The sequence below is a fragment of the Olea europaea genome, chromosome 23 (assembly GCF_002742605.1).
Source record: "Olea europaea var. sylvestris chromosome 23, O_europaea_v1, whole genome shotgun sequence".
Taxonomy (NCBI): Eukaryota; Viridiplantae; Streptophyta; class Magnoliopsida; order Lamiales; family Oleaceae; genus Olea; species Olea europaea.
This window is the reverse complement of record NC_036259.1, coordinates 9,234,232-9,306,320: the sequence shown is the minus strand read 5'-3', so window position 1 is coordinate 9,306,320 and position 72,089 is coordinate 9,234,232. Positions and strand designations below refer to the sequence as shown.

At 31.9% G+C, this 72,089-nt stretch overlaps 2 protein-coding genes across 3 annotated transcripts; both read right to left on the bottom strand.

Moving 5' to 3' along the window:
- Positions 1–11,354: 11,354 nt before the first annotated feature.
- On the bottom strand, positions 11,355–18,788 carry LOC111372321 (phosphoethanolamine N-methyltransferase-like). The gene is made up of 12 exons (XM_022994607.1): positions 18,447–18,788; positions 18,244–18,359; positions 15,420–15,557; positions 15,180–15,317; positions 14,875–15,018; positions 13,575–13,685; positions 13,297–13,438; positions 12,512–12,792; positions 12,079–12,240; positions 11,921–11,974; positions 11,738–11,812; positions 11,355–11,640 (listed from the first exon to the last, which is right to left on the bottom strand). Exons 1-12 carry the CDS (start codon positions 18,460–18,462, stop codon positions 11,542–11,544), a joined length of 1,476 nt encoding a protein of 491 aa, XP_022850375.1. The 5' UTR covers positions 18,463–18,788; the 3' UTR covers positions 11,355–11,541.
- An 8,419-nt stretch (positions 18,789–27,207) lies between these two features.
- LOC111372320 (outer envelope protein 64, chloroplastic-like) lies at positions 27,208–40,362 on the bottom strand. 2 transcript variants are annotated; one of them, XM_022994606.1, is made up of 13 exons: positions 39,944–40,362; positions 38,424–38,576; positions 38,113–38,237; positions 34,612–34,737; positions 33,272–33,445; positions 33,030–33,174; positions 31,328–31,496; positions 29,956–30,087; positions 29,673–29,873; positions 28,914–29,041; positions 28,775–28,826; positions 28,066–28,135; positions 27,208–27,718 (listed from the first exon to the last, which is right to left on the bottom strand). In XM_022994606.1, the coding sequence occupies exons 1-13, from the start codon at positions 40,144–40,146 to the stop codon at positions 27,636–27,638; spliced, it is 1,761 nt and encodes a 586-aa protein (XP_022850374.1). In that variant the 5' UTR covers positions 40,147–40,362; the 3' UTR covers positions 27,208–27,635. The 2 variants fall into 2 exon arrangements, with proteins under 2 accessions (XP_022850374.1, XP_022850373.1); XM_022994605.1 differs by lacking the exons at positions 27,208–27,718; positions 28,066–28,135 and having other exon boundaries at positions 28,173–28,826; positions 38,424–38,571; positions 39,944–40,053.
- Positions 40,363–72,089: the final 31,727 nt, after the last annotated feature.

The following is a 72,089-nucleotide window of genomic DNA, read 5'->3' as shown; positions in this document are numbered from 1 at the left end:
GACTTCTTGATTAAATAAAAGAAAATCGAAAATGTACTACACATTTTTATGATGACTAAGCATATATATTTTGTACAAAATTTTTGATGTTACACTTGATATTAGAGCTTATTTTTAACTTTTCTGTAGACCCATATAGATCTTAGAATTTTAAATGAATTAGAATAAAAAACGATTTTAAAAAAGTGAATAGAGACAACGTTTCACTGTTCGGTGAAAAAAATAATTTTTTTCAATGGAAGGTTAAAGGGAGGGAGGGAGGGAGGGAGGGAGATGTTTATGTATTGGTAGATAGCTAAATATATTATGACTTTTGAAATTTCAACGTGGAATCTATCCTAATTTGGTACATTTTAAATTTTAAAATTTACAAAATTGTCCTTTAGTTGTTCATATTTACATATATATATACACCCCAATGGCCACTAAACTATCCCATTAGTATATTTTCCAACTTTTGAAATTTCATAATGATCCCTGCATTTGTATGTTAAGTTTTCTAGTTGCTGAAATTGCAGTGTGATCCCTACGTTTAAAAAAGATTATATATATATATATATATAAACATTGGTGCTTAGCTTATATTAAACACCGGTGATATGGCACGTCATTTAATTAGTGAATAAGTTAATGGTATGTCACATATATTTAATAATTCACCAATTAAATTGTATACCAAGTCACCGATACTTAACATAAGTTAAGCACCAGTGCTTAAGAAATCATTACTATATATATATATATATATATGAAAGATCTTTAACACTCAACAACCATCAATCGACCACCTTCCGACGGCCTAAGGTATGTAATTTGTAAGGAAATAAAGGATTAAATCCAATTTCTTTAGTGTTACTTCACTTTTTGTATTGCCTATTTATAGTTTTCATGAAATGTACATTTTTTCCTTGCTGACTTATGTTTTATATATCAAGCAAAGCATGATTTCATTCTTTATGCAACGTATACTTGAGCATGAAATACGTTATGTCACTATTACAAGAACGTAAGCATAACATGTTAAGCTTGGTGTTTGTATGTGATAGATGATATTATTTTTTGTTATCTAAAGGAAATGGCGCCACCTACCTACTCAATGTGACACACGACTTACTTTGAACGATACAAGAATTGAGCAGGCAAAATCAAGCTCCGCCACCACAAAATGCATCGGCACAACAAAATGCACCTCCATTTTTCTTAGAGCTATATCAATGGTTGAGCGGTTTCATAGGTACAAGCCTCCTACTTCTGATGATAGTTCTAAGCTACTGGCTGTTGAGAAATGAATTAGAGGTCTTGAGGTCATCTTTCAACATATTGTTTGCACAGATACATAGAAGGTATTATGTACAAAATTTATGTTCATTGGAGTAGCAATCATTGGTGGGAGTCTATCTCTTGCATTAGTACTGAAGAGTAGTAGCTTAATCAAGCTTGGACGCAGTTTAAAGATGAAGTGATGGCAAAGTACTTTCCATAGGCTTTGAGAGATTTCAAAGAATCAGAATTTTTGCAGCTCAGGCAGTGTAACATGTGACTTACTAATTACAAGAGAAAGTTTGAGCATCTCTCAAGGTATGCCTCATACTTGGTGGATACAAATGTAAAGAAGGTCAGAAGGTTCGAACACGGGCTACGTTCGAAAATCAGCATGATCATTATGTCTCCTCGTTTTAGATCATATTGTGAAATGTTGAAGAAAGCTCATCTATTTTATACCAAATGATTACATTCGAACAATATTCCTAACAAGCAAAGAGTCATTTGGGAAAAGAAAGTGGAACGATCAAAACAAGGAGAGATGTAACTAGCAGAGTAATGATCAAGCATAAGAGTTCGTTACATCGAGTTGAATGCTTATTAAACGTATGTTTTCAGTACGGTAAGCCATGACATAGTGCTTTGACTGTACAGAGCCTCCATGAAAAGAAATATGATGACCAAAATAAGAACCCAAGAGGAAAGACTCAAGTTTGCATTGAATCAGCAAGAGGTTAAGTTGGATCCGAATGTGAATCGTGTATTTTATTATTATCTAATGTACATACTTATGTTCTTTTTTACTCTAGGGGTATACATTATTGTATCTCAGCATCCTTTGTCGTTAAGTCTAACACTTATGTGTGAAAATAGAAATTTTATTATTATCTGGTGTACTTGCTTATGTTCTATTTTACTCTGGGCTACACATTCTTTATCTTTGCATCCTTCGTCGCTAAGTCTAACACTATATGTGTAAACATGGATAATGCATTAGAAGTTAGCATCCCTTCAGGATGAACTCTTTGCACAAATTAGATAACTAAGGCCATGAAATTATAGATTAACCTAAATGTACAACAAGCGAACTTAAACCTTTTAGAGTTGAAAGATTTCGATGTTATATTAAGCTTGGATTGGTTCGACTCAATCATGCGAACATTTAATGTCACGAGAAGTATTATTTCAGAGGTCGGGAGAGGAAGAGTTTCGTTTCCTTAGAGTAAATTTTAAGTCTCAGCATCGTCTTGTATCGGCTTTGCAAGTAGAGAAGATGCTGAGAAAAGAGTCATGCCAGAGATTCTTCGTCAATATTATAGGTTTCCAACATACAGCAAGAACCATTAATGATATAAATGTTGTGCAAAATTTTGTAGATGTATTTTCGGAAACCTAGCTAGCATCCTACCGATAGGCAGGTGAAATTGAAGATTGACTTGGCTCCCGAATTGGCACAGTATTCAGGGCCCCTTACAGAATGGCATCAAAAGAACTTCCAGAATTGAAGTTACAATTAAAGAAATTTCTAATTAAAGGTTTTATTCGATCGAGTTTATCTCCATAAAGTGCTCCGGTTGTCTTTGTGAAAAAAAAATGATGGGACTATTTGGATATATATCGACCATTGAAAATTGAAGATGACCATCAAAAATAGATATCAACTTTCAAGAATAGTAGATTTGTTTGACCAGCTAAGGGGTACAAAGGTGTTTTCTAAGATCAACTTAAGGTCAGGTTATCATCAGCTAAAAGTCAAAGCAAGTGATATACCAAAAACTGCTTTCAAGACTCGTTATGAAAAGTATGAGTTCATTATCATGCCTTTTGATTTAACCAACGCCCCAGGAGCATCTATGAATCTAATGAATTGAATGTTCCATCAATACTCAAACTAGTTTGTCATAGTATTTATTAACGATATATTTGTGTACTCCAAAGACAAGAAATAACATGAGGAACAACTTCAAGTAGTACTTGAAACTTTGAAGAAGGAGAAATTATATGCCAAATTGAAGAAATGCGAATTTTAGCTTGATCGTACAGGTTTTCTTGGTCACATAGTTACCGCTCAAGGAATTGAAGCAGACTCGGTTAAAGTGAAAGCAGTAACAAATTAGCCTAGACCGTCTAGTGTGTGAGTGAAGTTAGCAGCTTATTGGAATTAGTCGGCTATTATAAGAGTTTTATTGAAGGTTTCTCAAAAATAGTTGGGCTAAAGACTCAGTTGACTAGAAAGTGTGTCAAGTTTTAGTGAACGAAGTGAACAGAAAAGTGTGAAGAATAGTATTAGGAAATTAAACTCATAACTCCCGTAATAACAAGACCTGAAGGTTTGGATGCATTTGTAATTTATAGTGATGCATCCAACTAGGGCTTAGGCTATATTTTGATGCAACACGAAAAGGTGATTACTTATGCATTGAGACAGTTGAAGTCCTATGAACAGACTATCCAACTCATAACTTGGAGCTCGCGGGGGTAGTTTAGGCCTTCAAGATATGGTGTCACTATCTATATAGAGGAAAGTGTGATATCTATACAAATCACAAAAGTCTTAAATACTCCTTCACATAGAAAGAACTGAATATGAGACAAAAAAAGATAGTTGGAGTTAGGAAAAGATTATAACTGTATGATTCTTTACCATTCGGGTAAGGCCAATGTAGTCGCAGATGCTTTAAGCAGGAAGATAGCATCGCGATTAGCAGTTTTACCCACTATGCAGAAACATTTGATAAAGGACTTTGAAAAACTAAGATTGGAAGTCATCACACAGTCAACTCGGAGTTTAATGAGAATAAAAGTATTAATGATTCAATCTACTCTTCGAGGATCGAATCAAAGAATCATAGGATTAGAATCTATTTCTACAGAACATTAAGATAGATGTTGGTACAAATAAACATATAGGATTTGAAATATCAACAGATAAAGCGCTAACTTTTAAAGGAACATTATGTAACCTAAGGATGAAAAGATAAGAAATGAGATATTGGAAGAAGCTCACTCCATCCCCATATCTTGCACATCCTAACGATATAAAAATGTTTCAAGATCTTCGAAATACATTTTGGTGGAGAAACATGAAAAGAAGAATTGGTTTGTTCGTGGATAAATGTATTGTCTGTCAGCAAGTCAAAGCAAAACATCAAAGGCCATCTAACTATTAAAACCGTTGGATATTCCATATTAGAAATGGGAACACATAGCGATGGACTTAGTGTTAGGCTTTCTGCGTTCAGCAAGGGATCACAATGCCATTGGGTAGTCATTGATCATTTGACAAAGTCAGCTATTTTCTACTAATCAAAGTAAACTTCAACATGGAAAAGCTCACATAGTTACATCAAAGAGATAGTCAGATTGCATGAAGTTCCTGTCACCATTATTTTCGATAAAGACCCAAAGTTCAAATCAAAATTTTGGATAAACTTGTAGGATGCCATGGGGAAGAAACTAGTACAGCTTATCATCTATAGATGAATGGACAATCAGAAAGAACTAATCAAACTCGTGAAAATATGTTGAGGGCATGTGTTTTGGATCTTGGTGATAGTTGGGAGACACGTCTACATCCAGTAAAGTTCGCTTACAACAACAATTTTCATGGAGCTATAGGGATGGCTCCTTATGAAGCTCTCTATGCTAGGAAGTGCAGATGCCTGTCTTTTGGGATGAATTCAGATAGAAAAGAATTTTGAGTCCTGAAATGATTGAATGAACAGTTGAGGTGATTGACAAAATTAAAACCAGAATAAGAACAACATAGGATCATAGAAAAGTTACCGATAAAAAAAGACTTGAAATTTCAAGTAGGTGATAAAGTTCTTCTGAATGTTGTACCGATGAAGGATGTATTAAGATTTGGTAAGAAGAGAAAGTTGAGGCCATGGTCCATTAGACCTTTTGAAATTCTTGAAAGGATTGATGTGGCTTATCGACTTGCCTTAACACCTAAACAGGCTAACGTGTTCCATATTTTCATGATTTTAATCATTGGTGAAGTATCAAACATTGGAGGTACGAAAAGACTTGTCACACGTAAAAGCTCCGATAAGTATTTTGGATAGAAAAGTTCATAAATTGAGGAATAAGATGTCCCCTTAGATAAATTTCAATGGTGAAACCATCGATGAGTCAACTTACAAACAAGAAGAGGAGAACGAAGTCAAGTATCCAAGACTCTTCAATAGCTCATGTAATTTCGGGATGAAGTTTTTTTAAGGGGAAGAGATTATAACACTTCGAAAAATTTTACTTGTTTTAAAAGTAAAATAACTAAATTTTATTATTTTGTCTTTATCGTTTAGACTATAGAAACACATCTACATCATGGTCTTATTAATCACAGTAAAGTTCACAAGATAACTTGGTTACTCAGGCCATTCAATTTATTTTGTTTGGACTACATATCTAGGTGTTGTAGAAGAAGGAAAAGTATATCAATATTAGGCTCATTTTGTAGTTCACATTAAATAACGTATATTGGGCTCAAGAAGATGTAATTTCATAAAACATAAGGTAAAGTTATTTGAATTCAAAAACTCGTATTTCACGGGTATTACTTAATACCCATTTCTTCTCATATTTTGAGTGCATCAAAACAAGAAAAATTTTACGGAAACATTTAAAATACATATATTATCACATTAATATTCTTTTGGATGAAACTTATAAGATAACGAGGTATAAGTGATTTCGTCCCATTTAATCTATTTCTTATTGATAAATATTATACTAATGATATGATATGATATGGTATGATAAGATATATATATATATACAAAAAATATAAAATAATATGACCTCTTACCAATTCTAAATATACGATATGATGGTACGATTTATTTTGATATATAAATGATAAATATTAATATCCATGTCCTATTGAGTATTTCTTATACTCACCCCTTTTTCCCTACCTCACGGGTTATTAGGGGTCGTGTCGGATCTCGAATGTTCGATGTTGTGGTTGTGTCTCGTTTCATAAGACTATAATTTAAAATTTAAGTAACTTCGTTTCTATTAATTTGTTTGCAATATACATGAATGTTTAATTAAATTCTCGGATATGTTTATTCAGTTATGGTTGTCTTATTTTTCTAGTAAATAAATTTTTTCGTCCATTCAGGTGTTTAAATTGCACTCTTAATTTGAAATTAAAATTAAATGGTTGGTGTAAATTGCTTTATTTGCCTTCTACCTATTTTATTGGTTAAAATAATTAAATTTCCCTTTGTTGTCGTCAATCTCATTACCAAATAAAGTTTAGTAGGATGCCATATACGTTCACTGCAATAGGATTATTCCATGACATTTAATTTAAAATGACTTCTTGGTTATATAAAAGAAAATCGGAAATGTACTACACATTATTATGACAACCATGCGTATATTTGTTACATGATAACATGTTCGATATGTAGAGCTAAAGTGTGCTGTGTACAAAATATGCACTAAAAGGTTGACAATATCTTCCCAATCAATTGTAAAGTACACAATTAGAACTTGTCGCATTGTTAGCTGTGTAAACCGATGGAAGAATATTTTTCGCTATTCAACTTTATAAAAGACGTATATAACTCTCTATTTGATGCTCGTGACAGTGTGCATTGAAATGACTCAAAGAAAAGCTAGACGATAAACAATGCTTGTAGGCTAACTTGTGCATAACAAACTTCTTTATGTGTGTACTTATCTAAAAAAGCTAAGTGTGCATATTTAAAAAATAGAGATAGGTGTACTAAGTTCTTCCATTCGGTGGTTAAGAAAAATAACAAGAGGAACACATCGCTTTGTTTTGAAAAGGGATGGGACCTATACTTCTTCTCATAAGGAATTGGTGGATGAATTCATGTGTTTTTACATGGACTTATTGGGAAATAACTGCCTTGTTCAACCTATTGAAGCCGAGGTCGTGAAGAATGGTCCAGTGCTAATTAAGGGGGCATGTTTTGTCAATAATCCACGAAATTTTGGATCAAGAGATTAAAAAAGCTTTGTTTAGTATTGGGGATGATAAATCGCTAGGACTGGATGGATATACATCTTGTTTGTTTAAAAAGGCTTGAAACATTGTTGGATGTGAGTTTAAGAAGGCTATCAAAGAGTTTTTCAACTCTTCCTCTCTTCTTAAACAAACAAATCATACAGTGATTGCTTTGGTGCCTAAGACAAATCACTCATCTTCCTTGGAGATTATAGGCCAATTGCATGTTGCAATGTATTCTACAAGGTCATTACGAATATTCTTGCTTCTAGATTGGAACCTTTACTTGGATCCATTGTTGATCAAGCACAAGCGGCTTTTGTGGAGGGAAGAAGCGTGATCGAAAACATTCACCTTGCACAATAGCTTTTGAGAAAATACAATTGGAAAAGAGTTGCCCCGAGATGCCATCTTAAAGTTGATCTTAAGAAAGCATATGATTCGGTGAATTGGGATTTTCTCAAAAGCATACTTGAAGGTTTGGATTTTCCAAATAAGTTTATTGGCTGGATTATGGAATGCATTTCTACTCCTACTTTCTCTATTGCACTCGATGGAAGTCTACATGGCTTCTTTAAGGGTAGAAAAGGGCTTAGAAAAGGTGATCAACTATCTTCATTCTTGTTTGTTCTTTGCCTTGAGTGTTTTTTGAGAATGTTGAAAGGTAATACCGAGAATAGTGGCTTCAACTATCACCCTAAATGTGGCACGTTATAGATCAAACATCTAGCTTTTGCCAATAATTTGATGCACTTTGCTAGGGGTGATTTTATTTCGGTTAGAATTTTGATGAATTGTCTTTCTAAATTTTAAGAAGTATTGGGACTTAAAATGAATGCTAGCAAATATAGCTTGTATACGATGGGTATTCATGGCCAAGAATTAGAGGATATTGTTGCATTGACCAACATTCCTAGAGGTTCTCTGTTGTTTTGATATTTGGGAATTCCACTTGCCATTGAGAAATTAAAAATCAGCTCATCTGATGTGCTCCTTGATAAAATTTCGGTTTACATTTGTGCATTGACATGATCTTCACTTTCTTATGTGGGTCGGGCGGAACTTATTAGAGTCATTCTACGAGGTGTGGAGTGTTTTGGCTCTCAATATTCCTCATCCCATCAACAGTAGTCTCGAGGATTATTAAGCTTTGTCGAGATTTTCTTTGGGGTACTAAAAAATCGTTGGTTGCTTGGAGTACCATTTGCCTACCAAAGGAGGAAGGCGGCCTTGGTTTTAGAGATGTCAAAAGCTGAAATTCAGCTCTTCTAGCCAAAGTCTTTTAGATATCATACTAAGGACGTCATGGGTTAAATGGATTAACCAAGTATACCTTCAAGGGAAGGCCTTTTTGGATTACACGACAAGGAAATGTGACTCTTGGAAATTAGAGACATCCATTTATACCTTCAAGGGAAGGCCTTTTTGGAGTACACGACAAGGAAATGTGACTCTTGGAAATTAGAGACATCATTGCTGGGAATTATGGGGCTGCCCATAGTGCTGAAAACATGCTGTCCAACTGGAATAGTGCTGGCCATTTTTGCGTCCAAGCTGCCTATGAGCATTTTCGGCCGAAGGGAGACAAGAAGGTCTGGATGAGGGACGTATGGAGATGTTTTATCACTCCAAAACATGCATTTATCTTATGGGTGGGTGCTCAATCAAAGCAACTCACTAAGGATCGGTTGTCTTATCTCAACATTGACCAAAAAAAAAAAATTCTGTTTGAAATGCACTTGAAAACAGGACAGCACTTATTTTTCCAATGCTTATTCACCTCTAGCATATGGATGAATATCAAAGCTTGGACGGGGATTAGCCTTGCACAATAGCTTTTGAGAAAATACAACTGGAAAAGAGTTGCCCTGAGATGCCATCTTAAAGTTGATCTTAAGAAAGCATATGATTCGGTGAATTGGGATTTTCTCAAAAGCATACTTGAAGGTTTGGATTTTCCAAATAAGTTTATTGGCTGGATTATGGAATGCATTTCTACTCCTACTTTCTCTATTGCACTCGATGGAAGTCTACATGGCTTCTTTAAGGGTAGAAAAGGGCTTAGAAAAGGTGATCAACTATCTTCATTCTTGTTTGTTCTTTGCCTTGAGTGTTTTTTGAGAATGTTGAAAGGTAATACCGAGAATAGTGGCTTCAACTATCACCCTAAATGTGGCACGTTATAGATCAAACATCTAGCTTTTGCCAATAATTTGATGCACTTTGCTAGGGGTGATTTTATTTCGGTTAGAATTTTGATGAATTGTCTTTCTAAATTTTAAGAAGTATTGGGACTTAAAATGAATGCTAGCAAATATAGCTTGTATACGATGGGTATTCATGGCCAAGAATTAGAGGATATTGTTGCATTGACCAACATTCCTAGAGGTTCTCTGTTGTTTTGATATTTGGGAATTCCACTTGCCATTGAGAAATTAAAAATCAGCTCATCTGATGTGCTCCTTGATAAAATTTCGGTTTACATTTGTGCATTGACATGATCTTCACTTTCTTATGTGGGTCGGGCGGAACTTATTAGAGTCATTCTACGAGGTGTGGAGTGTTTTGGCTCTCAATATTCCTCATCCCATCAACAGTAGTCTCGAGGATTATTAAGCTTTGTCGAGATTTTCTTTGGGGTACTAAAAAATCGTTGGTTGCTTGGAGTACCATTTGCCTACCAAAGGAGGAAGGCGGCCTTGGTTTTAGAGATGTCAAAAGCTGAAATTCAGCTCTTCTAGCCAAAGTCTTTTAGATATCATACTAAGGACGTCATGGGTTAAATGGATTAACCAAGTATACCTTCAAGGGAAGGCCTTTTTGGATTACACGACAAGGAAATGTGACTCTTGGAAATTAGAGACATCATTGCTGGGAATTATGGGGCTGCCCATAGTGCTGAAAACATGCTGTCCAACTGGAATAGTGCTGGCCATTTTTGCGTCCGAGCTGCCTATGAGCATTTTCGGCCGAAGGGAGACAAGAAGGTCTGGATGAGGGACGTATGGAGATGTTTTATCACTCCAAAACATGCATTTATCTTATGGGTGGGTGCTCAATCAAAGCAACTCACTAAGGATCGGTTGTCTTATCTCAACATTGACCAAAAAAAAAAAAAAATTCTGTTTGAAATGCACTTGAAAACAGGACAGCACTTATTTTTCCAATGCTTATTCACCTCTAGCATATGGATGAATATCAAAGCTTGGACGGGGATTAGAAGATCGATGACTACAATTACGATGCTTTGAAGTGGATCAAGAAAGAAGCTCGAGGTGACATCCTGACAAAGTAAATCCAAAAGAATTGCACTTGTTGGTACCACTTACTATATTTGAATGGCACGGAACAGGAAAGTTTTTTAGGAATTTAGTCCACGTGGAGAGCATTGTTAGACGAATTAAAACAAACGTGTACAAGGTTTTGTTTACGTTGTACCTGCATGTTTTGATTCATTTGATTCTTTGGCTTTAAAACTATAGTGCCTATCATTTGTACATCTTTTTCTTTTTGTTTTCCCAATTACGCCAAGAGTAGTTATATTTCACTTGGTCTTTAATTGCCGGTGTACTTGCACATGGGTTTTAATATATAGTAATTAATATTTATCGATCAGAAAAAAGACAAAATTTAAGTTATCTATACGTGGTCAATTTATGCTTTTAGATCAAGTAGTGGTATGAAAAAAATAAAGGTTATGGATTCTAGTGCCATACCCATGTAATGTAATTGTGCAAGTGGAAAAAAATAAACTCCACCTACGGAGACATGTTGAAGATAAGATTCAACATGTTCCACACTTTTTTTTCAAATTTAAAAAGCAGCATACTAAGCTTATTCTTACTTAAGTAACTTTCAGCTACCGAATATGCTGTAAGAAAAGTAAGATACTTTGAATGGGAGGTAAGTTACTTCTAGAAATAAGTACTTATCTCTAATTTTGACAAAACAAAAAACTTATTTTAAAACCCCTTCCTTACTTTGAAGTAATATTTTCAAGCTTAGATGTAATTGGAAAGAGTGAGTTCTGCCTCTGTTGGAGGACACCAACTTCCCCCATTAAGTTTATGCGTACATAGAATAGGAAAATGGCAACCTTTTGTACTTAGTGAAACAAAACATCCACATATATAGCAAACCAAATTCAAACTTAATTTTACAATGACAAGAACGAAATAGTTTATCATATGGTAGCTATGTCATAAATTTAACATAGAACAATAGAAGCATAAAACAAACGTTAATTCAAAAGTACATAAAAGCTAATGCCGAACTGAAATCACATGATTTTACTTTTTCTTGGCAATAAACAAACCCCACGTCTGCTCGCCCGAGGTACTGCGGACTAGCTTGGCCTTCCAACCGCCAACGATATAATTATAGTCGTCCTGCGAACATAAACACGAATATTGAGTGCGTTGTGCGATAAATGGCAACAAGATTAGAAATAGCAAATGCATAATAGACGAAGAATCAATTACGCACTTCAGAGAAGTCCTGGATAAATGCTTCCTTATTCTTCTCTGTGGTATCCAATTCCTTCTCAAGAACTTTTATGAACTGGAAAACAAGGAACCATTGGTTTAAGTAAAGTATGGTTTAAGTAAAGCACACCACCATACAAAGAGAAGAAAACTAATTTGATGAAATATTTAGGTTGATAAGTACCTGCTTGGTACGATCCTCAGCAACAACATCATGAAAGCCAGCATCCCGTAGCATCTGTTAACATAAAAAGCGGGAAAAGTATGTCAGTGAAATAAAATATGGTCCAATCAAGCACAAGCATGAGCGGAAGTGGTCAATTATTTTATACACGATCTCACCTGGCCATAAGCATTGACATCGTGCAGATCGTATCCCCTTTGCTTAATATACTCTGCAAATTCTGCTGATGGAGTTCCAGCACTCCTGCAGTAGTCACTTATAAGGACTTTGCCTCCTGGCTTCAGCCACTTGTAGAACGATTTAAATAGTGAAGGTTTGTCCTGTAAAATACCAATAGTTTGAGATTTGCCAGATATTTGACAGGAGAAAAATAAGATCACATTTCCAGCTGTGCATTTGTATATAAAACCGTTCGGACAAGTGATATTCCCTAATGTCATCTCAAGTGCTCAAGTAATTAAAACCAAATGTGAAAATATGAAATATCAATAAAGAAAGTTTTCTGAGATTTGACCTGGAACTTTTATAAATTAAAAGAACTAGCTGATCTGTAGGAATTTTCAAGTTAGTCGCAGAAAGATTTTAAAGTACCTGAATGTGAAGAATTGTGTCACGACTATAGATCACATCAAATGTGCCTTCAGGATAATCTTTCTTAGTACAATCAGCCACCTCAAATTCGACAGCACACTTGAGACCAATAGCACGTTCAAGAGCAAAAGAAATCATGTTGATGGAAAGGTCAATGCCAACAACGTGAACATCATACTTGTCAGCCATGTAGAAGTCACCTCCACCAATGCCACATCCCACATCTAGGACTTTCTGGCCAGGCTGAAGATCCAGTTTATCGACAAACTCTCTTGTTGTATCTGCTCAAGAACAGAAGTTCAATCTATAATTAAAACATAAAAGGAAACTAAATAATAAACAACATAATTATTCTCTGAGATTCAAAGGACCAATTGACGACTACTTGGTGGGAGATGCACCACAATCATCTCATCAAGTACACTAGGATAATACAACAAGATGCAAGATGTGTTAATCTAAATTACTCAAAAGGGAAAACAAGATTATAGTAAAGAACTACAACTGTTTATGGCATGTGTGCGAACTAACTTGAGAGAGCAATTGAACATTGAAATTCCCAAAAATATACTCCCCAAACAAGTAGGTGCTCAACATCTTAGCATATAATGGAAATCAACTGTTTTCAATGTAATAGCAGATAAAAGTAGGACCATTGTTAAATTTGGAGGAATTGTGAGGCTTTACCATCAGAAAAATATATACTGGCAATATGAAAAGGTCAGGATTCCACACAAATGTCATAAAGAGAAGAAAAGAAAAATGTATGCAGCACTGTGGCATACCAATCCCTCCAGTGCTCACAAATCCCTGTCCAAAGACACGCTCATAGCGTAATATGCCACTACATTTATACTGGACAGTATCCAAGAACCTCTGGAATCCCTTGTCATCCTCTGAGCTAACCTTTTGCCAAATCCAGCAAATCTGCACAAGCAAAAGTAGAAAAAAATAAGTTTCATTTTCGTTTATTTCAATGACTTTGTAATGATTGAGACATAAGGTCAGTACCAAAGTTACTAGACATGAAAAATGAACCTGAAATATGACCAAAACATATTACCTGATTCTGATTCTTTTTGTTTTTCACATATGCTCCAATGCACTTGCAACCTATAAGAGCAAGTTCAAATGAATTTCCAGAACCATCATGCATATGGCATTCTTTGAAGACCTGCACGTTCAATACGTTGGGGAAGCAGAATCAAATTACTTGAACAGAAAACTAAATAATTATTGGACGCTTTAGAACTCAAGAACATTTTGATTGTTGTGCTCATTTGGAGGGGCAAAACACCATCTAGGTTTACTGAGCATATGTTTACCAAGTGTTCATAAGCAATTGTATTTATAAACAGATAGAAATGCGCGGTGGATAAGTTGATCCATGAAATATGTGAATAAAAAGTTGTTTGACTTTTAGCAAGTGTTATTAACACTTGCCAAACATAGGCTAAGAAGCTTATACTTAGGTTCCTTTCAGTCTATAATTCTTATGGGGGTGGTGAAGGGAGAGCCCCAATTGGTAGAAAAAAACCCACAACCCTTGGGATTATCCTGCACTTGGAAGCAGAAGTAGAAAAAGGAATAAATATAGTGATAATTTGATTCTTCGTCGCCTAATCCCATTCGCTCCCCTAGCTTTCGTCTCTCAGTGTCAGTGTCGGCCCAACAGAGTGCTTTCGCCGTTGGTGTTCTTTCCGATCTCTACGCATTTCACCGCTCCACCGGAATTGAGTTCATGGATTTCCCTAGGTCAGTTTATGGGCCAATCCAACAAAGGATTTTTATCTTCGAAACCCATTGGAAGGGGAAGTGCAAGAGAAATCGAAAGATTCTGCCCAATTTGAATGGATCTCAGTTGATTCCTCGTTACTGCTTAAAGTCAACATTTACAACACATATGTAGCCAGTATGAGTGGACAGTTGTAATTACCGGTGAAATATCAAGCCATGATAAGACATAAAAAGATTACAATCATGCTATTTATTGTGGATACCTTCACCATGAGGTACCATTTTTCATCTTCCTCCTTATTCTTATTAGTCAATAGAAATTCATTTATTTTACTGTTAAAGAAGCATAATAATTGTCTCTGATTATGATGGGTGCATCACAACTGAGTTTCTAATCTACCATTTATGTGATTTCTATTGAAGGAAATACTCGGGATGGGTACAGAGTAGATGAATTCCAGCCTACACAAACCAAATTCTATATAAGGAAATAGAGACGGATTGAGGTCAGCCAATGGAGCTCTACCATTTAGGCATGTAAGATTTCAACAATTTAGAGCAGAAATTTATTAGATTGCTGCAGCTCTACATCCTGCACGAAAAAGAGTTATGTATAAAATTGAAACCTTTGTATAGTATCTTGGTTCTCTGTAATGAGTAGGGTTATTCTTTCGCTTGTGGTCTCCAGACTGATGGAAACACGATTCTCTGAAAAATATGTAGCCACCAACTTTTAGCCATTTGACCATTCTTGCAGCAACATTCTCGACCTGCAAAATAATGGACAATACAGTCATCCCGTGGCAACATGTAGAGGAAAAAAATTCAAAAAGGAGAATTTCTCGCCCATCATGGTTACCACTTAAGTGACAAGTTCATACAACCTGCAGAAATGGTCTCTCTAAAAGAAAAAGAAGTTTAGAAAATTCACCTCTTTGTCTGAGAGATACATCAGTAGCCAGTTAGAAAATATCAAGTCTATTGACTCTTCAGAAAAATTCAAGTCTGGGGATGTCACATCAGCACACATGAATTTGACATTTTCATAATGTCCATTGATACATTCATTCTGTGAATCAGAGAATTAAAGACTCAGACTTCATGTTACTACCAGATACATTTCGAAATCAGAGCAATAGCAAATGAAATTTTTCGGGGTAAGGCCACAAACCTTCTTTATTACACTCTCAATGAAGTCCAGAGCTACAACTTGGCTAGCCCTCTGAGCTAATTCACCAGTGAAACGGCCAATACCAGCTCCCAGTTCCAGAACTGACTTGTTGTCATAAGGTGGGAGCAGAGAAAGCACCTGCAAGCAAAAAATCATGGCAAGTCAACTGACTGACACTCAAAGTAAAACCTTGTATGTCTGTCAAAATAAAGAGCACCAAGTTCAAAGAGAAAAAGGAAAAAAGATAACTCTCAGCAATTTGAGACCTGATTTTATGAGATTATAGACTAATTAGTCTGGGAAAGGGGAATATGAAATTGAACAAGCATGTAGAATAATTCAGAAAGATTTGTTTCTGAAGTTAAGACATAATTATGAGGATATACAGATATAGTTAGGCAGCATGAACCACTCCTATTCAACAATAACAACGTATTTTACGAAATACAGCATCTTCGCTATGTTACTCACATGCCAATCTGACAGGCTATTGGTCAGAGCAATGATGTTCATCTAACAACCATGATGTTGTGAATTCAAATAAGAAGGCAGGAGGTTTACAAATATTTGTTTAAGATTAGGTATTTATGTTGTCAGTTTGACAGGGTCTGTATGGAGGTCTCATGCTATATTTCAGAGTCATCAGAATTGCAATTTGGAAGCATTTGAAGCTAAAAATTTATTATCTTTGAAGCACATATATCTTAATACGGGCGCTTATGCAGTGAAACATCAACAAAAGGGTGCCATTGATGCCTTGAATCCAAGGCAAGAACATCAAGTAACTCTTACATATTGTAAGCACGTCCAAGATGCAGATTGCAAAAAGTATTCATAACTAACAAAATTAGCCCCCCGTTTGGCACCATTCTCCTTCTCATTCTTTCTCTTTCTTATTTTCAACCGCATAATTTTTCGTAAAATAATATTACACGCAAAGCAAAAACTTTTCATTCTTTTTCAACCACACATTTTTGAAAAAAAGACTATTCTAACCACTAAAATTTGGAAAGAATGGGGGACTTAATTAATTATTTATTAGGTAAAGTAAATAAGGAAAAGGAAACACTAAGACTTGAAACCTGTTTTGCTTAAGCCTAAAGAGACTCGTGTATGAGCATCAATATCTCGGTAGAATAGGTAAGAAGAGGAAGGGGGTTAGTACCAAAAAGTCTTTAAAGTCAGTAAGTAGCTAATCAAGTAATTAACAAGAACCACACAATGGAAGGAAAAAAAAAGGAGATCACACTGGGGGTGTATTCCATTGAGACTTTTAATGACTTTTTGGGATTTAAAATGTTTAGGGATATTCAATTGAGATTTTTTGACTCTCAGTCACGGTGCATTCAATTAAAATTTTTATAGACTTTTAAAAAGTTTCTAAAAGTTACAGTGTATTCAATTAAAACTTTTTAAAAGTTTCTATAAGTCTCGGGGTATTCAAATTTTAATGACTTTCTCGGAAGTACTAACTTTTAAGCAGAAAGTACTCATATAATATTTTAAAATTTGTCTCTCATTAATGACGAGATTTTAGGAGACTTTCAACAAAAGAGAAAAAAAAACTTTTTTCCAATCTTTCCTTCCTTTAACCTTCTATGGACATGTTAAAAAAAAAAATTTCTATTTATTATATTTAATTTATTTTTTTCTCTCTTATTATATATCTCTATTTTCTATGAAAAAATTAAATTGGATTCTTATCACACTTTTTTTTTTCTTTTTTCATTCATTGTTTGTGAAAATTATTATTTTTTTATTAAATTATAAAATTTTATATGAAAAAACTATATATATGTATAGTTTTGATTATTAATTATTTAATTAAGGTCTTAAATTTTTATTTTTTCAAAAAAAAAATTTATTATATGGGAAGAAGAAGGGGAAAGAAAAAGGGAATTATGGGAACTAACACCTCTTATATGAGAATTTCATATCAGATCGATGTGAATTTTATTTCAAATAAAAGTCTTCAAAAGTCTTTTGAATTCAACAAAAGTCTATAAAAATTTTAAAATGAAAATCCATAGAAATCTACAAAAGACTTCCACTAATTTCATACAAATCTTTAAAAGATCCACAAAAGTCATCACTTAAAAAAATTCCATCAAAGTTTTCAAAAGTCCTGATTGAATACACCCCCTAAATTTATTGAGTGTGAGGCTTAATTTGTTATGTTAATTGGATCAATGATGGGTCCGTGTAGGAGAACAATTTCTACATAGCAAAAAAGAACAATTAATTTTACAATAGGCATGACATCCCCAAATAGTGAAGCCGTTAGGTATCCTATGTTGCATAACTTGTGCAAATCTTATTGGCATAACTAACTACTCACTATTCATAAATTTACTCCAAGCATCTTTAGCATATGAAATCATTATTATCTCGTGAAAGAAACACAAAAAGATCCAATCTTCATGCCTATAATAATTTTAAAAAATAAAAAATAAAATCATTTTTGACATCATTAACAACAAACTTGTCTTTTTCCAATAAAGAGGATGGGTTACAAGAAAAATCGAAAGCATCTAGATCTTATGTAAGTAAAGCAGGGGATTTTATTTTTGGTACAATCCAGAGAACTCAAAAAGGATCCATTCTTTACCATGGCAAAAAAGCAACAGAGCCAATAAAAAATGGTAACCCTAAAAAACCAGGTTTTTCCAAGAAAATCCAAATAAAATTGGAAGCATCGATAGATTCATTCCAGAAATCCAGATCTAAAACAGAAATTAAGGCACATTCAAAGCAGCATTTTCAACGCTTACCAATTACATTCAGGAAACAACAAAAAGAAAGTTGAATTTCATTAGAGACATACCTCAGGCCTCTCTTCTTTGTCCAGATCAGATGCTTTGGAATCAAGCATCATAGCGTCCACCGTCAGATCAGCAGAATGCTCGATCCAGTAATTCTTCTGCACTTCACGCTCTTGTTCTACAAATTCAAAAGAGAAACCAATGTCAGTTTTTCCAATTCAACGCAAACCCAATTAAATTCAACAACAAAAAGATTTATCAAAACCTCTAATAGCAGCCATGGCGAAATATGATGATTACTGGAATGGCAGATAAATCGTTATGGCTTTAATGGGTTGTCTTGGATCTGAGAAAAACGTTAGGGTTCTTGGGTAAGGCTAACAACCCTCAACGGCAATGCGGGATCTAGAAAAAGTTCTGGATCTCCGGTTAGTAGACCTTCCTCTTTGCTGCATTAGCTTAAGAGGATTGAAATTGCAGACCCCAGACTTGAGAATTTCTAGGAGAAGAAACGGCACTGAAAACTAGAAAACACTAGGCAGAGATAGGGAGAGAGAAGGGTAGTGGAAAATGTGGTGCTGTGCGTGAAGAAGAGAGGCGTTATTATAGATGGGGAAGTGGAAAACTAACGCGGTGTTAGGTGAGGGGTGAATCTGATGGGGCTTCTGGGCCACCGCCACGTGAAGGAATTCAAGATCCTCAGTCAATTCTGTTTTAGAAATGACATTATAAAAAACAGGGTGGTCAATAAAACGGTTAAAAAGAAGAGCACCTATGTCGAACTATGAATACAGACTTTGAAAATTTAAAATAAGAGTGTGTTTGATAGGGTAAAAATGGAATTGGAAGATGGATTGGAATTGAATTTTCCAACTTTAGGTATTTGATACTTTTTTTTTTCATGGAATTCGAATTTTTGGTTGTGCTGAAATTTGCACTTTTCTTGATTTTTCTATCTACTGTATCATTTTTTTTTCCCTTTTTTTTTGGTTGGCAATGAAAACAAATTTTAAGATTTATTGTAAAAAAATATTTCCCTTTAAATGACAATTTTCATGTAAAATAAAGTCAAACAAATATCGAAAGATAGATGATTTTCTTGAAATTTTTGTTTTTTTTTTTTTGTTGTAATTGGAAACAAATTTAATCCCTAATACCAGTAAAATATATCCATTTAATTAACAATTTTCATGTAAAACAAAATCAAACGAACACTAAAAAACACTTTTATTTCAATATTTTTCACGTGAAAAATTATACCAATCAAATACAATAATTTACAATTCTCAGGAAAACAATTCTAGGCAATTCAATTCCCTGAAATTCATTTTCTAGACAATTCAATTTCATCTTTACAATCAAGCAGACCCTAAAAAATCCAATCAATTGTTGTTGACTCGATCTGTCCACACTTTCCATGTTTTTAACCCAATTCAACCATCATTTTCCATTCTGTTTTGTTACGGAAGGAAGACCATGTTAAGGCGCTGTTTGATTCTTTTTGAAAAAATAGAATAGATTTTGTGATGGGTATTTTTTTTTTTTCAAAAATTCCAAGTGTACTGAATTTGAAATGTACAGAATGTGTACAGATATCACAAAACGAATGGGCTCCACATGAATATTTTATTATCAAAAAATCTGATGTGAGTATTATGTACAATATCTGTACACTTAAATGTCTGTGCGTGTAGAATAACTCTTTTTTTTATATGGTTAAAAAGTAGTAAAAAAACAGAAATTTACATATAAAATTATTTTATTGAAAAAATATGAGTTTGAAAAAAAAAATTAAAGAATGGAACACAAACAAAGGCTAAAATCTCACTTCTTGACTGGGAAAGATTTTCTAAGAGATTATGGTTGAAAAGTATGGAAAAATATCTTGTTTGATTTTTATTTTTATCAAAATATATTTTTCTTTCTCATCTTTTTAATCACACATTTTTTATTAAAATAATATTACACGTAAATCAAAAAATTTTCCTTATTTTTCATTCACACATTGTCCATCAATCTGATATTCTAAAATTCATTTTCCATAAAAATGGGTGTCAAACACCCTCAAAATTTGAACTTTTTTGAAAAATGTATTGTTGAAAATAAATTTGGAGAAAAGTAATTTTAGAATCATTTAACACAAGCAATGTAGATTTTCTGTAAAAAGTGATTATGTAAGGTTAAAAGTAGGAAAATGTTATGGACCACGTAAAAAATTATTTTATTAGAAGAATATATGATTGAAAAATAATATTAAAATAAATTTTAAAGAATTTGTTTCAAATATGATGCACATTGTTACACAGCTAAACTATATGTCTTATTCAAAATGCAATATAGCAATGTATTAAGGCACAATATGAAAAGCAACGAAGATGAAAGACAATGTATACTCTCTACTTCAACTTTAGCTTATTTTCTCATATAATGTTGGGGACTGAAGTCCTTTCATATTTCAAGTCTTTAAATAAGATAGTTGACACGATATCAGAACTAGATAAAAATAGTTCAGTTTAAATTTATGCACAACTTATTATAAAATTTATGAACGTGTTATGTACATATAAAACGTTTGGGAATAAAATATTAACTCTTGTTTGGTTCCTTTTTTAAAGCTCATTTTTTTAATTCATTTTCAACCATACTTTTAGTAAGATTCAAGAGCCCATCGACTTCTCAATTACAAATTTATTTTTATTAAAAATTAATTTTTATCTAAATCAAATAGGGCTAAGCCCCTGTTTGAGCCACGTTCTTTGAAAAAAAAATATTTTTAAAAAATATTTTGACATCATTTCGACCACACATTCTTCAATAAAATAATATTACACGTAAATTCAAATTTTTTTCTTATTTTCTAACTACACATTTTCACCAATTTAAAAATTTATTCTTATAAAAAGAATAAGGCTCAAATAAGGGGCAAGATCCCGTTTGTTTCTCATTTTTTAAAGAGTAGGAATGAAAAATATAGTCGTTACGGACTTCATACAAGAGATAAAAATTCAAATTTGATGATTTGATGTAATAGATAATGATCATATTTTTCATTTTAATGAGAAAATGATGAAAAACAAACAGACTAAATGAGGTTAGATTTTTCTATAATGTTTTAAGATTAATGGATCACTAAAGATGGACCAATCGCTAGAACAAATATGTCATGGCATTTGAATAATTGAGTTTTGTCGTTTTCATAGCAAAAAAGTAGGTGATTTATAAAATATTAAAGAATGGATTCTCATGATGCATTTTGATATTTTTGTTTTGGATCCACAAACAATTCTTTATTTATTTATTTATTGTCTTCTCTATAATAAAAATATTTTTTAGGACCTATATATTATCGAGTTAATTTCTTGAGTTGTCAATGAAGGTTGTGATAATTTCAAGTTGGTGTTACAATTTTTTCCCTAATCAATTTAGTCATCAAAGTTTATAGCGATTTTACTTCTGCTCATTGCATTAGTAAAATTAACATATAAATGATTTATTAGTCGTTACTTAACGTATTGCATACACAAAACTTGCGTTTCTATTATTTTTCACCCATTCATTTATTCGTTAACCACATATGCACAATTCGCATTTTCATTATTATCCAACAATTTTGAATCCATTATAATTGGATATCGATATGGTACCAAGAAATATGTAATTTATGCAAGTAAATTATGAATTCTATAAAATACGTGAATAGAAATAGAGTTTGACCAAATTATGTGGCGCATATAAGATTTATGTGGACCATTTTTGCAATAAGAAGTGGTCCTATTGAAGGGGCAAATAGAAAACAGAAATTTGGCGGATCCAAGAGAGGAGTGTCAGTTGGAACGCATCTCGAAACGCGGAGGGACTGACGTCTACCTTGGATTGCGTGTTTCTCTTCAATTTATATCTTTGCTCTATAGATTTTTTAACAATTTTTCTCGACTTTTGGCGAGATCTAATTTGTCGGGTGATTCTTGGGTGACGGATATCAGTCCAGATTAACCCTAATTTGTCTTCCCCTAATTTGAACAATTATGCTTGGAGTAAACAGCATGGTTTGGTAATTTTTTATGCACGTGGGACCCACCTGCTATGAGGGTCGATAAGGGTAACCTCTGATAAAACAGCATTATTGATATTTGAATTCGGTCATTCTGCCGGACTTAAAATATCAACATTTTTTAAATTCGTGTGTTCGTTGGAATCTTAATCAGATTGAATCACTCATTTGAATTTAGCCCTTACTCGAGCCTCATTTTAAGTGAAAAAATATTTTTTTAAATAGTGATTGATGAAGAATGTGTGATTAAAAATTAAAGAAAAATTTTGAGTTTACGTATAATATTATTTGAGTAATGCTATTCGTAGTCGCTCACTGCGGTAGTCGCCCTACGTGACATACATATGACAAGTGATTATTTGATGCATTAATGTAGTAGTTTTTTATTCATTAATGCATCAAATAACCACCTGCCATGTATATGTCATGTAGGGCGACTGTTGCAATGAACGACTGCAAATAGCATTATTTATATTATTTTATTAAAAAATGTGTGGATGAAAATAAATTTTTGAAAGAATGAGACTCAAACAGAACTTAATATTCTTTGTTACCATATCAAAATTTAAGATTTTGGTTAGTTTCAAAGATAAATTTTATTAAGAAATATAGCTCAATTCCTTACACGTGGAAAAGAATAGAAGGGAAAGATTCACTAAGGCCTGCCGACTTCATCCACGTAAAGGCTTGATAGAGTCTTCATGATTCTTGAACCCTTTTTTGTGTAATGGTTCAACTATTTCATGGCTCATTTCATGCGGTCCGTCTATCATTGTTCTTCTCAAGTTAAGACCTTATCGGCTTGCCCGATTCTACTAGAGGCGCTTTTACAATAATGTATATAAAAAACTTTTGTCCATTTTAATAATAAGATCCCAACTTATACAAAGAGGATTTTCTTTCCCTACTCCTAAAAGTGAAAGTCTTTAAAAGATCTGATTATTAAAATTAGAATTGAGGAAGACAATAAAATGGCAAAACTTAGGGAGAGATCAAGTTTGAGTACCAAGGCTAATCTTATTGAATGAAGTTCGTAAGAAATTTGCTGAAAATTTTACCAAAAGTCAGAACTTTAAATATAGAAATAAGGAACAACAATTCAAAGGGAAAAATAATCATTCTAAACCTCAATTTAAATATAAATTATTGGTAACTGTTTTGTTTGTGATAAATCAGATCACTTTGCAAAGGATTATATGAATAGAAAAGGAAAAGCTATAAAGAATTGAGCATATGTAGTAGAGAATGAGAATAAAGTTGTGAGGAATTGAGCATATGTAGTAGAAAATGAGAATTTATCTGCTATGGTGACATAAGTTAATCTAGTAAGCAACATGACGGATTAGTGAATAGATTCTAGAACTATTAAGCATGTCTATTATACGAGATGTACATTTTCTTCATTCATTCTTCTTAGTGATGGAGAATATCTATTAATGAGAATGCTTCTTCCTCCAAGATCGAGGGGAAAAGAACTTTGACAACTTAGATTTACTTTTGAAAATGTCCTTAGTTTGAACAATGTCATTTTTGCAATTGAAATTAGAAAAATCTAGTGTCCGAATTTATCTTAGTCAAAAAGAAACTTAAGATTGTGTTTGAGAACGATCAAGTTGTACAATATAAGAATGATTCTTTTGTTGGGAAAATGTATGCAGATGAGAGTCTGTTTAAAACAATGTTTATATGATTAATAATAAAGCATCTATGTCTTTTGTTTATTTGTCGGACTCAAATGATTTTTCTGACATGCTAAACTTGGACACGTTATATATCTTCTTTTGAAAGATTAGCAAATTTGGAAAACATTCCTCAGATTGATAATTTTTCAAATATGAAATGTGAAACTTGTATCGAATCTAAGTATGCTAAAAAATTATTTCCTAAAGTTGATGAACTACTTCAATTTTAAGTTTAATACATTTTGATTTATGTGATTTAAAAGGATATGTTACACGTGGTGAAAATAAATATTTTTTCAACTTCCATTGACAATTATTTTCGTTATTGTTACATATATCTTCTTAAGAGTAAGAATGAAAGTTATTCAAAATTTATTTCGTATAAAATTGAATTAGAAAATCGACTAGACAAAGCTATGAAAATTTAAAATCTAATAGAGGAGGAGAGTATACCAGTGATTTTGACAAATTATGTGTTAATAATGGTATTATTCATGAGACTACTCCATCTTATTTTCCCCAATCTACTGATGTAGTTGAAAGGAAAAATAATTCTCTTAAGGATATGATCATTTCAATACTAAACTCTTATGGATTACCTTTTAACATGAGGCAGAAAGCCCTTCTTACTGCATATTATACTTTTAATAGAATTCCCAAAAGAAATGTATTAAGTCCCTTTTATGAAATGCAGAATGGTAGAACACTTTCATACAAATATCTTAAAATATTGGGCTTCACTAAAACTTCTATTTCAGCACCTAAGAGAACTAAACATTGTCAGAAAACCGTTGATTGTGTTTTTATTCTTCATAGTAATATTTATAGATTTTCAGCTATCGACTCTAAAAATAATTTGATTGATACAAAAAAAAATAAAAAATAAAAAAATTGAAAGACCAAATAGTTCTATTAGAGTGCGTTTGATTGCCTATATTTTCCAAGGAAAATATGTTTTTTTTTTTTTACCAAAATTTCTATTTTTGTGCTGTTTGATTGCCATTTTTTTCCATGAAAAATATTTTCCCACTTTTGGTCATGTGACTATATTTTCCTTAAAATCAAGAAAAATATTTTCTTTAGAAAGAATAGAATTTTATTTTCTACGAAATTCACTCTCTCTTCCTCTCTCTTATTTATCCACTCTCATTAACTCACCAATAAAAAATGGACAAGTATAATATTTTTTAGGTTGAAAATTAAATTAATTAAACACATTTGATTAACAATTTCCATACAAATAAATCTTAGGCAATTGAATTACCCATAATTTATTTTCTTTCTATGCTTGCAATCAAATGTACCCTTAGTGTTCTTTCTAGAGTTAGAAAGGACCCTGTTGAATTAAAAGAAGTTGAAATTAGGAGAAGCAAAAAACCTAGGACTACTACTTCCTTCGATCCTAATTTTCTAACCTACTTAGTAGACGATGATCTTAGTACCTTTTGTGAAGCTTCGTGTTTATCAAATTCTATGTTGGAAAAAAGCTATAAATAGTAAATATGATTTCATTAGTTCTAATAACATTTGGGAGCTAGTAGACTTACATTAAGGATGCAAAATCATTGGGTATAGATAGTTGTTTAAGAAAAAATTTAAACCTGATGGTTTGATTTACAAGTTTAAAACAAGACTTGTAATTAAAGGCTATAGGCAGAAGGAATGAGTTGATTTCTTTGATACTTATTCATATGTTACTAGGATTACCTCTATTAGGATGTTAATTACGATTGTTTCATCATATGATCTTATTATACATCAAATGCATGTCAAAATCGTATTTTTAAATGGGACTTATAAGAGGAGATTTATATGGAAATCTGAGGGATTTGTTATAGAAGGTCTTGATGATAAAATGTGCAAACATTAAAATAATAATAATAATAATAATAAAATAAAAAATTCCTTTATGACATTATTTATGTGATAAATAAAGCAGATAAATGCATACATAGCAAATTTGAAAATAATTGTGGTGTAATAATTTGCTTATATGTTGATAATATGCTGACAATGAGAATTGGTTTACAATGAGCACTAGTTTAGATGTGATTAACAAGAGTAAATTTTTTTTGAAAAAGTACTTCGAAATGAAAGATTTGGACATTGCTGATGTTATTCTATGAATTAAAATAGTAAAATATTCTGAAGGAATTACTTTAACCCAATATCATTGTGTTGGAAAAAAAATGATTAAGTTTAACTAATGTAATTGTATTCTTCTTAAAACACCTTATGATGCAAGCCATCATATGAAAAAATATTTAAGTCCCAGTATTTCTGCTTTAGAATATTTTAGTAATCGATAGTCTCGCGTATTTCATAAGATGTACAAGACCTGATATAGCATATGCGACCGGTAAACTTCGCTAGTAATCTTAACATTGAACATTGCGAAGCTCTTATTTGAGTTTTGAGGTATTTGAGATACACTCTTGATTGGGGGTTACGTTATATCAAATTTCGTGCTGTACTTGAAGGATATTCTGATGTTAACTTGATTTTTAATACCAATGAAAGTAAATATATGAGTGGATATGTATTTACTTTTAGCAAGTGGTGCTATATCTTGAAAATCCATCGAACAAACCTACATTACAAAATCTACTATATAATTTGAGTTCATAGCTTTAAAGAAGGCAGGTAAGGAGGTTAAATGATTAAGAAATTTTCTTATAGATGTTCCTTTGTGTTCTAAACCACTTTCATCTAGCTTTTGTCCATTATGACAATAAGCAATTACTTCAAGAGCTCAAAATTCATCCTACAATGAAAAATCTAGACATATTGGTAGGAGGCATAATACTATGTCAGCTGCTTAAAGATGGGATTATAACTATTGATTATGTAAAGTTAACTAATAATATTGTTGACCTATTAACCAAATGATTGTGAGAGAGCTAGTTCAAAAAACATCGAGAAGAATGGGACTACAACCTATTACAAACTAGATCACCTATAATAAAACCTTAACCTTGCAATTGGAGATCTCATAGAAAAGGTACAAAAAAGTACAAATGAATCCAAATAAATAATTAAAAAAAAAATCTCTTTCTTTCCCACCTACCCCACAAGTGTTTATTGAGAAAATAGAAAAAAAATATTATATTCCACACAAGTCATTTATGAGGGTTTTTCGCTAATATGAAAGGAAAGGGATATTCAGCAATAGAGACAAAGGTCAAGAAATTTGCACCAATTAGCCCTTTCCTTTAATATGCACGACTTTTACAAACATGCGCAATAAATAGTACTCTGTCACCTTCATTCAGCTGAACTAATAAGCCAGATTCTTAGAAGATTCAATTTTCCTAATGCCAAACAGTGATGCAAAAATGTATTCCTCCATGAGGGAAAATAATCCTAATCATACAGGGTCATATTCATCATTATTCGCACCAACAGAGCTGAAATAAATAATATTTCTGGAAATTTTGATATACTACCAAAAATCAACTTTAGCTGACTTCTAGAGTTACAACCTGAATGCAACATAAACAAGACAAAATCGCTCTATACTGACAACAAACGACGACTGCTTAGAATTATCACGACCAACAAAGCGGTCAAGATTGATTGGTTCACCTGCTTCTTGAAGTACTTGTGGGCGTTCGAAATGTGCAAATGTATCCCCTGCTCCATGATGGACTGATGGGCAGTTTACACGAGAAAATGTTCGGCCAAGAGTAAGTGTTCCTACATCCTCGTACATTCCAATCATCTATAGAAATAAATTCTTCAGCCTGTCCAACGACTGAGCTGCTCTTTTATTGTTTGGCTCAAGTACAAGTGCATATCTGAAATCTGCAAGCCAGAATATACGAGTGATTGTCATATGTATATTAACCTAAATAAGTCAGACAAGAATCTTCGATAATTTTTCCCTAAAATGTAAATAACTGTTAACTAATAAAACCCAATCAATATTAGTATTCTCGTGGCTTGGAACTGCAATTTGCCCCATGATCTTTCAGATACTTGAAGTTTCTAGTTGCTTGCAGACCATCAAGTGATCATTAGTTTTCTGGGAATTCTCATGGATAAGATATCTATGTTTTACACATTTTTCAGACACTATAAATTCGTACCTATACATGAATATATACGTATTTTAAACAGTAAAAAATGAGAATGGATAAAAATGGACTCACCTTCCATTGCTTCTTTATAGTATCCCAACATTTCCCGTGCTGTTCCCCTTCTTAAATGGGCCTTTACATTCTGCAAAGAATGCCTCGTGTCAATTCAGTCATCAAACAAAATATGAAAATTGTGGCAAGGAAAGAGCATGTATAAATTAGAGGGTTACATCAACTAAAAACAATTGTATTGCTAATTTAACTCAACCATCCTCTCCAAAAACATGCATATCATTACAAGGGTACAAAAAAGGGATCCTGTTTCAGACTGACGCGGATCACTTCCTAATAAGTGATTACAGTGGTCGTCCTAAAAAAAGAAAATAATCAAATGAATTTCCATATTAATAACAAAACAATCACAAGTAGGATGCTACGCAGAGCGACTATGATAGTCGTCGACTACGAATAGCATTCCCTACTTCTTTAGGTATGAGATCACAGAAAAAGTGAGACCACCCAATTGTACAGGACATCAAAATACATTGCCTGGGTTTAATTCTGCTTTAGTAGGAGAAAGACTACTACAACACCACAAAATTTGCCCAAAGGATAATTACACAGCCATGTAGTTACACCACGAAAATAAAATGGCATTTCAATAGCTAGGACAGAATAGCATAAGATTGTATGATTGTAACTGGCACTTCTTCAACAATATACAATACAATATAAATGCTTTGCTTTTCTGTAGGGGTGGAGCGAGAAAAAGAGAAAGAACCTTTTTATCAAGATCAATGGCTTTACTACAATCTGCTTCAGCTTGGAGGAAACTGGGTAAACAAGAGAAAACAAAATAATAAATAAATTCTCCAAGCAGATAAATGACTAACGAGATGAACATTACAAGATGTGATTACTTTCCCAGTTCCAAATATGCTGCCGCCCTGTTACTATAGTACGTTGCATTGCTACTGTTGAGTTTGATAGCTTCTGCATAAAAGCCAATGGCCTGCTGCCACTGTTTATCTTTGAATGCTCGGTTACCCTAAAAGGAATATGATAAGAAAAACAGAGCTCATTACAGAGAGAATATAAATCAAACACAAATGTAATTATTCTACTTCAAATTCATGATTATTCTAGTCAACCCAGAAAATTAAAGAGAGGACAAATTTGCAGAGCGGAGAGAACTAAATCTAAAGTGACAAGCAAGGATGGGTGGATTGTATTCATTAAAAAGTCAGCAGGGAACATTAGAAAAAGGTTATGAAAAAAATGATTATGTAAGCTTTCCCCAACATATAATGCACATAGCAAGAAAGAATTACAACATTTAGTAATGCTTGCAGATAATGATCTTCCCTCTACTATAGCAAATAGGTATACCTGGCTAGTCGAAAAATTCTCACACATATTTGGTTATTTTAAGTTAATAGTCATTCATTACTTGAGACAAGTATGTGAGTCAAACTTTGTGGGGTTTAATTGTCTGTAAAGGTATAAAATGAAAGAATTGTAGCAACTACAATCTTTTGAACATTTTGGAACCCAATTTAACATTGCTATTGCTTAAGCGGCAGTTGTGTATGCTGATGGAGCATAATAAGGTAAAACTGGCTCATTCATAACATACAATAAAGGCAATTCACAACAGCATTCAATTCATCTTTATCTACCTTCTCTTTAGCCAACTCTGCTGATGCTTCCCGGGTAACAGCATTATTTGATGTTTTTGATTTTTTGACTACATCGAGTTGCTCCTGGAGAGTTGCATATACAGTGTGCAGGGAATCCAGCAAAAATCTGTCACTTCCATGCCCGGCTAAAAAGGAAACAGAGACAGGACATTTGTCTTGGAATCCCAACGGTATTGCAACCTGCATGAGAAAAGAAATATTGAGTAAGGAATAGTTTGCAATATAAAGGTTTCTGTAGGCAAGCCACAAGCCAACACTTAACCTGGCAGCAGCCTGACATGCTGGCTAAACTTGAAAGAGCAGATGTTTTGACCAGGTAATCCTCCGACAGGATCTCCTTTGCACCAAGTTTTGGAGGAGGATCAGCAAAAGTAGGGATCACTAGTATTCCATCCTGTTTAGAATATTTGTCCAAACACAGCTAACATAAGCATACACTGCCATCAGAAAACATATGAAATATGGAAAATGGGATTTGCCGCAACAACTTAGGCACAGGATCTCAGACATGATAACCGCTATTTTTATTTCCTTTTCTTATAGGGTAGTCATTGCAGTTCATATTAATTGCATTCCAATAACATGGAGTAATAAGTGGCACTAATTATGAGGCAGATTATCTTTTCTATAGTTATTGCATGAGTATAGCCAAAATAAGAGCAATGAAACTCAAATCTCGTAACAGATCACAAAATATTTTAGGTGTGTGGAGCAAGAAGTTGACAATCACCTCAAAAAGCAAACAAAGGTTATTGCATTTATTAAATGCTGTTTGTCATGGCTTTTGAGAAGCCAAAAGAAACTTTTGAGTCTCAAAAGCTTCTTTAGAATCTGTTTTAACTAATTTTATGAAAGTGCTTCTACCAATTAAAAGAGCTTTTAGAAGTAGGTCCAATGTAACTTCTTCTAAAAGCATTTTCAAAGCAGGAAGCTCTTTTAGAAATTAGTTTCCAAACAAAAATTAAGATAACTTTCTCAGAAAGCTCTTTTACAAGTAGCAAAAGCAAAGGCAAAATAACAGGCGATGACAAACGGGCCCAAATATTATCAATTGTGATAATGCTACCCACTTGACCTATTAATTATAAAAGGTCAAATTTCTGATGCAGTTTTTTTGAAGTAAATTATTATAATCAAAGTTCTCACACTTAAAAACATTTTTTATAAATCCAGTAGTACTTCAAAAAATGTAATGCGCAAAAGGAAAATAGATCACAAAATATAAAGGGGTGAGATCCTAAAATTCTTAAAGAATGACTTCACCAACCCTGCAGCTACGAAAGCTGAAAAAACAAGTGATCTATGCACCACGCTAAGAAACAATGAGAAAGTCCATGGTCACCACAAAAAAAATAATAAATGGGAAATAAATTCACTGCGTGTTCATTGCAGACTTAATTGGAAAAGACATTAATCATTGTGGAGATGAATTACTAACTTTGTCCAGAGGAACTTAAACAAGAGGAGTGAAATGAAGATGCCAGCAATTTAGTAGCCACTATATTGCAACAAGAAATAACGAGGAAAAAGCAAATAAAAGCATATATAACACTTGTACATAAATAATACAAGACCACCACCAGAAATATTGACTATCCACACCATGCTCTACTTGAGATGTTATAAATCAAAACCTTTAAAAGGGCATTCAGAGCTGAACGCAATTCACTCCTAACTGTGTGAATTTTTTCAATTTCTGTATCGGCTAACTCAAGCACGTCTGGTATTTGAGCTGAGATAGCAGGATCCAGAGAAGGCTTTACTGAGTTTAACCATTCGCCATGATTTTGTTTGAATTCATGCCTGCAATTAAAAAATAAAAACCCATTTATTATAATCCTGGAAGTTCATAGGTAATGATGATTCTAGTTGTCTACCCTACAGTCTTAGACATCTACTCATATACCAATGTAGATAGTTCTCCTAGTTAATTTTGTTATTTCATGAGATCAACCAAGCTGCCAAAGGTAGATGCATCCAATTGCACAACATCTAGTCATTGAAAAATGATAAGAGACGGTCACAAGGACAACAGTGGGAGGACCTCACGTGCAAATGTCGAAAGAAAACGATCATAAAGAAGGAATAAATATATTGTATCAATTAACTATCAGAACTATACTATCCAAATAGAACAAAGTCAGTTCTTATATAAGATATAGATATTTAACACAAAAAGAACGAAAATCTGGAAAAACGGAAAGTGACAAAGCGGAGAAGACATGAGTTAAGTGGAATTTGAAATTATTTAAACTTAAAATAATGGTATAAGCCTAATTTTGAAGAGAGTAGAAAATAATTTCAATGAGGACTGAAACGAAAAACATGAATGAGGTTAAAACCACAAGAAGCAACAAATGCAACACAAAAAATAAAAGGACAAAGCAGCAATATTTGACCCAATAAAAACCCACACCAATATCATTTTTGTCTGGACCCATTTTTCCTCACCAAACGTATTTCCACTCTCCACAAACTACTCGCCATTTCCCCACATTTCCAGAACCTTCCTCTCCAGAGTCACCCTTCTTCTTCTCTATCTCCTCTTCTGCCATCTCCCTCACCCCCTATTCTGTAGTTAGTTTCTTCGAAAACTTGGGATGTCATCATCATCTTGGAAGACGGTGGTAGCACTTTGGTGGTTCGTAGGGCATATGGTAGTAAGCTCTGTAGCACGGACACTCTAGCTAGGGTAATGTGTCTGTGTCCGACAGGGCATATGGTGGTGAGTTCTGTAGCACGGAGCCACGGACACTCTAGCTAGGGTAGCGTGTCCGTGTCCGACATGTACCGACACTCTTCGGACACTCTACAATAATAGTTTTACATTCTTAATATAACTACTATATATTTTTAACTCAAAATTATTAGTAAATAACAAATAAACACTCATATTTAAAAGATTTCAACAAGGAAAATCAATAGTAAGTATAAAAATAAATTTATACTATATAAATGAAAATTTTTTAAAAATTTAATCAACGTGTCAGCGACGTGTCGTGTCGGTACTTTTTTAAAAAATCACAATTCAACATATCTGACACGTATCGTATTGAATACATGTGTCTGTATCGGTGCATCATAGGTACTGAGCGGTAATCCAGACACGGGTAAGGATGGGGGAAGGGAAGATTGAAAATAGAGATGGACTGAAGCTCTTCATTTTTAAAATGGGTCCAACTGAAGGTTAAATTTGAGAAACTGTACTAGTCCGTACCCTTTACCTAAAAATACCAATTGAAACCAAAGTCACCACTATTATTGTATCAAAGTATAATAAATAGATTGGATTAAATTAATAGAAATCATTTACTTGGGACTACTTAGCGACCTCACCTCTTAAGCATCTGCATGACATTTGCTAGTAATCTTATGGAAGAAGATTTTACTTCACCATTTGATTTCCCAACATTAAATGCGTTTAAGCTTGGAACATTCAAGTTTAGATAGTCACCAAGATTCTCATGCCTCAATGCTTGCCCTGGAAAAGGTAATCCTCAGAAACCCAGAAATTTAATCATCCAAAAGAATGAATTCAAACACAGATTATTTGGAACAAGTGAAGTAAATAAACATACTTCCATATAGCTTTTCCATGGAGTTGACCACCACCTGAGTGATAGGAAGTTTTGATAACTGAAAACAGTCATCAGCTATCACAATGTTCCTAGGATTACGTTGGGTAGCATATGGAACCCGTAATAGCACGTGTCCAACACGACGAAGTATACTCGGATCCTTCGCAAACCATCCTGCAATTCATGGTTCTTGATAACAATATGGTAGTAGTAAATTAAAAGATGGTATGACTGTGGACATGACCTTCAATCAAGTTAAATAGGGCGAATATAAAATAAAAAGTGAATCAAAATTGTTGAAAAACTCAAATGGACATTTGCACATGAGACGAAATAAAATTATTAGTAACTTTTTTAAGAGGAATATTATTAGGTCCCACGATGTGTGTGATTATAAGGTAGTAGTTGTGAAAGTATTGTTGAAAATAATATTTGACTTTGACTGAATAGAAAAGAAACTTCCAATGTTTGGTAGGGAGAAATTATTTAAAATGAAAATTGATTTTTGGGAGAACTAATGGTTAAAAAGTAGGAAAAAGTTATGAATCCACGTGCAAATTTATTTTATTGAAAGAATGTGTGGTTGAAAATTAGTTTGAGAAGAATAATTTTCAAGATAAATTGTACCAAACGAAACCTTAATGTTAGATGAACAGCAGCAGTATACCAAAATGAATGTCATATTTCTTTTTTGAGAAGGTCCCACAGCCACTATCCCTTTTAAGAAGGAAATTAATGTATTTTCACACTCCCATATTTACAAAAAATCAATACTTACATTCCTGATAAATTAGAGGAAAGTAATATTGACTAATTCTATTTCAAGAATGAGCAACAATTAATAGATTAGACTAGTTACGTATCATGAAAGCCACATGTGATCTTGATATTTTAATTTTTCTAGAGCTCTTGCAAAAAACAATTTATATCAGTTGTCCATAATCCTGTGTTACTTTTGCTTTCTTTTGCATTTGTAATGGCTGCCTAATTCCATGTTAAAGGATTATTGCAATCAAGAAAATAGTCATGCTTCCTTGAACAGCAAAGATTTATCCTCAAAGTTGGTGCCTTTTCCCCAATATGGTTGATAAGTAGGAGATGGAACATGACTGAACAGTTTTACCCTCAATCAGTTTTACTAGAAATCACTATTGTTCTTTTTTCCTCGGCTGAAATATGAGAACCACAATCAATACTAAAATTCTAACTTAACTTGTTAGCGTGATGCTGAAGGGAAAGAGTTAGTATCCCTATTATGAAGATAATAATAAATGTACCAACACCTCAACTTTCAAAATTTTGAGACGGCCATTTTTGAAATCCCGTTCAAAAATACTTACCTATAGTATCAAGACTTGTGGAAACAGGAATTACCCCTGAAAGTGAGACGGTTCCATAAGATGGCCGAAAACCTAATATACCACAATATCCCGCAGGCACTCGCACACCACCAACAGTGTCAATACCTGACATAGACAAATAATTAATCATGAATCTCTAAGATAGAAAAACAAAGTGATGGTTATAAAGACCAAAATAATAGTCAAAAAAAAGTTCATTACATTTTTTGAGAGTGGGCTCTTTAAATACTACAGACCAAGTAATGGATACATCTTAATTCTTAACATTGATGAACAGCATATAACAAAAAATTTAACAACAAATGTAATAAGCATAGAAAATAATTAGTGATCCAAAGTTTCTCAACCTGAGGAATATAAAATGAAAAATGAAAACAGCCAATAGATTGATGGAATTATCAACCAGTAAGTTATTCTTGTCAAAGAAAAAACCAAATACTATCTACACAGTATTGATGTTTATTGTAGTTTACTTCATGTTGGTTCATAAATAGAAAGGATGCGCTCACTACACAAAGTTCTGGCCACACGGGATCAGGAAATGGCTAGACGCATGTAGCCTTACCCATACATAATAAGCTCAACATGACCTCTGGATTAGAACTCAATTTGTCAAAATTTTATACATTAATATATGAAGGTGGGTGTGGAACTTAGATACTTTACAAGAAGGATGTTCAGCTTGTTACTAATAACTCTAAATGACAAAAAATTCAACCCTCCACCTCAAATAAGATGAAGTGACCTGTAATTTAACAGTTGCCTTCAGTAATACAATAAGTATTACCAAACCTCAATAATCTAAAAATAAATACCAGCAATTTTAAGTCTATAAACAGTCCCATGGATATAGCACAAAAAGCACAAATTTCCCTGTTATGTCGAAGATTGTCCTGACCAAACACCATGCAAGAACTTGTAAACTAGCAAGATGTTTGTCGTACTACAGAACTAGTTATACTTCTATCTTGCAAGATCATTAAGAAGTTCCTTGGCCATGTTTTATTTACAGCAATTAACTAGAAAGCAAAGCGACAATTCAAAAATACTAATATTCATTTTTCAAGCTAATTTATTACAAAAATCAGATAAACCAAGCAGATACTTATGTGATGAATTTTTTACAGGTTACAATAAATATCCGATATGGACAGTGACTGCGAAGTACAACATTGAATTTCCATTAAATGGAGTCAATTTAGTAAAGATTAATAAGGAAATCTTAATAAAAATGAATCTGGACAGTGACTGAGAAGTACAGTATTGAATTTCCATTAAATGGAGTCTTTAGTAAAGATTAAGAACGAAATCTTATAGAAGACCAAGCTAAGCTGCCAGAAATTTCTGCTTCTCTGTAATTCTATGCAAAATGCAACCAGTTTGGAAAATTTTCAACATTAGATAACAGAATTCACCTTCATTATTAAGTAAGAATATTTTCATTGTATTCTCACAGTCTCATCCAAACTAACATCAAAAACTTCTCAGAGACATTTTTCTTAAAAGATAAAACAGACTAAAGCTCAAGTCTGCCATAAAATCCTTATACCACTTACTAGTTACAATCATTTACAAGATAGCTTGCATCAAAAGGTAAAATTCCTATTTATGCAAGTATTGAAGTCGACAAGCTTCCATCATAATAATCAAACATGCCTTCCCATATTACACAAACATTAAAAGAACTGGAAAAAAATAGGTCCTAGATGCCAATATCAGATCCAGTGGTTATAAGCATATTTAGGACAGGATGAGGTGGAATGAAAAAAATTGATAAGCTGTCATATTCCTAGAACTAGTAATGAAATGCATGAATAATCATTCTTCCCCTCCATTTATACCACATTTTATTGGATTTGTGTAGCAGGTATTAACTTTAAATAATCCCAGAATGAGAAGGCATCTCCTCTAGCGTCCTTGCTGTAAAGCACAGACAAGTTTCAGGTGCTCTCTATCTGCATAACAGCAGAACATGAAAACAATAGCTGACCACAAGTATGGATATATGATGGAAGATAAGGGTACAAGGGACACTATTTAATGTTCATAGCATCTAATACAGAATCCACCCAATAATTCCAATTGAACAACCTACCTTATATGATAATGTTTGATTGTAAGGAATATAGAGAGTAATATATGAGTGGCAGAGAGGAAACAATAAGCAAAATGCTCAAAAGCATTATCACCAATTAACAAGTAATATATGAAACAATCTTGAAAGTAATTTTAAGTAAAAACATTTTTTAGAGAGACAAGGAAGGGTAGAAGATGCTGTGAGATACGGCACACCCCCTGAATGAAACGGTCAACTGGCTGAAGAAAGGAACATAATTTCAAGAAAGAACAGTAAAACAAAATATCTCAAAAGGAATTTCTTGCGTTCATATCTTAACACTTTGCTTGCGATCAACATTTTTACCATGAATCGAGTGTGCATACTTTCAGTGAGTTTAATGCTAGATATAAAGCCAACCGTCTACAATCTTGTTTCAAAATATAGACTATTGTAATTTATTCATTTTCTTACTGAATGCTCATTATGTTATCAGTGAACCCACTCTGATGTTCTATTATTCATGGCATTTCTAAAATTTCATCAACTTTTATGCACATGCATATTTCATTAATCTATAAACACCACAAAGACGCATGTAACAACACCTCCTCGGCGCATTTGCCTTGCATTTCCAAAAGTAGAAGTGCCCACCATTTGCTCTTTGTCTTTGAAAGTTCTCATTTCTTCAACCTCAATTAATTTGTTCATGGGAAAGTCAACGTATATCTACTGCTCTAAAAAGTTTAGCATCCTTAGTGACTTAGAGTTCTGAAGTTACTGCCAACTTGTAATGATGTTTATACACAGTTAGTCCTTTCACACAAATTTTCCAGGCAAAGTGAAGATAAATATATCAGTTCCACCCTTTCTCAAGCTTTAAGGCTTTGGTAGGTGGCTGTTTGAAGTGATATTCATATGGAGCTAAATTCCGTGACTACTATTTTGACGAATCCACTACTAAAATTTGGGGAAACCAGCTTCTAAGAAGATTTATGAAATTAATATCGACAACCTTGTCATGTATCGTCTGAATAGAAGATTAGCTTACATTGGAGGATTAGCAAGAGATATGCCTAGTCAGCAATGACCTTTTAATAGTAATAGGTAAATGAAGTAAAGAAAACTGAACGCGGTAATATCCAACATAACTTCACAATATGATCAAAGCTAATCTGATCTCTCTCTCTCCGCAACATTGTGTTATTCTCTTTTCTTATGAAGCATATGGGGAAGTGATACTGGTTGAAAGATGTTGGGAATGTTAAAGAACGTTACCCACTCAAAAACTGATATAAAAGACTTTTATAAATAAGAAATCGTTGTAAATACAAGTCAACAAAGCCTTATCCCATGCTAGTAGTCAATGTAGATCAACTGGTAAAGTGATGGGGAAGAAACAAGAAAGTACAGTGGAAGCTCACCTAAAGAAAAATCAACAATGTTAGCAGCCACGGCTACAGCAGCACCACTAGAGGCTCCTCCTGGCACTCGTGCTGGTGAGGCAGGATTAGTGGGTGTTCCGTAATGCTTATTTTCTCCACTAATACTAGATTCAGGTAAAAAACCAGAAACAAACAAGATTAGCAAACTACTAAACAATAAGAATTAACTAGAAAGGAAGCAAAAGGAGATGCATCTTTCGATAACAAACCAACATCAAAAGTAGGTAGGGTAAAACGTTAAGACTTTAAAGTCAATACATTCTTAGAAAGAGTGAGGATAAGGTACAAACCCTAATGCCATGTCATCCACGACAGTTTTTCCGACACACGTGGCACCTCCATCAATAAGGGAAGCAACCACGGGAGATGTATGGGAAGCAGCCTCATGAGTCCTCGACCAGTCTGGATTGCCAAAGCTAGTCAGATATCCTTCAATATCTAATCTGGCAATCAAGATTTGTAAAATTTAATGATTTCACCATATGAAGTCTCATATAATAATATGACTAACGAATATGTGCACTTAGATGTTGACTATACGAATAAGAAAAATGTGCTTGTAAGAGAAAAGAGTAAAGAAGGCAGAGCAAAACCCTCAATAAGCATCCTACACAAAATGACAAACCATCAAGCAAAAAGCAAGCATTATGTTTGTACATCTGAGGAAGTAAGCGTACGTAAAAAAGAAAAACTCTTAGAAGTAAACCTCTAGTACAAGATCATAATTATTTCTTCAAGAAAACATTTGCTATTCAAAACAGCAATCATTACCAAATTCTGAAAAAGGATTGTTATACACCCAAAAGGTTTTTTCTGCCCCACATAATGAATTATCCCTGACTAGTGTCTGGGTCATTACTCCCATACATTCTGACACCCTAATTCATCTCTGTATATACCAAAAAACGGAGGTCAATAACTAATTAATTCACACAAGACATGTTCTTTTCTTTTTTATAAAAAAATCCCTCTTTCACAGACAAAATTTTCACTAAAATCATTGTTGTAGCAATAAGAAAAAGCACATCATATTGGCTTTCAGATCATCAAAATTCACAATCTTTATTGGCAGTTCCTCAGTTTCTGCTCTATCCATTTTGGGTAGCTCTTCGCAACAATCTTGATATACTTAGGACTACTAGGATTTGAAGAATGCAATACCAAAAAGTTTCTCTTTAAAGTAACTTCAATTCATTCAATTAACCTTAACTCCATTTTAAAGTAACTTCAATTCATTCAATTAACCTTAACTCCATTATACAAAGAAAAGAAAATAACAACTATGACATACATACAAGTAACTAACCAATGTGATGAGTGAAAACGGGACACTGGATCCCTACAAAATTCAAATGGCAATGCTGCTCAATAGCATAAGAAGAAGAAAAAAGAATGTAAAGGTAAAAAAAAAAATGTTTTCTTTCATAGAGAGCAGGCAAAATTTTTATTTATTTTGCAGGAAAAGGAAAATGTACATAAAAACGGGACATAGGAAGAATTGGCACCAACACTCCACCATGACTCCTTTGAGATTATATTTTCACACAGAGTCTGCTTTTTCTTTTCAATCAATTCTCAGTTATAAAACAGAGACCAGATAGATAAAAGCAACAATTCCAAACATCGGCTACTCCAGTAAAAAATAATTCAACCAAAACAAACCATCAAAAGCACACCGTAGGTAGTTATTATCTTCGAAAGAAATTTCCATTTTGTTGAATTATTTACTACAGTACAACTACAACAATTTTGCTAAAAAATTTAGAGTTTTTAAACAAGATATAGAAAAAAGAAAAATGAAAGTGCTTACACATCAGAGACGGCAAAGGAGAGGCCTGTAAGAGGGTGGGGGGCTTTGGGAGGGGCGGGCTGAGGCGGCGGCAGTAGCTCCAGCCGCTCAATAAACGCACCAAAATCAGCTTTCACGACCCTCCTCAGCTTCTTAGTCATTATGAGTATTCCCGCCAGCCCTAGCCCCAGCAATACCCACAAATTCGCCGGCGAAGACGCCATTCAAATTCAAAATATTTAACTTATTGACAGTAGAATATGCTGGATTCTAATTAAACTACTGAATATATTAAAATTTTGCAATATACTAAGGTTTTTCAGATTTTGGGGGTATGATGAGTGCTGGGGATGAGGGGTTGAGGATAACAGAGCGAAGAAACCTAGAAACTGTGAATCTGTGTGTGTGTAAACTAGGTGGCGTAAGAAGGTGCGGGGTATAATATTGGCCGGAAGGATTTTTACTCTTTAGAAAATATCATTCAGAAGCCCTCTATATTTAACAATTTTCATAAGTGCCCCGCTACTACAACATATTTAAATTTTTCTTACTAATTTATTGAATTAATTACGATGGAGGTCACGTATTTTCACCCTAGTCCTCTTAGTCCTTTATAGAATCATCCTCCTAGACCAGACTTGGATCATTCGCAACAATCGAAAAGAGGAAATCCCTTCCTGAGCCAGAAACTATGTGTAATGCAATCAGCTCATTGGTCATGTACTTTCACCTTAGTCCTCTTAGACCTTTACAGAGTCGTCGTTCTAGACTAGACTTGAATCATCCGCAACCAATGAAAAAGGAAATCATTGCCTTAGCTTGAAACTGCGTGTAATGCAATCAGGTCATTGGATTTCAATACAAAGCAGTAAAGTAAGTAATTTTATTTTTATTTTTAAAGCAATTGGATAATTCCATTTAGGTTTCAATAAAGTGGCATGTCCATTCCTCGGTGCAAATTTACAATGCTAGAGGTTTCTAAACTTTTTGGCCCCATCCCAATTGGGACATTGAAGTTTCACCATAGTTGTAATAGATAGCTGTTGAACTTGAACAACTAATATGATACTAATTAATATAACAATATGTTTGATTGACTTTATTTTCCATAAAAAAATATCATTTTTCCACACAAATTCCCACGTTTGGAGTGTGACAATTTTTTCCAACTTTTGATCATGTAATGGTGCGTTTGATTACAAACATGAAATTTGCATAGAAATAAAATAAATTCTAAATAATTCAATTGCCTAGAACTTATTTGTATGAAAAATTATTAATTAAATGTGTTAGATTGATTTAGTTTTCAATCAAAAAAATATTATATTTGTCCATTTTTTATGAGTTGATAGATGAAAGAGAGAAATAGAGTATGGATTCCCTGAAAATTAAAATCATAATCCCTCCAAAGAAAATTATTTTCCTTGACTTTGAAAAAAATAAGATAATGCGACAGAAAGTAGGAAAATGTTTTCCATGAAAAAAATCAATCAAAAAACACAAAAATAGGAATTTATGTGAAAAATATTTTTTCCATGGAAAATGTTGAAAATCAAATGTATCCTAATCATATTTTCCTCAAAAACAAGTAAAACATTTTCTTTAGGGAATGTAATTTTTATTTTCTAAGTAATTTACTCTCTCTTTCTCCCTCTTATCTATCAACTTTCTCTCATCCACTCATTAACAAAAAATGACAAGTATAATATATTCTAAGTTAAAAACTAAATCAATAAAATTCATTTAATTAACAATTTACATACAAATAAGGTATAGATAATTGAATTGCCTAGAATTTATTTTTTCCATACAAATTCTATGCTCGCAGCTTAATGATAAAAAATTCAAACAAAAAATAATAAAAAAATTCTGAAATAATTTAAAATTTTGCAAAAATTCAATGGTTATTTTGTGAAATTAAATTGTAATCTGATAATTATTGCGAAACCCACACAATGTCAAAAGGATAATGATAAACGAAGTGAATCTACCAAATAGGTTGTAGTTGGCTTTAGTAAAAATCATTGTCGCTTTGCTATTTCTCAACGATGTGCATTATTGCCCCTCCCCGCATTGATATTAAATCTTCTATACCATTTGTGTAGACAATAATATGGTATCATGGGATTTCACGCCAAGTTTTCTTTTTTATTTTATTTTTTTAAATTTGCTACTCGTGTCTAGTCAATATCTCAAATCACTTTATGAGTCTCATTGACTCCATCATATGTTCTTTAAGATTTTGGTTTTGTAAAGAAACTACTCTGGATTTTTCTTGTTTTTATGGTTTTCACTTCAAATTGAGTTATTTTACTATTGGTTGAATTTGAAAAGTTATAATTTTGAGTTTGTGAAAGCCCAAGAATAGCTAACCAAGATAGAGGTGAATTGATTTTTAAAACTTTTTCGAAAATTAATTCAAGTTTTAAATCAGTATAATAACATATGAAACAATTAGACAAATATGCACAAATACACACAAACACAAAGTCAAATAAGAACAAGCAATAAGCACAATATAAAAGTGGTAAATAAGAAGAGAGAGGATGCAAACGATATAATTGTGGAGGTTCAATCCGAAACAATGATCTACATCTTCCCTTACCAAGCTCTTCGACACGAACAAAATCTTTTCACTATATTGATTGACTTATGTTGCAATCCAACCATTTACAACGCTTTGGGTGACTTAAAAGTAAGGAGTGCCGATCCTTATACAACATTAAATTTTACAGGACCTCAACACGACCCAAAATTAAAAACAAGAATAAATTTTACAAATGAAATCTTCTCTTTTAATAAATGAAATAGCCAAGATTAAGTATCAAGAGAGTAGTATGCTAGCACTTTAATAGATAGCAACGAATATAGTTCAAGTGTTAGATCAAAAACACTTTTATGAGAAAAATGATTTTCAATAATTTGATTCACTTAAAAAGTTTTTCAAGAAATTAATGATTTGATCTTTTGCATAATGAAGAATAAAGTTGTTGGGATCAATAATGCCTCATTTCCATGCTCTTAAAAAGTTGTAAGTGAATGAAAAGTCAATTGGTATTTATAGCAGTGAAATTGCCAGAAATTATGTTGATTCGGACGAGTGATCCAAACATTCGAATTAGAACCGGACAGTGTAGAAATAGTCGTTATGTATCAGATTCAAAACGGCCAAAATTTTGACCATTGGGAAATCCGGACGTCGGGTTCGTCAACCCAACATCCAGATGACAAATTGTCCCCAAACGCTATCCTTCATGATAATTTTGAACAATGTAGACTTTTGAAAGATTTTCTTATTTAATTTATCAGAGTAAGTGATTTTGCAACAATTGGATCGAAGAGTTGAAATACTTGCCTTTTGAAGACTAATTTTTATGTAATCATTTTTGTAACTTGAAATTTTCTCATGCATAAAAATTTCTTTTGAGTTATTGTCGATTCAATGCTAGGAATTAAAGTGTTTTACCTTTACAAACGAATTTAAAGCATCTATGTCTAATGTCTCGATATTTGATATTTGACTTTTTCTTCAAACCAATTTGACGTGAGTGCTCAATTTTTGTCTTTTCGTCCATCAATTGCCAATTTTGTTTGCATATCTATCGACAATTTGCAAGTCTCTTAATCTCGATCTTTGTGTCTTCATTTTTATCGAATTTGCAATAATCGCTATAAATACTTGAATTCAATTTGCTAAAAAAAAACGCAATTGATTTGTAATAATCAAAACGAGAAGTCAACCATAGGTCAATAATTTCCTCCTTTTTGATTATGAAAAAAAACATAATTTTTAATATAACAAGTTGATAAGGAATTGAACAAATCGACAAGGAATATGAAATTTAAAATTTAGCATTTGATGCATATATTCCCCCATCATTCTCAATTTTATTCCCCCCATCAACATGTATGTAATAATTCATATATTTCCCCTTTCAACATTCCCCCGATCAGCATAATCATCTATCATCTATTTATCTTCCCCTTTTGTCATAAGTAAAAATATATGCGGGAATAGAGATTGAAGAAAGTCAACCATAGCAATGAAATTAAGATATTGATCAACAAACAATAGCATAATATTATTGAAATTAAAGACATTTAAAGTACGACAAAAATTAAGACAAGTTTCATAGCAAAAGAAAACTAAAGTGTCGGAGGTGGTAGTGGTAGGAAACGAGCTGGTAGAAATTGGCGAAGAAGGCATTCTGCTGTGCCTGCATCTCCGTCTATCGGGCCTGGATATCTGATGTGCCTGAATTTGATGAAGTAGACTGTCGAGGTTGTCTACCGAATATGTGAGAGAATCGATGCACCCATTGAGGATATTATATTGATCCTTAGTGAACGTGAAGCCATTACCCGAGGGATGAGGAGTGCTGGAGCTCGATATGTTGTGAGGGAGACTCGGAACAAGTGGTATATCATCTCCTTCCTCTTCTTCATCACCCTCAAAGGGTAGAGTCAAGGGACTAGAGATAGAGTCAAATCCTTTTGTGTGCGCCATCCATTGCCCACTGTCCTTTAACTATCTTCAACCATTTAAGAGTTGGATGTTGATAGTGTCGGTGGGGTGAAGTTTAACACAAGTTTTTTTTTTTGAAAAGTGAGACATCAAAATGTTTAAAAATTTTAGTGAAAAGCATCTCGTACGGTAAAGTTTTAACGCGACGTGATAAATGAACAAGTTTCATAAGTCCTAATGCAATAGTTGGAAAATCATGTTTTCGTCCAACGAGAAATGAATCAAGAATGAAAAAATCAAAGTTACTCACTTCATCCAGGTGACATTTTCTTGGAAAAATGACATGTGCGATAATATTCTATAAATTTTGCATGGAAGACTCAATTGATTAGTGCTTGCGCGATCATGATACGTATATTTTTAATTAAACAAGTAATCTCGTCGAAACGAGGTGCAACATGTATTTTTTTGGTAAAATTATTTCATTAGGCATGAATATCCGAGTTCCTCCGTAGTGACTACCGATATCCATCCTATATTTTCAAAATACTCTTCCAAGTGAAATGTAAGTGCTTCAATCGAAAAATCAACAAAATCAACATTTTTACCTATCAAAATAGGTGATTTTTCAAATAGGTTTGCTGCCATCTCGGGCTCCAAATCCTTTTCTTCATTGGAGAAAGGTGGAGGAGACCACCTTATAGTATGCTTCATCCTATTTCCCAATCTTTTGGTGCCCGTCATTGTTGAAAAGATAAGGAAGAGTGGAAGAAGAAACTAGGGCACGAACATAGGCAATAGAGAGGAATATTAAGCTGAAATTGTGAAATTTTTAGAGTTTAGAAGATTTAATCTTATGGGTTTTTGATCTTGATGGAGAATTGACGTTTTTAATGCGATTTCTAAGTGATTTTAATAGGAATTGGGGAGAGAAAGGTCTGAAAAATGGAAGAAAATGGAGAAGAATAAGGTCTGGTGTGCCAATTTAAAAACTGATTTTGCGACCATTCGAACATGCAGATTGACAGAACATGAAAATCGCCAAACTTTCTGTGAAACCGGACACTGCTGTTCGGATGTCCAGACTTGTCATGACTCGTCCGATGTCCCTTTTTTATGTGGTGCAAGGCATAAATTTATTTTAATTATGCACATTGGATTCATCAATAATGTCTAAACCTCTTCTAATGTGTGAGAATCGAACAAGGGCTAGAGGTTTGATGAAGATATCGGCCAATTGATTTTTCGTGTCAATAAATTCTAACATGATATCTCCCTTTTGTGCATGATCTCTAAGAAAGTGATGTCTAATTTCAATATGTTTCGTTTGAGAGTGCAAGACGAGATTCTTGAACACGTTAATGGCACTAGTGTTATCACACATTATAGGAATATGATCATAAGATAGGTGATAATTACTAAGGGTTTGTTTCATTCATAGCATTCGTGCATAGCAATTCACAGTCGAGATATATTCTGCTTCAATGGTAGATAATGCCACGAAACTTTGTTTCTTACTAAACCATGATACTAGTGCAAAACCTAGAAAATGACATGCGGCGCTAGTGCTTTTTCAATCAATTTGGCAACTAGCCCAATCGACATCCGAATAGCTAAGTAGGTCAATGTTAGTTCCTTTTAGATACCAAAGTCCTAAGGTTCGAGTTTCACTAAGATATCTAAAGATTCTTTTTATGACTTTAAGATGAGATTCTTTAAGATTTGATTGAAATCTAGTACATAAGCATATACTAAATATAATATCGGGTCTACTTGTAGTTAAATAAAGTAGGGATCTGATCATACCTTAATATTTAGTTATATCAATAGAAGCACCTTGATCATCTTTGTCAAGCTTTACGGATGTGCTTGTCGAAGTGTTCATTGGCTGTAGGTCATTCATTTCGAATCTCTTGAACATGTCTAATATGTACTTATTTTGATTTATGAATATTCCTTCATTTGTTTGTTTAATTTGAAGGCCAAGAAAGAACTTAAGTTCTACCATCATACTCATTTCAAATTCCATACTCATGCACTTTGAAAATTCTTTACAAAGACGGACATTAGTTGTACCAAAAAAATAATGTCATCAACATAAATTTGAACGATAAGCATGTCTTCCTCATAAGTTTTAACGAAAAGTATAGTGTCCTCTTTTCCAATTGAGTAGCCATTTGGGAGTAAAAATTTGCTCAAATGTTCATACCAAGCTCTAGGAGCTTGTTTTAAACCGTAAATAACTTTTCTAAGTTTAGAAACATGAGTCGGATATTTGTGATGTTTAAAACTGGGGGTTACTCGAAAAAAACTTCCTGGATAAATCCATTTAGAAATGTACTTTTAACATCCATTTAACAGAGAGTGGAATTTTTATGACAAACATATATTAGAAGCATCAGAATGGATTCTAATCTAGCAACTGGTACAAAAGGTTTCCTCATATTCGATGTCTTCTTCTTGATTGTAACATTGGGCCACTAATCTAGCCTTGTTATGTACAATAATCCCATTTTCATCCGTTTTATTTCTAAAAACCCATTTTGTACCAATTACAATTTGATCATTTGGTCTAACAACTAAATCTCAAACATGATTTCTTTCAAATTGATTTAATTCTTTTTGTATTGTTGGTATCCAAAATTCATCAAACTCGACCTCTTTAAAACTTTTAGGTTCGATTCGTGAAATGAATGCACAACTACTGAGATGATTTTTTAAAAAAAAAGTTCTAGTGGTGATACCTTTGGATGGATTGCCTATTATTAGTTCATTTGGACGAGATGGAACTAACTTCCATTCTTTAGTAGTAGAGGATCACTTTGAACTTTGATAGATTTTTCTTCACTTTCTTGAAAGTTAGGCTCCTCCGTTTGTTCTTTGTTAGAAGCTTCCTTGTTTTGGTCTTGAATATTCATTTGTTTAAATGGAACTTTCAAACCTACATCATTATCAATACCTTTCTCACGATCAAGAGTATTAGTCTCATCAAATTTGACATGTATGAATTCTTCAACGACTAGAGTTCTTTTGTTAAACACTCTATAAGCTTTACTAGTTGATGAATATCCAAGAAAAACTCTGACATCAAATTTTGAATCAAACTTTCCCAAATTATCTTTTGTGTTTAAAATAAAACATTTGCAATCGAAAACATTAAGTTAACTAATATTGGGAATTCTATTTTTCTAAAGCTCATAAGAAGTTTTAGTTTTCTTTCGACTAACCAAAACTTTATTGGCAATATAGCAAGCTGTGTTAACAACTAAGGCCAAAAATATTTTCATAGGTTATTTTCATTAAGCATGGTTTTAGCCATCTCTTACAATGTACGATTCTTCATTTCTACTATACTATTTTGTTGAGGAGAAGTCGAGAAATTATGTTCATATCTATTATGATTACAAAAATTGTCAAAAGTAGCATTATCAAATTCTCCACCATGGTCACTTCTGATTGACGTAATAGTATAACCTTTTTCGTTTTGATTTTTCTTATAAAAATGCTTAAAAATTTTTGAGGCTTTTTCTTTTAGACTAAAAAATATAACCCAAGTAAATCTTGAAAAATCATCAATAATAACAAAGGCATAATTTTACCGTCTAAGCTAGTGGTTCTAGATTGTCCAAAAAGATCCATGTGGAAAAGTTGTAATAGTTTTGTAGTGGAAGAGTATAATTTCGGTTTGAAAGAACTTTTTGCTTGTTTTGCCAAATTGATAAGCATCACAAATCCTATCTTTTTTAAATTTTAAATTTGGCAATCCTTTGAGAGAAGATTCATGCTAATATGACATAATCTCCTATGCCACAACCAAGTATCCTCTTTCAATCTCAATAATTTGCTTGTTTTGCCAAATTGATAAGCATCACAAATCCTATCTTTTTTAAATTTTAAATTTGGCAATCCTTTGAGAGAAGATTCATGCTAATATGACATAATCTCCTATGCCACAACCAAGTATCCTCTTTCAATCTCAATAAACATTTTTCATTATTTTCAAATTAAATATTTATAATATAAAAATCTTTACTATGACTTCCTATAAATATCAAAATTTTTGATGTAGCATCCTTAATAAGGCACTTGGAAGAATTGAATATAATGTTGTAACATTTATTATATAATTGACTAGTACTTAGCAAATTATGTTTGACGTTACCGACTAATAAAACATTTTCAATAGAAGGAGATGAATGGTTACCAATGTTTCCATTGCCAATAATTTTTTCCCTTAGCATTATCTCCAAAAGTAACACTACCTCCATCATTCTTCTTGAAGTTCGACAATAGAAATCAATCTCTAGTCATGTGTTTTGAGCATCCACTATCCAAGAACTATTTACTTTTTATTTTCTTTAGTACCTACAAGAGCAATTTATTTTTTGATTTTTGGTACTCATACAAATTGAGTCCTTGGTAGTTAGTTTTAGTATATTGGATGCCCGAATCCACTTTGTTTTCTTTCAAAATGTAACCTCTTTTAGTTAAACAATTGAATACAATATGTTCACCCTTATTACAAAAGCTACATGTAATGATAGAAGTAGAAGAATTTGAAACTTTAACAAATATGTTTTTGAGAGATTTTTGTTTCAGGAAAGGTTTGTATCCAATCCCTCCTTTATCAAAGACACATTTTTTTATCACCGAGTATTAAATCAAAATTCTTCTTCGCTTGAGTAAATTTATGAATAATTTTAATTAAGTCATCGATTTTTTCTTTTAGGGAAGACTTTTCTTTGATCAATAAATCTTAATTATTATATTCTTTTTGATTTTCCAAAAAAATTTTAATTTCATTTTTCAACAAAGAATTTTTCTTTTTAATAACGGAATGACTTAAGGCAAGCTTTTCAAATTCTCAAGCACTTGATCATAGAAAGTAGATGATTCATCATATGAAAATTTTTCTATAGAATATATCTCATTTTTGATTGCCACGAAGCACATGTTGCCGATTTCATCTTGACTATCGTTTTCATTGAGGTCATCATCTTCACTTTCGTCCCATGTAGCTTGTAGTGCATTTTTCTTGATGTTTTTCCTTTTTTCAAGCACTCATTCCTTTTGTGATTGGGCAAATGTCACAATCATAGCAAATATTTTTCTTGCTTCTTTCTTTATCTTTATCTTCCTTCTTTTGAAATTTTCGACTGTTTCGGAGACCTCTTCATTTTTTGATGAGAAGGACCACATCATCGGGCTCTTCATCACTCATATTGTCACTTGTTATTTCTTTTTCAATTGCTAGTCTTAGAGTAATTTGGTGCTTAGGAGGCTCCTTCGATTCTTCTTTGCTTATTCTTGTCTTTTCCTTGACTTCAGCATTGTTGATCTCATAAGTCATTAATTTCCATAGAGTTCGTCCAAAGGATATATGTTAATATTAATATATTTGGAATTCTTTATCAACATTCTCAATGGGCTTTCCAATCTTCTGATAGCGACCTAAGCATTTTACTTACAAGCTCACCGTTAGTAAATTTAAGATCAAAGTCTTTGAGGCAATTAACAATATCGATAAACCGAGTAATCATGTCAACAATGTGATTATCTTGTTTCATGAAGAAATTTTCAAATTCCTTAACTAAGAGATTGATTTTTGTTTCCTTAATCTTACTAGTGCTATCATGAGTAACTTCTAATGCATGCCCAATGTCATATGGGGAATCACATGTATTAATGCGATTAAATTAATTTCTATCCAATGCATAAGAGTGTATTTTTTGCTCTAGTATTTAAGAATAATTTTCTCTTGTCATCTTTATCATATTCTACTCTAGATTTAGGAATAATTTGATCGGGTTGGCCGTCTATCTTAACGGTCTTCGTAGACTTATAAAGACCATATTCCATAACTTCCCAAATATTATAATCTATAGATTGGATATAAATTATCATCCTAACTTTCCAATAGTTATAATTGCGTGACATCAAAGAAGGGTAGTCAATTAGTAGAGTACCCCTCGAGAGTTTGAAGAGTGTGGTTAGTCATTGCTCAAGATTGTAAAATTTTAAAAAAATGAACGCCTCGCTCTGATGCCAATTGAAAGTCCAAGAATAGTTAACCAAGATGGGACGAATTTGTTGTCAAGACTTTTTTGAAAATTAATTCAAATCTTAATTCAATGTAATACAAATGAAAACAAATATGCAAAAATACACACAACACACAAAGTCAAATAAGAACAAGTAATGAGTACAATATAAAAGCGGTAAATAAAAAAAGAGAAATAATGCAAACGATATAATTTTGGAGGTTCGATTCAAAGCAATGATCTACATCCTTCGTGGTGCAATCCAACTCTTTACAACACTTTCGATGACTTACAAATAAGGAACACCGATCCTTATACAACATTAAGTTTTACGGGACCTCAACACGACCCACAATAAAAAATAAGAATAAATTTTAGAAATGAAATCTTATCTCTTAATAAATGATATAGTAAAAATTAAGTACCAAGAGAAAATTATGCTAACACTTTAATAGAGAGCAATGAATATAGCTCTTAGATTAGAAAATTTTTTATGAGAAAAATGGTTTTCAATAATATGATTCATTCAAAAAGTTTCTCTAGAAATAAATGATATGATCTTTTGAAGAATGAATAATGAAGTAGTTGGGATTAATAATACCTCACTTCAATGCTCTTGAAAAGTTGTAAGTAAATGAAAAGTGAAATGGTATTTATAGCAGTAAAATCGTCAGAAATTCTGTTGATTCGAACGAGTGATTCGGGCCTCTGGTTTGGACCGAATAGTGCAGAAGTAGTCATTATGTGCCAGATTCAGAATGGCCAATTTTTTTACCGTTGGGGAATCATAAAATTCGGATGGACAAATTGTCCCTAGACGCTGTACTTCATGATAATTTGGATCAATATAGGCTTTTGAAGGATTTTCTTATTTAATTTCTCAGAGTAAGTGATTTTGTAACTATTGGATTGACGAGTTGAAATAGTTGCCTTTTGAAAAATATTTTTTTATGCAATCATTTTTGTAATTTGAAATTTTCTCATGCATAAAATTTCTTTTTGAGCTATTGTCAATTCATTGCTAAGAATTAAAGCGTTTTACATTTACAAACGAATTTAAGCATCTACATCTAATGTCTCAATATTTGACGTTTGAATTTTTCTTCAAAGCAATTTGACGTGAGTGCTCGGTTTTTGTCTTTTCGTCCATCAATTGTCAATTTTGTTTCCATATTGATCGTCAATTTGCAAATCTCTTGATATCGATCTTCGTGTCTTCATTTTTATCGATTTTGCAATAATCGCTATAAATACTCGAATTCAATTTTTTAAAAATAAACGTAATTTGTTTGTGATAATGAAAATAAGAAGTCAACTATTGGTCAACATTTTGAAACCTATCATATTTCACTAGTTGCTATTGTAGTTTTGTGTAAACAAATACAATATTCCAATAATTGTTTGGAGTCCAGATTTCTTTAAAGAAAAATTCAAGAAGAAAGCCTAAAATATGAAGCAGGAGATATAAAAATTTTGGTATTTTATTTCAAATGAAATTCTCTCTTTTCTTCCCACTATATAGACTTTTTTATATTAGACATATTACTTCCATATACTTTAAACGACTTTTATGGGGTGTTTGATTGATATTTTTTCCATGGAGAATATTTTTCAAAAACTACCCATGTGATTATATTTTTTTCAAAAATGAAGAAAATATTTTTCTCGAGGGAGGGATAAATTTTTATTTTTCAAGTAACTCACTCACACTCTCTCATCTACCCACTTATAAAAGATGAACAACAGAACAAGTATACCCCTTGTTTGAGTCCCATTTTGGTGGAAAAAATAAATTTTTGAATAGTGTATTGATGAAAAATGTGTGATTAAAAAATAATGAAAAATTTTGGATTTGCGTGTAATATTATTTTATCGAAAAATGTGTGATTGAAATGATATCAAAATACTGTAAAAGAATGCATTTTCTCCAAAGAATGTGGCTCAAACAAGCTGATAATATTTTCATAATTGAAAATTAAATGAATCAAACACATTTTATTAATAATTTTCACGTAAATAAATTCTAGACAATTATTTTTTTACCATACAAATTCTCATGTTTGCAATCAAACATCCCCTTAGAATTTTAAGACACCCTCTTAATGCATTAAATTAAATTTAGACAAACAAATAGACATCTTGACTCTACCTGTATTTTCAAACATAATTAAAACTTAAAAAAGATTTGCATATAACTAAACAATGAATCTTTGACTCTTTGATTAAGATAAATGAATAATTTACACCAATCCATCCTCCATGAAGAAACTCGCCTCGACTTTGTTTAAGTATCACCTAGATCTTCTCGGCTTGAATGTTGGATGTATGCCCCCAAGTGTTGTGACAAGTCGATTTTGTAGGCATTTTTCTTAGAGACGATGTAAGGCTCGTTCTTCTTTCCCTTTTTTTTTTTTTGCCCCCTATGTTGAGCTTGGAATATGTGCTTGTTGGAAACTGCTCTTTATGTAGATAGATCATGACCATATCACCCTTTTTAAAGCTTTGAACTCTCCATCTTTTTTGTGTATGTTCTTTGTACTTTGCATCCAATTCTTGAATCTTTAACTTAATGTGGTCATGCAACTCCGTCATTACGACTGATAATGTTTGAAGATTTTTCACAACTTCCTCAGTCAGCAATGCTCAAGCATCAACAACATTTAGAATTCCCTAAGTACTTAAATATGAGTTATCCTGTTCTACTTTGACATGGTTCAATCTTCATCCTTTGTTGGTGGGCAAGCACCAATTTTCCACCTTTGTAAGTCACATCCAACCATACACTAAAATTTGCACGATTTTACACTAAATCTTGCACCAAATAAAAAATCTTCTCTAACCCATTATGATAAGTGTAGTTTCTATACTTATTTGAGATCCTAAAAGATGATATTTTGTTATTTTTTGAACGGATTAGTACATAATTTATTATTTATTGCTTTTATTAGGAAAAATTCATGTTTCAATGAAGAATTGGAAGAAAGAACAAAAATGGAGCAAAAATGAAAGAAATCCAAAGTATGGGGACCAAAGTGTGAATATCCAATGGCTGATTTCGATCACAAAAGATACTTTGAAAATTGATAGGAGTCAATTTAATGCAAATTGAAGTAAAAAAGGAATGGGATATAATCAGAATATTACCATAAATCGACTTTCAATCATATAAGATATCTTCCAGATGTTTTGTCAACTTGAGACCCATTTTTCGGATAGAGAACGTTTGAATTGGAAAAATTGTACTTCTAGAAGAATTATAGCTCTTTAAATTAGTTTTCTAACACACTTTGAATCACCTGAATTGAACACTGGAAGGGAAAGTTATGACCAAAATATTAAAGGTTGTGCAGAAACAAAATCATGCGCGTACGAATGTAACTTACCTTATTTGATTCAAACTCTTTTGGAAGGCAATTTGGACGTGAATTTTGACCTAGTTTTATCATATAAATACAAGGCGCGGGAAGCAATGCAAGGGGTCTCTCTCTCCCGAGTCTCCCCTCTTTATACACAATAGTTTCATCAAATTCATCAAGATCAAGGAACCACTTACTATATTTTGATAGATGAGATCAAGCCATAACAAGGAATTCAAGTTCAATTACATCAAAATTATGAAAAATTCAACTTTGGACTTGAAGATCAACATCTTTTGTATTCTTTCATTATCCGAGTGATATTTTTCTATTATTCTTCTTGTATTTATATATTAATATGCTAGACTAGTTTTTCATTGTATTAGATGAATGATGAAGCCTATTTTTTGTTTATTTTAATTCAAGACAATTAATTTAGTATTTCACGAATTTTTCTTAATTGGTTTTGCATTTCCATTGAACTATATAATTGCTTAATTACCGGTTAGATAGTAAGTTCCTTGTTGTAGTGTATGAATACTCACAATAAGTCTAGAACGTGGTAAAATCAACACATAGACAATAGGTATTAGAAATAATATCTATGGTATGTGTAATCATGTGTGATAAATCCTGTGAATCAATGCATGTTTTTCATATGAATTTGGACTAGGAATATGATCGGATCGTGTTAAATATATGTTTAATATATTTTAGGAAAGAATATTGAATAAAAATGGATTATCGATTGTCTTGAATGCTTGAATTTACTAAATTACGAATTAAGAGTTGAATTAAATGACAATAGCGAGATTCCGATTCCAATATAAACATTCATATATTAGTTAAGTATTTTATTTGCTTTATTAGTTTAACATTAGTATTGAATAAATACAAACCATTCTTTTGATTTTATTTTATTTCGAATTTAATAAAAGTTACTGAACTATATATTAGACTTTATTCATCTTGAGTATGATACTCTTAATTTACAAATCTTATTACTTGTACAACAATCCCATATGCTTGCAGATTTTTTTACGAACACATTACATCAAAAGTTGCACCAAATGAATAATATATAACAATTTTCTTCATTTTTTTTTATTCTTAACAATTTATTTATCTCAAAATTTATTTATTTATTTCATTACTACATAAAGTATTAAAAATAATTACGTTTAGTTAACAAAAATATTGAATCCATTAATAATTTTGAAAAATGGAGTATAATTAATAGAAATACATCAATTAAGAAAAAATTAAATCATGATACTAAAAAAGAGTGTAATAAATTTCAAATTGCAATATCATGATATTACAAAGTCAAAATAGTATTGACAATTAATTATTATTAATCAAATGATTAAAATTTATTACAAATACAAATACACATGATGATGATGATGATGATGATGATGATGATTTAGAACTAAAATTTATTGCATAACAGATGGATAAATATAATAAAGGTGCAAAGTGGAAGAAAATAATAAAAATGTATTTAACTATTTTTGTGCAAAATGATGTACATGAATAGTGTTGTACAAAAATGGTGCAATGAGTTGGAGGAGGTTTGCACCAAAAATTTGGCACCATTTGGTGAATTATGGTGCAAGGAGGATGTGATTGGAGAAGCTCTAAACTGAATACGTGTTTCTCCGTAGTGCACTGTCTTACTATGACACTACCACAGCCTTCTATAAGCATGTGAAAACCATCAATTTCCACTACATCGCTGTTATTGTTGAGCTTCAACCACAAACCCAATTCCAACAATTCAATAATATGAAACCGAAAATTGAAAACGTCAACTAAGACACAATATATTAATTTCAATAATGGAGTTCAATCAAGGGCAGATCTAGGTAGCGGCGAGCTAGAGCGGCCGCCCTAGCTTGATTCGTCAGGGAAATTTTTTTTGCTGATAATAGATAAAAAAATTTAGATTATATATTTAATAATTCATATCAACAACAAATATTTTTGGTAGTTCAACTGGTTAATCCTTCCACTATTGAATGAAGATCCTGTGTTTGAAACTCTTCAAGAGTAATATTTTTTAAATGTTTTGTATTTTAACAATTTTTACCAAAACAAATGCAAGGAAGGTGATTCAAACTTGCTATTTTCCTTAAAAATATTGACTACTTTACAATCATAGAACTTATTAATTTTTAGCACATAATATAACAAAATAATAAATGTTCCATTTTACTGATTGAATGCAAGTAGAAACATTTTAACTTGTGCTTTGTTCGTCTTCTTGATTTTCTTTTTTCTTTTTACTTTTTCTTTTTTTCCTCTAATCAATTGATTTGAGAGTTTGATCAATTAATTGTGGATGAATTTGTAGGAAAATTGGCTTTAGTGTCATAAAGAATCTTTAAACAAAGCTTATTTAATTAATAAAATGTTCCACTTTTCGTTCACAAAAAATCGATTGTAAAAAGGTGGAACCATACAAGCATATAAAATTGATATAAGCACTTAAATAATTTCAATTTTGTTAAAATAACAATGCTTGTTTAATTAACTTTAATTGTAAACTGAATAATGACATTTTGTTAATATATATTGCCTATTTAATTGAAAAATAAATCAGGACATTTTGCAGATTATGGAACGATTTTTTCATCCAAAATGAAAGTTTATATCTAATTCTAGTTCTAGTGGTGTATCTAGTTCTAATTCGTACGATTTTTTGAATATTATCTAATTAAATATTAATAAACAATCTCGCTATCACGAATGTTGACCGTCTATGGTAAGCTTTTAACGCTCACGGTCCGTCCTAACTGAACTCGACCCCTGGATTCGCCCGAGTTCAATTACAGCAATTAATTGAAAATAGAAGAAAATAAAAAGAAGAAAAGGACGAGAGAGAAGGGAACTTGCACAATTATCAATCATGCCCTATTATTTCCTCCCTATCATGGTTATAATAGAAAACAAAACCGTGCAAGGAAGAAATTGAGGAAAACGTGTGTTTGACTTTCACGCTATGATTTGATTAAAACGACGTTGTCTCGCCATTTGAATTTCCTATTAATCCGTTGGCCACATTTTTCTTCTTCTATTTGCTTTGCTATGATATTCCTCTTACCTTTCTTTTCCCATTCCAGCTAACCTCTTTGCTTCTCCTCATAACATCTCTCCCCCCTAAAATAACCTTGTCCTCGAAGTTCAAATGAAGGAAATACTGTCCGTATAAGTTCAGGAGTTTGCCAGGTTGCATCCTTCAATGGTATCTCTATGTTCAACACCTTAGCATTGCCTGTTTGTAACTTATAATTAATAGGATGACTGTCACCTGGAGCTTCTTTAGTTCCTTCAGCTTCCCTTCTTATTTGAATTTTGCTAGGTCTACGAGGAGAAAAAGGAGTATCGTGACGTAAAATCCAAGGATCTTCGTTGCTAACTAGGGAGTGTGAGTTATTTGGCATAATTGCTACGCCATAAGATGTACCCTCCATCCCAGCAACCTGTTGTAATCTATTTTCCCATATGCCTTTCATTTTAGGATCAGCAATTTGCTTGCCCAGCTCATTATCAGTTAGAACTTCAAAAGGGCACATCTTTAGATTTTCCAATCTCTTATCTATTTGTCTCAGCTTGTCAAAGACCAAGGAAGTTGAATCTTCTTTAGAAATGGTGCCAGCAACTTTACCAGAGTAATCTTTTGAGGGTTCATAGGAAAATGCCATCAGAAATCTATAAAAGCATGACTCCAACAGAAAATAGATCATTATTAACTCAATAATTCTACTTCAACAAAGTTGGGTTACAAAAGTGAATTTACAAAGTGTGTTGGCATAATTCAGGCCACTGATTTCAAATGATTTAAAATTTTCATTTTTGAAATGATTAGTGTAGATCCAACTTTGTCAAAGTCCTTTGTCATTGTAGCATAACTCTTATTAACTGGACCGTTCATTGTCAAACCCTTAATAACCACAGGTAAGTGTCCATAGTATTTGACAGCAAGCTTTTGGTCTGAACTTCTGGTAAGTGTTTGCTCAATCAAAGTTAACACCACACTAGGTACAAGTTCTGCCTCTTCTTCTGCTAAGGAATTCAACTGAGCTATAACCCCATAAGGCTACTTTCAAAACCACTGGCTGACTTCACTACTGGCTATTATCCTTAAGTTTCTCTTGGAGGATTCACTTTTGAGCTCTCTCCTCCCCCTCAAAATCAAATTTGATGTTGCCCCTGCTGAAATCAAATAAGACAAGATCAAATTGGCTTAGCCAATCCATTCTAAGCACCAAATCACTGTCTCCAAGTCTAATGACTCTCTGTTGATATTGGAACTCCATTCCTTGCATAGTCCAAACATGTGGGTTATATATGGCTGTGCTCATCAGTTTCTCACCATTGGCTACTTTACTATCACTTGTTTGGTTGTTAGCATCTTACACCTTAGTTATTGCATCATTTTTTCATTATGGAAGTTATGTGTACTACCATTATCGATCAATACAGATATCCTCCTCCTCTTGATCAGACCTGGAATCTCAAACTTCATATGAGTGCACTGATTGATATCTCCATAATCTCATTTCCCCAATCTCCTTCACTTAATTGCCTATCTTGTGCCGGAATATTCCCCTATCGGTGATTGATATCTCCATAATCTCATTTCCCCAATCTCCTTCACTTAATTGCCTATCTTGTGCCGGAATATTCCCCTATCGGCTCTTCTCTTTCATCAATCAATATTGAGTTCGGCAACTTATTCTTGCAAATACGCTCAGGAGTGTATTTTTCATCACAATTATAGTAAGGTCCAAGACTCTTTTTTGTCTAGAAGTCTGTGGGAGTAATGGTTCTAAATTTCAAATGATTGATTGTATTTTTTTGGGTTTGATCAACAGGGGATTGGTTCCAGACTTCCAGCGGATGTTTTCAGAAGTCTTACGGGAAGAGTAAGGCCACTTGGGTTGCAAAAATGATTCTAGTGTTTTTAAAGGCTTGTTCGAGGTTATTATAGTGTTTTCTTGCAACAGGGCTATCTCAAAGGCTTTGGCTAAGGTGGTAGGTTTGATGATCTTAACCATTGACTTAATTTCCTCTTTCAATCCATTGGTGAATATGGATATATAGTAGGACTCAGGTAAATGGGGGTAGGGATATCATTACCCGGGATTTCAGCTCTTCAAATTGCTCTTGATATTCCATAATGGATCCTTTTTGCCTCAGCTTGCTGAATACTTCTATCACTTCCACGGCAATGTCTTCAGCAAATCGTCTACAAATCTCACTAGAAAATATGTCCCAATCAGCATTGGGATGGTTGAAGATGAAGCCATAAGACCATATGTATGTTTTTCCCTTCAAATACATCTCAGCTATTCCCACCCAAATTTCATCAGCTGCTTGATGTATCTAAAAATATTTTTGGGCTTCCCTCAGCCATTCTCTAGGGCTTTCTCCTTCAAAATAAGGAAAATCTATTTTGGGTAATTTAGTTTTCATCCTAGTCTCTCTAGCTCCACTAGTGTTTCCAAAGTGATGGTCACCTCCAGTAGGACTACAATTGCTAATTTGAGATGGAGTGCGATAACCTTCAACTTGTTTCCCCCCGTGGTCTGCCTTACTCCCAATCGTAGACACCATACTTTCATATTTACTGTTCATTTCTATCATCTCGTAGACACCATACTTTCATATTTACTGTTCATTTCTATCATCAGACTTTCCAGTTTATCTTGCCTGCCATAGAGATGTTTCACGTCTCATCTGTACTCTGGTAGACCACGCTACGATCTCCCAGTTTTTTCTCCATCCTTTTAACTTGCTCTTCATGGGTTTTACTACGGGTATCATTTTCTCAGCTCTCGTACTGCTGTGATACCAAATGTTATAGTTGAGCTTCAACCACAAACCCAATTCCAACAATTCAACAATATGAAACCGGAAATTGAAAAAGAGAACTAAGACACAATAAATTAATTGCAATAATAGAGTTCAGTTACATCAATTAATTGAACATAGAAGAAGATAAGAAGAAGAAAAGGACAATAGAGAGAATTAGAGATAGAATCAGAGAGAGGAACTTGCACAATGATCAATCATGCCCTATTTTTTCCTCCCTATCAAGGTTATAATAGAAAACAAAAGCGTGCATGGATTTTCACGCTATGAAATTAATTAAAACGCCGCCGCCTCGCCTTTTGAATTTTCTGTTAAACTATTGGCTGCATTTTTCTTCTTCTTCTTCTGTTGGCTTTGCTACGATATTCCTCGAGTAAATTTAATGAATGCTCATTGAACTTTACATTATATTACCCATTGCTCACCCAACTTAACTTGATTACCCATTGCTCACCTATCTATCCAATACCTTACCCGTCCATCATCCGTCTCATCTCCCTCACATTCACTTAACGGAAAGTGCCAAGTAGCGGACGGAATCCGACATGGCACATAACGAAAAGCCAACTAGGCTAAAAACAAAAAACAAAAAAAAAAGGCAATTTCATTTCGCTGTTGAACATGTAAAACACGTTTTTCTCTAAAAAAGTTCACTTTCGCTAAGCACAACCGGAAGTGAGGAACCCTCATTTACGTTCATATGTATCAAGTTCTACCAAATCCAAAGTTCCCCCCAATTTCTCTGTCTTTCCCTCATGTTGCAGCTGTAGATATAGAAAATATAGAAAATCCATTCAGCCTTCTCTCAAGATTCAGGGAAAATATATAATTCACTACACTGTTGAGTGTGTTGTGGAATCAAGATTCAAAGTATTCCCCAATTTCTCCCCTCTCTCAACGAAAATTCTCTCTGATACAAATATTGCAGATATCCTTTTGGGCTGATTACATATGATATTAGTACAGTGCTCCTCGCATATTTTAATTCGAATATCGACACAGAAAATTGAAATTCAAGATTTCAGCTCGTAAATTGGAGCTTCTTCTTCTTCCTTCTCTGATTTTTTCTTAACTTTTCTGGTTGTTCTACTCCTTCTCTTTCCCCAGCCATTCCTTCTGTAACACGATTCGGAGGTGATTTGAGTCTCTTTATGGCTTCCTTTTTGGGACTGGGCGATTTGTAGGGTTCTTCAAGGATTTGGGGGTGATTTAAGTTTCTTTTTGACTTCCTTTTTGGGACTACAGAAGCATGGTATCAATTGACGTGTTTTTTTCCCCTCAATTTTCGCCCAGTTGGCTTTCCGTTTTATGCCACATCAGATTTCCATCCGCCATGTGGCACTTTCCGTTAAGTGAATGTAATGGAGATGATATGGGGTGATGGACGGGTAAGGTATTGGATAGATGGGTAAGCAACGGGTAATGAAGTAAAGTTCGATGAGCAAGTAGTAATATATAGTAAAGTTTGATGGGCATTGATTAAATTTACTCTATTCCTCTTCCCTTTCTTTTCCTATTCCAGTTGACCTCTTTGTTTCTCCTGGAAAATACATGAAAATAGCCTATAGAAAAGGCCCATTTTTTGAAAATGATATTTGATCAATTTACATACCTAAAATACCCTTTATTTAGATATTACATAACAAGTCACTATAATATAGAAAATTTCTAATTTAGCCCTTAAAATTAAATATTACTTGGATTTTGATTTTTTTTTTTTGATTTATTTATTTTTTTTGGATTTATTTGATTTTTGTTCGCTCTAAATAGCCCCTTAATTAGTATCAGAGCCATAGAGATCATAAGGAAACCCATAAAAAATAGATCACTTGAAGAAATAAAAATCTTTAGATTTAGGATAACACTTAGATTTTATATAAATTTAATAAATAATAGATTAATTATTATAAGGTTAAAGGGATATATACATCTTTAAAATAATAATTAATTATAAGATTCAAATATTTATATTTACGTCTTGATAAAAGCATAGAGATCATGAAAATTAAAGTAAGAAAAATAGATAATTATTGGCATTTAGAAGAAGAAAGAGAAAGTTATATATTTTTAAAACCTATTCATAATAAATTAAAAATAATGACACTAACAATAATTAAAGAATTACCTAGAGAAATAAAAGAATAAATATTAAAAAAATTAATAATAGAAACAATAAAGGATATATAAACATATGAAGAAATTATTAATATATATAAAAATGAAGAAACTAATTTATATTACAAAGAGATGTATGAGTGCAAGTGGTAATACAAATTTAAAATTAAATAAATTAATTATAAAAATGGAAAAAATACGAGATATAATGTTAATACCAAAAGGAATAAGAGTATCAAATAAAAGACAATTAATAAAATTAAAATGTGAAAAATTAAGACTTGAGAGTAAATATTTCAGTATAGTAAAAGATGAATTAATAGATCCTAGTATAGTCAACAAAAAATTTGGAAAAATAATAGATAAAAAAAAAGATAAAATATGTAAATTAACTTATATGTTATAAAGACGATTTTAATATGTCAATAAGTGAATATATGGAAGAATTAAAGTTATTAATAAAAATGTTAATAAATGATATACAGGAATTAAGAAATGCAGTGAGAGAAACAAGAAACGATATAAATGTATTAAAAATTGAAATTAGAGAATTAAAAGAAAATAATAAAAATAAAGAAAATAAAATAGATAAAAAATTAATAGAAAAAGAAATTACTCGAATAAAAAAGAAATATATTGAAAAAGAGAGTGTAATAATAGAAACATGAAGTAAGGATGATGAATTTAGAAAAAATATATTACCAAAAATATTAGAAAAAGAAGAATCTAGAGAAAAAATATTAGGAAAATTAAAAGTAGAAGAAAAAGAAGATGAATGAGGAATTAGACTTATAGAAAATTTTGATCAATTAAGTTTAAGTGATATAAATGAATAATAAGTTTTAATGAATTTTGGAGGAGGACATAATCCAATAGGAACTTCTAAATAAGAATTACAAGATTTAGATGAAAGTTTTGCACATATATATATATAATAAATCATATAGACAATTTTATGATAAAGTAATTAGATAATCACCTAAAGAAAATAAATATAGAGACATGTTTGAATTAAATGATAATTATGATAAACCTATTAATCATGGAGGAACAAAATTAGATTTAAATTGCAAAATAGATACTAAAAAATCCTTATTAACTTGGGCAAATTCAATTATATTATTTTTTTTATATAATAAAGATGACACATGAAAAAATACTGAAAGAAGAATATATTTTTTAATAGCATCATTTAAAGGAAATGTTAGAAATTGGTGAGAAGGAATAAGTAATGATACAAAAACATTAATAAAAAAAATGTACAAGCAGAAATAATAAAATCAGATAAACAAGTTATATAAAAGTTAGTAGAATATATTTCTGATGAATTTTTAAGAGAAAATTGGATAAGAAATGCTGAAAGAAAAGAAATAAGAGAAAAAAATGATGCTAGAATTAAACTAATAAATTTAACAATATGTGATATGTGTAAAATTAAAGAATATACTTGTGGATTTAAAAATTATTATTAGTTCAATTTTATAGTAATGAAAATCAAGAAGTATACCAAGATATGTATGATAATAAATTACCAGGTTTATGGAGAATATATTTTAAAATAGAATTTGAAAAATATGTTAGAGATAATGTTGGAAAACCTAGGACTTTAGGTTCAAGAATAAAATTTTTATTTGAAAGACTTGCATATATGTCAACAAAGACAATTAATAAAAAAATCAGAAAAATTAACTAGAATATATTATGAAGATATGGAAAATCCTATACATTGTGGATATAATCCTGAAAGAATGATTAATAAAAGAAAATATAAAAAGAAAATATTTAAAAATTTTAGAAGTTTTAATAAAAAATATATAAAACTTAGGAGAAAATATTATAAAAGAAAAAATATCTCATATGGTCAACAGAAAAATAAATGTCAATGTAAATGTTGAAATTGTAGAGAAATAGGTCATATAAGCCCTGATTGTGATAAAAAGAAAGTTAAAATATTACAAAAAGAATATTTGAAAATAAAAGATGAATTGGGTGAAATATTAGATATTGAAGAATATTATAATCAAGAAATTTATATAAGTGAAATAAAGGATGATGAATCAAAATCTGAATAAGGAAATAGAAAGTAATAATATAAATATACAAGAATATGAAGGAATAGAAAGATATGAATTAAAAGTTACCTTTGATAGCAATAAATTTAGAAAATTACAAAAATTATCTTTAGATTTAAAAATGGGGAAATGAGAAGTTTTAGATAGAATTTGGAAAAGAGAAAGAATAGCAATAAATGAATATTACAAAATAGAAAAAATCATAGATTTACAACATATGGACAACATAAATTAAATCTTTTAACAAAAAATATGGTTGAAGAACTATTAACAAAGGTTAGTAAAAAATAAGGTGAAAAAATCCAATATATTCATTTAATAGGAAGACAAATAATGTTTAAATTATTATTCAAATAAGGGATAGACTCACCCTTAACTATACCATTACAAGATAGAAGAATAATAAATTTAAAAAATAGCCATTTAGAAATAATAGAAGGAAATCTGACATATCAAAAAATAATGTTTACATGTTGCCCAAAATATTGTGTATCATTAAAAGATATAAATTTTAATGAAATTTTAGAATTGCATTTTAAATTGCATAGAGATGATATCATGCAACCAAATGATCAAATTATAACTATAGAGTATAGAGCTTTATATACATTAACCAATTCTAATTATGGAAACATTTATTCTAATAAACCTTATATTGAAATACATAAAGAATGTAAGGATATTAGCAAAATAATAGAACCAAATAAGCAAATAAGTTTAATTCCAAAAGAATATAAATTTAGTATAATAAGAAATAAATTTGAAATAACAGAATTAAATGAAGGAGAATTTTCTAATAATATAACATTTCAAGGATGGAGAATTAATCAAAAAATCAAAAAGTTTTAGAATACCTAATAAAAACCAGCTAGAAGAATTTAATAATATAAAAGAATTAAAACATATAGGAATGTTGGAAATATGAAAATAGAAGGAGAATATTATAATGGAAGAGAAAATATAAATGGATCAAATATATTAATAGATACAGAAGATAGTGAATGTCGTTTACCTTCAATCAGAAATAAAGGATTAATAACTCATAAAACTGATTCATATAGATATGTAAAATTTGATGGACATGTACATATTACAGATTTGGAAGTTAAGGTACCAATAAAAATAAGAAGAATAAATCTTTTAGTGCCGTGTTGTATTGACAAAAGTATGGATATAAACCCCCAATATACTTCTAAGAATGAGTTTTTTAAATGGACTAGAAGATTATAGTATAAAAAGAGAAGAATTATATATAGTCCATAATGGACAAACTATATTATGCAAAAAGAACTAAATGAATAATTAGATAAGTTTTTCATTGGCTGTATATATACAAATTACTATTATAGAAACAAATATAACAACTTGTGCTTTAATAGATACAGGAAGTAATATAACAATATTTAAATGTTTTTTAATAAAATCATTGAATGATAATAGTAATATAGAAATAACTGGAGTCACAGGAGAAAGTACCCAGATAATAAATAGTGCTGATAAAATTAGTATAATTCTTGGAAGTAAACAAGTTATAATAAATAAAATTTATAAATATGATAAATTAGAGTGTGATATATTATTATGAAATGACTTTATACAACAATTTAAATATTATAAGTAAAATAATTATATGATAATGTTACAAACATCTTGTCGACATTTATTAAAAATTTCAAGAGAATTTAGACTTTATGGAGTTCAGCCAGCCCAGCATGATGATAAATGAGAGAAAAAATCAATAATATTTAATGAAATAAAAAATAAAGAAATATTGTATAAAAAAATATTGAACAATTAGAAAAAGTTTATGGAGAAAATCCGTTGTTATTTTGGAAGCCACATCACCCTAAAGCCAAAATAGAATTGACTGAAAATGTTATAATATGAGTTAGACCAATGATATGTACTACAGAAGATACACAAGAATTCAAAAATTAGATAAAAGAATTGTTAGAATAGAAACTTATTAGACCTAGTAATGGATTTCATGGTAGTCCAGCTTTTATGGTTATGAAATATTATGAACAAGTTAAAGGAAAAGTTAGAATGGTTATAAGTTATAACTAATTAAATAAATATACTAAATTTGATGAATATTTTTTATCAAATAAAGAAGTTTTAATAAACCTTGCAAAAGGAAAAAAATATTATTCTAAATTCGACTGTAAATCAAGATTTTGAAAAATAAAAATGGAAGAAGATAATATACAATATACTGCATTTAGTACACCTCAAAGTAAATATGAATGGTTAGTAATGTCATTTGAATTAAAAAAATGCACCACAAATATATCAAAAAAATGGATAATATATTTAAAAAGTTTAATGAATTTTTAATTGTTTATATAGATGATATACTGATATGTTCTAACAGTAAAGAAGAACATAAGAATCATTTAATACAATTCATAAATGAATGTAAAAAAGAAGGAATTGTACTTTCTAAAAAGAAATCTATAATAGAAAAACAATATATATATTTTTTTGGATTATCAATAGATAAAAGATGAATAAAATTGCAGACTCATATATCTAAAAAGATAGAAAGTTTTACAGATAAATTAGAATCCAAAGAACAAATACAAATTTTTTTAGGATATTTAAACTATGCAGAATGTTTTATTGAAAATCTTTTTAAGAAAATGCATAAAATACAAATTTTACTTAGAAAAACAAATACTAAAGGATGGAATGAATAACATATAGAAATAGTTAAATCATTAAAAGAAGAATGTAAAAATTTACCAAAATTAAGATTACCAGATGAAAAAGATAATTTGATTTTAATCGTGATGCCTCAGATAAATATTAGGCAGCAATATTAAAAACAGATTTAAATGAAATTTATAGATATTCAAGTGGAACTTTTAATCAAGCAGAAATAAATTATACCACTCACGAGAAAGAATTATTAGTAATTATTAGAGGAATAAAAAAGTTCTCATTATTTTTGTTATCTAAGAAATTTATTGTTGAAATTGATAATTCTCAAGTTCTAAGATTAGTCGGGAATAAATTACCATCAGAACCTCAATATAGAAGGCTCCATAGATGGCAAACTTATTTATCATTTTATAATTTTCATATAGTTCATATTAAAGGAGTTAATAACTTTCTTGCAGATTTTCTCAGCAAAAATATATAATTTGCTGATGGATAAAGTTAAGATCATGGAGTTGTACCAGTCTTTCCTATAAAGCTAAGATCATGGAGTTGTACCAGTCTTTACTATATATACAAAAAAGGACAAATTTTCTTAAAGAAGAATCTGAAGATATAAATACTGGAGTAACACAGATCTCAGAGATGTTCAACTCAAATATAAAAATATTGTTGAATATCACTACTAAGCATTATAAAGAAACCATAGAACTCAAAAATCAAGTTGATGCTATTACAGGACAACTAAAATATATACTGTCTGAGACAGATGTACCAAAGAGCTCAGAAATGAGCTTTCCAAATCAATATCAAATAGGGACAGTTGGAAGCAGCAGTGGACATAGACGTGATAATATACCAACTGATAAAAAAGAATATTCTATTTTAGTAACACCAACCAAAAAAGTAGTGATACATGGAGATAAAAAGATTCCAAAACAATCAGCATCATAGCCAAGAAGATAAAATCTCTTTAGATCCAAAAGAAGAAAAATATGCTGAAATAGTCCGAATTGCTTAGAAATAAAAATGAGTGATTCATATTTCATCTCTCAAAAAATAATGTTTATCCCAAAATAACAGCTATGGAAGGAGGAGATCCTTTATTTATAAAAATTATGGCAGACTATGGATTCATGGATTTGATATATTCAGGAAAAGATTTGATTGAATTTCAAAATTTGATGACATATTCATAAAAGAAGTATCAAGATTTGTCAAGGAACGAAGAATATATTTGAAATTTTATTCAATAAGTCCTAAATATGATTGAGTTGTTTACTATCCAATTGAATATATAATATCAATTAGGCATGTAGCAGCCAATTTCCAAATAGATGTGGTGAAAAATGATAGAAAAGTTCCAACAGTAACAACATCATGGATCAAACATAGAACACTTGGAATGAAAGCTATATACAACATTGCCAAAAATTTGTTTGACAAAACATTCTCATGCCTATGCCAATATGAAAACTTGATGTTGATATCAAATCAAGGACATGGAAAATTAGAAATATTGAAGGATTATATTGCAAGATTCGAAATGCATCAATTTCCAAAATGTCCTACTGCTATCGAAGAATCCTGCCAGCTAAGAGAATGCTCCAACTGCATATAAAAGAAGAAGACAATAATAAAGCACCTTTGATAAAGCTATATGGAGGACAATTATAGAGCTGCATGTAAAGACATAGAAGATAAATGACAATAATAGAGAAAGATGCTCTTTGGATAAAAAATTGAAGAAGCATGTGAAAATGTAGGCCCAAGGAGAAAAATAATAGAGAAGCCAGTTTGCCTTTGCTGATGTACTCAATGATGTAATAGAATCTTATAGACTTGTATAAATAGAGACATTGTGATAGATAGAAATCATCTTGAAATCTCGAATTGTAATCAATAGCCACTCCTAAGCCATCTTTAGTTTAAAAAACCTATTTTTCTGGAAATCCTTGTATACCAAATAGAAATCTTGCAAAAGTTCTGATAGAAATAAAATTCCAATATTTTGATATCAATATGAGTTTCTAAATCTTTATTCCCAACGATTCTTAAAGGATCTAATAGAAAGGTTCCTTCTTATTTTAACAAAAAGAGAGTCTTTTTTAACAGAAGTTTAGAATTTTATTCTTTAGAGTTGATACAGTGAGATCAAGAAGCTAAAATTGTAAAGATTTCGTGAAGGCAGGAGGTCGTTGAAGGAAGCAGTTTACATATTCAGAGCTCAAAGTTTACTTGATTTTAATAATAAAGATCCAGATCAAACCTAAGGTAAAACTATTAAATTTTTGCTAAAATTAGAATGAATCTTTTTTAGATCTTAGAGAACTAAATGGATTAATTGCATGATTTGATGATTATTTGTATGAATAAATATTAAGATATACAATTAAAAGATTAGGTAATTTATTAGAAAGAATGTTGAAGAAATAAAAAATATGTATTCTCAATTAGAAATATGGATGCATCTTCTGAAAAATATAATATATTAAACAATAAAATGTGAATAATTTGTTGTAGATTATTCCAATTTATTAGATCATGGAATGAAATTATATTCAAATATTCAAAATAGAGTAAATATAAGATAAAATGTTTAAAAGACTAGGATATATGTTGCAAAATAGAAAGAATCATTTCATTAAGGGCAATATAAACTTTTCCATTAAAAGGAATAGTGATAGGCCAAATAGAAAAATCTCCCGTTTCTCCTAATAACAATCACGTAAAACTTTGTTCAAATAATTTTACTCAATTAAGCAAGAAAAAAGGCATTGTGGGTAATTTTTACCTTCTCTTCCTTCTTGACCAAAGCTATATGATTTGGCCTTGGGTCTAGAAGTGTCTCAAGATTCAACTTTGTGACCATGTCTTTGGAAAAAAGATTTTTCCAACTTCTTCCATCAGTGATAATCATATATAGATTACCATTTGATTAACATTTATGGACATCATTATGTAAATAATTATGTACATATAGCACTTTCCTTGATTATTTGGAGGGAAAAGTCTACATGTACATAATTATTGCACATAATGTTGTCCATAATGTGATGTGATAATCATCCGGTTATTGATGTGAAAGTATTACACATAATGTTGTCCATAATGTGATGTGACAATCATCCGGTTATTGATATGAAAGTGTGAGATTTGAATTAAATGTTGGATCTAGTGCCACATATAATTATAGACACCATTATGTAAACAATTATGTACATGTAGCACTTTCTTTGATTATTTAGAAAAGTCTATATGTACATAATTATTGCACATAATGTTGTCCATAATGTGATGTGACAATCATCCGATTATTGATGTGAAAGTGTGAGATTTAAATTAAAGGTTGGATCAAGTGCCACATATAATTATGGACACCATTATGTAAACAATTATGTACATGTAGCACTTCCCTTGATTATTTAGAAAAGTCTACATGTACATAATTATTGCACATAATGTTGTCCATAATGTGATGTGGCAATCATCCGATTGTTGATGTGAAAGTGTGAGATTTAAACTAAAGGTTGGATCCATTGCCACATATAATTATGGACACTATTATGTAAATAATTATATACATGTAACACTTCCCTTAATTATTTGGAAAAGTCTACATGTACATAATTATTGCACATAATGTTGTCCATAATGTGATGTGACAATCATCCGATTGTTGATGTGAAAGTGCGAGATTTGAAATAAATGTTGGAAAAGTCTACATGTAGCACTTCCCTTGATTATTTGGAAAAGTCTACATGTACATAATTATTGCACATAATGTTGTCCATAATGTGGTGTGACAATCATTCGATTGTTGATATAAAAGTGTGAGATTTAAATTAAAAGTTGGATCCAGTGTCATATATAGTTATGGACGCCATTATGTAAACAATTATGTACATATAGTACTTCCCTTGATATTTTTTCCAAGTCACTTTTTGCTTTTAGGGTCAGTGTAGTGATAAACGAACCTTCAATTGAATATAACAATAAATGTTAGACAAAATCTAAATCAATGACTAAAGATTGATTCACTGTAAATTGTAAAATAGTACTTCCCTATTATAAAATCAAGTTTACATCGACAAATGGGTGTTACAGGGCTCAAATAACCCAGCACCAATCAAGATTGAACCAAGAATCCATAAAGGAATCGGCCGAATCGACCATATGAACGAATAGCAAACACAAATCGTGAGAAAATGGCTGAAACAGGGTGAGACAAAGGCAACCGTAGGTGTGCCGGCTGGCAAACAGAAGGTAATGCTGATGCTTCGCATCGGCAGAAAGCAAGGGAAAAAGAGGTAGTTGTGCAAAGCAACCTCGATTGAATACCGAATGAGCGGAGGCAGCCGTGGTCTCACAGAAAATTCCAAAGGGGACAAATTGTGTGTATGTATAATTTCGCAACCAAACAAAGAGGATATATGAGCAAAAGAGGATATAAGAGTAAAAGTAGGTTAATTATATGGTCAAGAGCAACGAATCAAGCCCATTCCAACCTCAAATGGGAGGGAGAAAATTCATATATAAGGGAGTAAGTATGTCACATTTCAAAATTAAGAATCAAGATTTAAAGTTTCAAAAATCAGTTTTTTTTTTAAATTTTATTTATAAAACAATTAATTAAAGATATATTTTATTAATTATATATATTAACGTCACGATTCTATACAATTTGATTACAAATTATTTCTTGATCACAAAAAAAAAAAAAAAAAAAAATTTATAGGTCACAGATTATTTTACAGTCATAAATAAAAATTTTTATAGGTCGCAATTTGTTTCGTCAATCACAAATTTATCAAATTGATAGGTCACATATTATTCATTGGTCAGAAATCACAAATTTTATAAGTTACAACTTATTTTCTGATCACAAAATATCTAATTAAATAGTCATAAATTATTTTTTAGTCACAGCTTATCAAATTATTAGTCATAAATTAACAAAATTTTAGGTTACACATTATTTATTGATCACAATTTATTAATTTCATTGGTCACATATTATGTATTAGTCATACATTAGCCAGTTTATTGGTCAAAAAAAATCGAAACACTTGTAACCACCACCCCATATTACTCATAAACAATCAAATCATTTGTGACCACCACCTCACCATAGCCATCAGCTGCATGACCATTGAAACACCGCAGCCAGAACCACCACCATTAGCCTACCACTCCAAAACCACAACTCCAAAAAATAAAAATCTCCAAATTTGCCATCGGGCACTTACGGCCTGTAACGCAAAATCACTACCACACAACAAACTCCAGTACCATCATCACTGCTTGATGCCAAACACTCAGCACCAGATCGTAAGTGATGTAGCACCATGTGTGACCACCACCAACACTACCATCACCACTACCACCATAAAATCACATCAAAAACTACCTCAAAACCATTGCCATCACGTGTGACCACCGCCTGCACCATTACCTCCATCACAAACATAGCCTAACAATCCAACACAAATGCATCACCGCTACCACAAATGCAAACCCACCACAACATTTGCATCGTAATCAACATAGCCCACACCACGTGTGGAATGAAGCTGT

Coding starts and splice junctions, on each gene's coding strand:
- LOC111372321 (XM_022994607.1), bottom strand. Junction 11,975..12,078: donor ATGTCAATGCTTATGGCCAG/GTGAGATCGTGT, acceptor TTATGTTAACAG/ATGCTACGGGATGCTGGCTT. Junction 11,813..11,920: donor CTGAGGATCGTACCAAGCAG/GTACTTATCAAC, acceptor CTTGTTTTCCAG/TTCATAAAAGTTCTTGAGAA.
- LOC111372320 (XM_022994606.1), bottom strand. CDS start 40,146: ATGGCGTCTTCGCCGGCGAATTTGTGGGTATTGCTGGGGCTAGGGCTG. Junction 33,446..34,611: donor CACAAGTCTTGATACTATAG/GTAAGTATTTTT, acceptor CATGAATTGCAG/GATGGTTTGCGAAGGATCCG. Junction 27,719..28,065: donor CTATAAAGAAGCAATGGAAG/GTGAGTCCATTT, acceptor TCTGGCTTGCAG/ATTTCAGATATGCACTTGTA.